The following is a 72,089-nucleotide window of genomic DNA, read 5'->3' on the forward strand; positions in this document are numbered from 1 at the left end:
CCAATGCATCCAACGTTAAAGTCACCACCTGATTCTTTACTTAGCACCGACATTATCTTTCTTGTCGGTACACCAGACTCATTCAAAGTGAGAATAAGCTTTTTTTGAGCACGTGTCACTCCTCTATGTCTACGGAGCAAACTTGTACTTCTTGGTGTAAGTAGCTCGTGGTTATGTTCAGGAACAAACTTAGTTACTGCCCACTGTTCACCGTCTTTTCTTATTGCCATTATTGCTTTACATCCAATTTTTGTCTCAGCAGGTTCAGGAATGGTTCGTTCCTTTTGTTTGCGACTTTCACGCCGAAATCCTTCTCTTGAACAAACATAGTCCACCGCAATCAATTTTTTCTCTTCTTTTGACAATCTAGTATGGTTGGTCCGCATTGAAAAACCTCTTCGTCTTGCATACGCCTTATAAAATGCCTGGACATCTTCTACGTCATCAAATTTCATACCGATAAATGGCTCTAAAGGACCACTATTAGAAGAGAAAATCACATTCCCCCATTCTTCCACATCCACATCTACATCACATTCTTCTTCCACATTTTCATTCTCATTTTCAGTCACAATTTCAGCCTCAGAACCTACATCTCCAACTTCTGGACAATTTTTACTTATCATTACCTCAACTTCATCGCTATCCCAACTTGATATACGATCATTCAATAAAATAAAACATAATAGTATAGAAAATCAATACTTCACCCTGACTCTTACGTTAATGAAAGCTACACATGCACATTAAAATAGTCTTGGTGAGAAGGTTCAACACCTAATTTGGGAGGTATTTAAGTAGTGAGCACCACTAACATTAAAACACATGCTCTATCAGTGCCAAAATCTTTTTTTTTTTTTTTTCTCAAAAGCAAATAACTTTATTTGATAGTTATTTTCATAAAAATAGGGGTAGATGGATGAACTCTTTAGTAAAAATCAAAATCAAAATCAGTATTTCATACCAAATAAAAACAGAGTGGATTTATACGACTCTAGTGGTACAAACATTTTACTCCCCATAAATCAGGTAAGTTAAAATTTATATGTTTCTCAAGTTAGCAATAAGATGTATTCCGATTACTACACTGGCAGTGCACATTTGTTTTCAATGTTAATTTCATTTGTCTTTCATGCAGTGTAAATTGTAATGAAAACAATGAACCACACCTATAATCGGACCGACAGAAAAAAAAGGAGCTGTAAAAACAAACCATGGAGGACGACGATGGTGGCTGGTGGCTGACTGCGTTGAGGTGGTGGTTGCGTCGACCTGGTGGATGTGTTGGGTTGGTGGCTGCGTCAAGCTGGTGGCTGCGTAGGGCTGGTGGTGGCCACTTCGGGCTGGTGGCAGTGTCTGGTGGCGGTGGCGAGCTAGCTGGTGGTCACATCTGGTGGCGGTAGCAACTGGATGGGGCTGGAATCGTGTGGCTGGGCAGCGTCTGAATGAGGTAAAATCTGGCGAGGGAAATGTTTTGGGATTTGGGGGGAAAAATCAAATGGGGTGATCCTCAGGAAAGACTTTACTGCATTAATGACGTGGCAGCCTGTTATTAGAGGCTGGTTTCACTAGAAAAACGGTACGTACCGCTCCAAAGCTCTTCTCATTTTTAAAAGATGTAATTTTGTATATGAAGATAAAGAATTCTTTGCCAATACTCTTAGAAGTGAACTATGTGCAGAATTGTGGGCTTCAAAATGATATGGAACGTAGTCTCTACTTTTCAAAATGTTGTCAAAACAAACCGAAAAATAGAAAGTATATAGCAGTCTCGAGTAAGAGATAAGTTATTGTTAGGGGTTACTTTGAACTCTTCAGTCGATCACACTTTACATAGCAACCTGAGATTGAACTTTTGAATTCATCTCTTGGATGGAATCGCATAATCTAGCTTTGTGTCTCATTTTTTTTTTGTAAAATAATCGCTGACATAGCTGCCACGTGGCAAGGCCACATCAAGGGGGCAAATCCATCGGTATAGCTCGGGACACCGTATCTTTTTCCTAAAATTAATTTAGCTTCTTGTAGTCACTTGCTAGAGGTATATGCTCATTGCTCACAACAGGGCAAAGAATCTGTCCGCCACCTTGACTTGATCATGATCGTAAATTCCAAGACTAAGATGACGTCCAGATTTGGACTCGAGTAGAAGCTATTGTACATGTGGCTTGTTACTTGTGACTCCATATACATTTTTTTTTTAACTCAATAACACATCTGTACAACTACTTCAGTTGCACCATTTCTTGAGCTTCCCTATCCCTGGCCAGACTCTGCGGCATTGCACGCATTGCCTGCCATATGTTGGAACTGGTTGCAGACTGCAACAAGATCAAACCAAATATGCACCTCTGCGCTATAGTCACTAAAAGAACGTAAAGCATTCAACGGGGAATTGGAAGTGCAGTATGCTGCAACCCCATAGCAACATTCATATTCTAGTTCACATATAAGGTTGTAAATCAAACTCAATACCCTGCTATATAGTTCTCGTGTGCAAAGCAATCACCCGATGCTTATAAGGGAAGACAATCTTCAAGATCTAATTTTGAATCCCATGTATAAGATCATTCTTATGGCCAAGTTACCTATAGATATTGAAGATATGACCAATTTAGGAAGGTCACTGTTGAGAGTGGCATTTGCAAATTGTTAAACAAGCACACACATCCATATAAACTGGGCGTCTTAGATTCGAAATTCAGCATTCACACTCTTTGGGTCAATGGACCGAGAAAATTTCACCTGAAATTACCCAAGAACCTTAGGTGCACTTGCGGGAAACTTTTTACAGAAGCCCCACACATTACATGGATTAAGATCATTAATACTCGGTGCCAGTAAAAAAAAAACAACCATAATATTCTCAAAACTCAGGCTTTGATTGCCACAACCATGAAACTAAACTGATTCGCAAAGGTTTCTAGCTGTTCAAAACCCAAAAAAGCACACCAATGAGTAGTCTTATCAAAGGATATGTGGCTTCAGATATCTCACTTCCAACAAACTAAGGTGAGCAACGTAATACAGAATAAGTCACTCAAGCAAACACGATCAGCATTCACCAGGGAAGCAAATATGGAAATTTAGAGCTAAAAGCACTATGAAATTGTGTTCTACTTGTACAGTGGCTAATAGCCTAATAGAGTCAATTTTTTGTTAAAGACAAAAAGGCACCCTTTAGAATCCAAGTTCACATAAACTGACAATAGAGGCCAACGAAGAACATTGAACAAATGAAATTTTCATTTCCAGCTACAACCCTCTTACATCCAAAGTAAAATTCTGGACACAAATAAATATAAAAACTACAAATGTTTCATTTGTAAAATAAAGAAATTTAAAAAAAAATAATACTGTTAAATAAAAAAACAATTGTTACAAGAGGATTACCGGCTACCACCATTGATGAACAAGAACTCCACTTTGCCTGAGCGAAGTAAACAGCTCCAAGCACTGGCCATAAGTTTTCTCATATTTGGAACTCCTCTGACCAGGGCAACATCTCTGCCACCTATTGTAATGACACTCGAGAAATATCTCATCAATCAAGCAGATCGCCCCGGTCTCAAACAACCTTGGAATCAAATCGAATTCGGTCCCTTCGACGTCCATCTTCATCACCACAAAGTCCCTCTCTGTGACCGTGCTCTTCAACCAATTCGCGAAATCAAACCCCTGAATCATATTCACATCCCCGCCATTATTACCACCACCACCAGAGGGTTGAATCCTCCCCATTCCTCTCCTATTATGATTGCCATTCTTTCCCAGGTCTCGATTAATCTCAAACAACAATGTCTCATTCCTCACCCACGCAGCGTAAGGCAACAGCCTAACCGCTTTCTTCAAGCTATATTCTTCATGAAATGCCTTATCAGCTTCGACGGCATACACTTCAAAGATCTTATTCTGTTTTGGGTATTGCTTCTTGAACCAACTTCCAATGCTAGACCCATAACTTCTAGCCCCAACATCCACATACACATACCTATTCTTAAAGCTAATATCAGCCATTGACGTTAGATATTTTATATTCCTTATGTTCCTCTTCAACGTGATCCACGGCTTCAACGGCTCTTCCATGATCAACGGCTCCGCGTTCTGTACCAGTTCTTGCTTATGCTCCGGAACCCAGCACTTAGTCTCCGAATCGTCATTGGGTTTGGGTTTCTCATCCCCTCGAAGGCCAAGTATTTCAATCTCCTTTTTCAGGACAATTTCGCGTATATAAGGCATCAACGAATCAAGGCCGTCTATATCGTGGGATTTGACTAACTTACAAGAGTTGAATAACTCAAGGAAAGAATTGAAACTATACGAATCTTTGGCTTCAATGTGGACCACCGCAAACCCTTCGGGTCTCAGCGTCCGTTCGATCTCCGACGCCAACTCCAACGGCCGAGACAGCTGGTCGAGACGACCCCCACCGGAGAACACGAAGTCGAAGGTATTGTCGTCGAATGGGACTCGGTTAGGAAGGGCCTTAATTACCAAAGGCCGTGACGCTTTCTTGAAAATTCCAATCGAGTCCTCAACCCCAACCTGTTTCAGAGCGTGGACGTCCTGTCCGGTAGGGGTCTGTACGCACAGGGACTTCGAGCCCTCCGATAGGTAGCCTTCAGATATCAGATCCTGGAAGACCGAGGAGTAGAAATTGACGGCCTTTATCCAACCCTTGCTAGTGTAGAGATCTGACCTGTTGGTCGTCTGTAAGGCGCCGTTAGCAGCAATGGCAGAGGCTCCAGGGCCGGCACCGGCGATAATGAAATTGAAAGTCTCCGGTAAGGAGAAGAAGCAAAAGTCGACGACCTTACACGACTCACCGGTAATCGTAACAACGTAGGCGAATCGAACGACAATGATGAGAACACCGAACAAGAGCAACCGGACCAGAATGTTCCTTAGGGAGCCGGGCTTGCCTGTGGTAGTCTCCATGACTGGTAATGTTGCACCCTGTCTCAAAAAAGCAAAAAACCAGCTAAATCGAAGGCACTAGAAAGAAAGAGAGATCGATAGAGATGATGAGGTTAGCGAGAGCAGAAGCGAGCGGAGGTGTGGTTGGCTCCGATTAAGGATCTTATGTGGGAGAGGTGGTTACAGATTGAGAAATGGAGAGCAGAAAAGGGGGCAAAACAGCAATGCATGTTTGTTGTGCAGCGAGAGCGGATTCTCTTAAGGGTTAGTGAGGAGGTCCGCGACCATGGCGCTTCCTTTCAGTCGCACTCCAGAAGAGTTTGGTTCAGTGTAGGAATTAGGAAAGAAAAAGCTGAGCAGCCGCAGGAGCTGAACGAAGAAGAACGCGGAGGGAGGGATGACCGGAATAGCCGGTTTCCACGCATAATAGAAACGGATAAATTATTTGGAGTTTGCTTAATTATCCCTGGATTCTTTCCGTCTGAGATGATTCCGGCAAGAGAAATGCCCTAAGTGAGAAAGGCGACTTCTACATGCTTTGTGATCTCGTAGAAGACCTACTTGGAGGCTGCATTCTGATTCTCAGAGAAGAGATCCAACTCATACAACTTCACTAGTTGTTGATGCCATTGCACAATTCTCGACTTCAGCGTTGAATCTAGACCTTATTATTGCAAAAGAAAGGGCCTGCTTTTTCGCTTTTCAAGGTAAAACATTATCTTCCAGTGGTTTTTCTTCTATCCTGCATTAATACTTTCCTCTTTTTGAAATAGTGAACAAATCTTTATAAAGTAACGGAATATATGAATTCGTTTTAAAAAAAGTAAAATTTATTATTAAAAAATTAATTTTATATTTATTTATTTTTTAAAAATAATTACACCACATTAATGTATTTCATAATGTAAATATCATTTCTCATATTAATACTTGCAAAATCAGATGAATAAATAAGATTTTAAATATTTTGCCATTAAGATTTTAAATATTTGGAAAATAATAGATGTACAATTATTTTTAATAAAAATAAATATTTTAATCATAAAAAAATTTTAAAAAAATAAATTTATAAATTAATGTGACTTAATATAATATATTAAATTGTAAAATTCTTTTTATCGTAAAATATATCTATTGTATTATATAAAATCAGATGATGTTAAGAGTTTATTTTATAGGATATATTTGTGGATGTAGGGTTGGAGCACTAACGGGAAAATACAGCAACAGAGACACACATGACAGATCCATTGGCGCACAAGAACGTGAAATTATTATTTTTATTATTTATAAATTACTTATTAACTTATTATTATTATTATTTACAAATTATTTAAAATCACCTTAACATCCAAACATAATTTTAATTCTATTCTTTTCTTATGTATATAATTGGAAGTTGCTGGATCATCTGCACTTCTTTGGAGAGGGACACTTTTTCAATTTGGATATTACATTTAAATACATAAACGGTCAAGATGAGAGAATAAACTTTTAGTACCTACTAGCATTTTCCTTCCAGTTTTGAAGGGGATGGATGTATTTGAGTTACTAACAAAAAGCATGTGGAAGAGCAATGAGATTCATATAGTGTCACTGTCCCTGGACCCTCATTCAAGCCAGCTTTTGATTGGGACTTTCGGCTACAATTGCACTAAAATGACCCTTTTCCATTACTCAGTCCGTTCTTCAAGCTCGTATAGCATTGAATGTTTGTCCTGTTTTAAGTCAATCATAATAAGTTCTTTGGTACAAGACCAAGTTATAATTAAAACGTAACGGAGCCGGCATTTTAGTGAAAGTGTGTAATGCAATAATGCAATTTGGGTTGATGAGTTAGATCGATGGTACAAAAATAAAGAAATAGTAGTTGAGAGATATTTAGAGCTACCTCCAACTCCAACGTATACGTTGAGTGCTACAAATAATTCTCTAATGTACCTTATTCATTTCGGTAGGTAATATTTATAATTACATCTCAACTTCTACAAAAATTGGACATTAACTTGAGAATGGGTAGAGAGAGAGAGAGTTTTTTAGAATTTATGATTGTATAGAAAATGAGGATGGAGTTGGTTCCAGAGCGAGGCCAGAAAAAAAAAGGGAAAAGCCAAAGCACTATTAATAAAGACTTTTGGCAACCAGCAGGTAGGGTAGGAGGTAGTCCGATATGTGTAAAAAATGCGGCCAGGTCCCCACCATTCCCCACAAAAATCCGTAAAATGCGGCCGGTTTCAACCGAATTATGATGCGCGGTCCAAGAGACGCGTAAGAAACAGAAAAAACTCTTGTGAGTGGTGAATTTCTTCCTTTTCTTTTACCGAGTTGGGTTCACTTTCTGACAGTTCTGTCTATCACCGCCGCTCACGGATGACTTTCGACGATGCATCATGTGAAAGATTCTATTTTTTGAAAATAAAATCTAATTTTATATAAGAAATTAAATTTATTTTACAATAAAAATAATTTTATAATCTAACATATCACATAATATTAATAGATTTATTATTATAAAATATTATGTGTTGGAATTATGGAGATGACGGAAGCTTATAGAGGAGAAATTAGAGGAGAAATTAGTTATGTGATGACCCGCTTTTGAGTGTATTTTCGCTGAAATAATTATTTTTATTTTAATTAATATACTAGTTTTTTTTTAATTTATTTGCATTTTAAAAATTGGGTTTTAATTTAATTTAATTTATTTGAGGTTGTGTTTTATTTCTTTTAGTTGTTTTGTGGTTTTAATCTTTTTCGGCGGTTTGTTTCGTTTTCCTGGAGTGAGGATTGGACCTCATCTCTTTTCACATCTTTTTTTCCTTTTTCTCTTTTCTTTTTCTTTTTCCCTTCTTTTCTTTTTTTTTTTCCTTCTTTTTCTTTTTTTCTTTTTTTCTTTTCTCTCTTCTCTCTCCCCGATCCGGACCCCCCCGTGCTCTCTCTCTCTCTCTCTCTCCTCCCTCTCCCTCACGCCGGCGTCACCTTCTCCAGCCCCTACCGCCGCCGTCCGGCCACCGTTCGGCCTCCCACCGGTCCCATTCTCTTCCTCTCCCTCCGGTGCACCACCCCTCCAAAACCCACCCCCAACCGGCCGGCCGTTTGGCCGAAAAAGCTCCAAGAAGGGCGCACGGATTTTGCTCCGATCCGCCGCCGTCGCTCCACCTCCGGCCACCATTTCTTCACCACTTCATCACCGACTCCTTGTCGTCCTAACCCACCCATTTCCGGCCTCCAACGACCACCGGAACAGCTCCTACGAGCTTAGTTTTCGTTTTGGATAATCCGGCCATTTCTGGCCATTCCGCCGCCACCCACGGCCAACCGCCACTTCCAATAGCTTCACAACCATCCCTAGACCATTCCCTATCAATCTCGTGTCCTAGTTTGTCCCCGTTCAAAAGTGGGTTTTTCAAACCCACGGCCACAGTGAATTTTCACTGTGACGTTGCTGTTTTTCCGCCGTTTGCGACGCCGCTTGTTTTCTAAAATTGCCATATAACGCTGTAAGTATTTTCCAAACTCTATTTTCAGATTTTAATATATATTGCTCATTCAATTATTTACTGTTGTTGGTTGTTGATTCCGGACTGAGTCCGAGGAGTTTCGGGGGTCGGATGGATGGAGGACGGAGTTGTCTGTTTTATTGTTTTATGTTGTTTGATTATTTTCTTATGCATTGTTATGGCATTACATGGTGCATGCACGTGTGTTTGTGGAATTGTGTGAAAAGCCTGTGTATTGGCGTGAGTGGTTTTACGGGTGCGTGTGTATCACGAGCCCAAGCCGGGATGGGTTATTATCTCGGTGGAGCTCCTCTGGTCACTCGGGAGCGGAATAAACTGAGTGATGTCCCCTGAGTTGTCGAGAGAGATGACGGGAGCGGGGCTAGGGGATGCTTGGCTACGAACGCGCCGGGCGCGGAACCGGGCATCGCCCTACTCACCGACTCCGTGGCCCTTCGCTGGCGAGGGCTAGAGGATGCTTGGCTACGCACGCGCGGGGCGCGGAACTGGGCATCGCTCGTTAGGTGTCACATGCGTGGTGGTACTCTACGGTGTGACACTGGAGCCAGGGTGTGTGGATGACCCCTAGGGGAGGTCATGGTGCATACGGTTAAAATTGGATAATGGTTTATGAGGCCAAATGGGACTTTTGGCGTGGGCCAGATGGACTTCTGGCGAGATATTGGGCCGGATGGACTTCTGGCGAGATATTGGGCCAAATGGACTTTTGGCGGCCAAATGTGACTTTTGGCGTGTTTTCGGAAAGGATGTGTTTTTGGGCCAAAAGGGTTTTTGGCGTGTGTGGAAAACTTGTGTTTTTGGGCTTTGGGCATTGGGCATGGTTCATGCATATTGTTTGAGTTTTATGTGTTTTTATCTGGTAGCGTTTGGGTTTTACTTACCTGCGGTACCATTCGTGGTTCCGTAGCTTTTGGTGCAGAGTTAGAGGACGAAGAGGAGGAGGCTGAGCCCGAGGATGCGGCTCCGCCGGGTTGCTGATGCTATCTTTTATATTTGTTAAAACTGTATTTGTGTTTTGTAATATTTTATTTATATATGTTTTAAACAGCTTGTATTACGTTAAGAAAAATTCTGGTACTTAGTTATGACTTTCGTTATCCGCTGCGTGTTTTCTCTGTACACGTCTGTTGCCTTGCACACACTCGGCACCCGTTGATGGGATGGTGACCCGGGTTATCACCATCCGGACGTCTCAATTTCCCCGTGTTCGGGCGTGGGGATTTTAGGGGGCGTCCCAGTTGGTATCAGAGCGGTTTGGCTCTGGGTAAAACCACATGTCCCGTAGGTAGTACCAGAATGTTTTTAAAGTTGTGTTTTGAAAATTATGTTAAGTATAGTTGTTTTATTTGTGTGAGCTTGTTTGTTTGTTTTTATTTATTTAGTTATGTTTTGGCATGCTGGTTTCTTTCGTTTTTTGCTGTGTAGTGCTGTTTTGTTTTTGTTGGTTTTATGATGGTTTTACTTGTTTTCGTAAAGGAGGGTCAAGAGTGGTATTGTGGCAAGAGTATGGGGAGACCAGGGAGACCAAGGAAAAATACTCAGGAACCACAGGACAATACCTCCAGGGATGACTCCATAGCCGAAGCAATTCGGCAGATGACGGAGTTTATGCAACAGAGTGCGAGGTCTCAACAGGCAGGGCCTTGGCCACCACAAGGACCTTGGCCACCACAAGGGGGTCCTTGGCCACCATCAGGAGGGCCTTGTCCACCATCAGGAGGGCCTTATCCACCATCAGGAGAGCCTTGTCCGCAACAAGGAGGGTATTGGCCACAACCAGGAGGTCCCTGGCCATATCAGGGAGGGCCTTGGATGTATCCAGGAGGGTCCAGCAGCATGGTGCAAGCTGGATGCACCTATGAGCGCTTCCTAGCGCATCGGACTCCGCACTTCACTGGAAATGAGGATCCAATTCAGGCTGGAAAATGGATCAAAGATCTGGAGAAGACTTTTGAGGTGTGTGGGTGCACTGAGGCACAGCAAGTACTTTACGCCAGCTACCTCTTGCAAGGTACCGCTTCTGATTGGTGGGATACCAAGAGAGTGCTGTTGGAATCTGAACTGGGATCTTTCGCTGCGGTGACCTGGCAGCGTTTCAAGAAGGAGTTCAATGACCGCTTCTTTCCCGCATCGGTAAGGAAGCAAGAGGCAAGAGAGTTCTCCAATCTGGTCCAAGGGGGCGCGACAGTGGAGCTGTACGCCCGGAGGTTCATAGAACTTGAGCGGTTTGCTCCTCACCTTGTCGCCACTGAGGAGATGCAAGCAGATCGTTTCCAGGAGGGGCTGCGTCAGGACATATGCCGTATGGTGGTCAGCCATCGGATATCCACTTTTCAGGAGTTAGTGGATGTGGCCACCCTTATAGAGCGGGAAAATAATCTGAGTATGGGCTCCCCTTCAGGGCAAAAGAGGCGGAGTTTTTCTGGTGAAGGAAGCAGCTCGGGTTCGCCTCAGAACTTTGTTCAGCGGACCGGAACCCGATCTCAAGCATCCTCAAGTGTTCGCATGGGAGGACGTATGCCTGTTTGTGGAGTTTGTAATAGAGCTCATGAGGGCGAGTGTCGGACGAGTAGCGGACCCCAGTGTTATCGGTGCGGCCAAGTGGGGCACATTGCTCGGGATTGCCCCGTTAGAGCTCAAGGAAGCCGTGGGGGTAGACACGGTGGAAGAACCAACCCGAGACAAGCAGTGCAAGCCCGGGTTTATGCTGTCACACCCGGAGAGGTGGATGATGAGGCACCAGCGACCCATGATGCTGGAGTAATCACAGGTATGGATAAATTTAATTTTAAGTTGGATTTAATTTTTGGTGCATTTGGTTTCTTTGTTGTTTTTTGGATTTAATGGGTTGTGTGTTTGGTTCAGGAAGAGTCCGTTTGTATGAGTTTTATGCTTGTACTTTGTTTGATTCCGGTGCTTCACGATCGTTTGTGTCTTCCACGTTTGCTCGGGTGTGTAACTTGGTCACGGAACCGTTGCCGAAGGCTATGGTAGTGGCGCTACCCGATGGCGAGATGGTGTGGTGTTCCAAGGTTGCTTTGGGATGCCCGTTAAATTTTGAGGGAAGATTCTTGGATGCGGATTTGGTGGTGTTCAAGCTGTTGGGTTTTGATATTATCCTCGGAATGGATTGGCTATACCGATATTCTGCGAGTATTAATTGCAGAAGTCGGATAATTAGCTTTCAGCTTCCAGATGGTGATTGTCTGGAATTTGTGGGGAGTAGGTTAAAGGAGAAACCGATAATTATATCGGCGATTCAGGCAAGACGAGAGATTGCATGGGGAGCGGATGCATTCTTGGTGCAGATGGTGTCCACGCCGTCTGAGAAGAAGTCTTTGGCAGACATTCCAGTTGTGGAAGAGTTCCCCGGTGTATTTGTGGATGACTTGCCCGGACTACCCCCTGTTCGGGAGATGGAGTTTGTTATAGATTTGGAACCTGGAGCGGCTCCAGTGCATAAAGCTCCTTATCGCATGGCACCGGCTGAATTGAAAGAGTTGAAGACTCAGTTGCAAGAACTGGTAGAGAAGGGATTTATTCAGCCTAGTACGTCGCCGTGGGGTGCACCAGTTTTATTTGTTAAGAAGAAAGATGGAACCCTCCGTATGTGCATTGACTATCGGGAATTGAACAAGGTGACCATCAAAAATAAATACCCTCTCCCGCGGATCGATGATTTGTTTGACCAACTTCAAGGAGCAGCCGTGTTCTCTAAGATTGATCTGAGGTCGGGATACTACCAGCTGAGAATCAGAGACCAGGATGTGCCTAAAACTGCTTTCAGGTCGAGGTATGGGCATTATGAATTTAAGGTGATGCCGTTTGGGTTAGCTAATGCCCCTGCAGCGTTCATGGATTTGATGAATAGGGTGTTTCAACCTTACCTGGATTCCTTTGTGGTAGTATTTATCGATGATATACTGATTTATTCCCGAGATGTTGAAGAGCATGTGTATCATCTTAGTCTGGTACTTGAGAGATTGAGAGAACACCAGCTATACGCCAAGCTCAGCAAGTGTGAGTTCTGGTTGGAAGTTAAATTTCTTGGGCATGTAATTTCCCGGGGCGGAGTGGCAGTTGATCCTAGTAATGTAGAAGCCATTTTGTCATGGCCACGCCCAACTACAGTACGCGAGATCAGGAGTTTCTTGGGACTCGCCGGTTACTACCGAAGGTTTGTAGAGGGTTTTGCTCGCCTATCCGGACCTCTCACAGCTTTGACTCGGAAGAATACAGAATTTGTTTGGTCAGAGAAATGTGAGAGAAGCTTCCAGGAATTGAAGAACAGGTTGACAACGGCACCAGTGTTAGCACTCCCAGAACCGCATAAGTCATTCGTAGTCTTCAGTGATGCGTCTAAGTTCGGTTTGGGTTGTGTCCTTATGCAGGAAGGACGGGTTGTAGCCTATGCATCTCGTCAGCTTAAGGACCATGAGAAGAATTATCCGACGCATGATCTAGAATTGGCTGCGATTGTTTTTGCACTCAAGATCTGGCGGCATTTCTTGTATGGGGAAGCTTGCGAGGTATTTACCGATCATAAGAGTTTGAAGCATTTGTTTTCCCAGAAAAATCTGAATATGAGGCAGAGGCGTTGGCTGGAGCTAATCAGTGACTATCAGTGTGAGATCAAGTACCACCCGGGGAAGACTAATATAGTTGCTGATGCTTTGAGCCGGAAGTCTCATTTGGAGGATGAAGCCGAACCGTCAGAAATGGATTCGTTACTTTATGGGATGAGAAGACTCCTTATAGAGAGTTCGCAGCAAGTAGAGATTTTGTCTTCAGTTCTTGACATTCGGGTAACAGATTTTGAAGAATTGAAAGCTCTCCAAAGAAAGGATCCGAAGCTGCTGAACATCAGGAAAAGAGTCCGAAAATCTCGAGGGCCGTTGCACTATAGCATGGATAGTGATGGGATACTTCGGTTCCGAGATCGCAGAGTGGTCCCAAAGGACTCAGATTTCAAAGAACGGATCTTGGCGGAAGCTCATGCGGCCCCGTATTCAGTTCATCCCGGCAGTACAAAGATGTATCGAGACTTGAAGAAAACTTACTGGTGGGATGGAATGAAGAAGGACGTTGCCTTATATGTGGAGAAATGCCACACGTGCCGTCAGGTAAAGGCCGAGCATCAGAGACCTGCAGGTATGCTCCAACCCCTCCCTATTCCTGAGTGGAAGTGGGATGACATCACGATGGACTTCGTAGTGGGTTTGCCGAGAACACCTAGTGGGAAGAATTCTGTTTGGGTGATTGTGGACCGGTTAACGAAGAGTGTTCATTTTCTGCCTGTTAACAACACCGACTCTTTGGGTAAGTTGACCCGTTTGTATGTCAAAGAGATAGTGCGACTACACGGCGTACCAAAGAGTATAGTGTCGGATCGAGACCCGAGGTTTACGTCGCAGTTCTGGAAGAGTTTGCAGGCAGCTTTGGGTACTAAGTTGAAGTTCAGCACTGCTTATCACCCGTAGACAGACAGCCAGTCAGAGCGCACCATACAGACCCTGGAAGACATGCTGCGAGCATGTGTCCTGGAATTCCAAGGGAGTTGGGAAAATCATTTGCCGCTCATTGAGTTTGCCTACAATAACAGCTACCATGCGACCATTCAGATGGCTCCCTATGAAGCTCTTTATGGGAGAAAGTGTAGGTCGCCCTTGTGTTGGGATGAAGTTGGGGAGAGTAGGGTAATTGGACCCGAAATAATTCAAGAAATGCAAAGCCAAGTCCGGATCATCAGAGACAAAATGGCGGCAGCTCAGAGTCGCCAGAAAAGCTACGCTGATACCAGGAGGAGAGAATTGTCATTTGAAGTTGGTGATTGGGTTTATCTTAAAGTCTCTCCCATGAGAGGTGTTAAGCGTTTTGGTAAGAAAAGAAAACTAGATCCGAGGTACGTCGGCCCTTTTCAGATTCTGGAGAGAGTAGGGTCCGTCGCCTACAGAGTTGCTTTGCCAGATTATTTTGGGGATGTTCATGATGTCTTCCATGTATCATCCCTGAAGAAGAGCTTTGGGCAGCAAGAGCCTCGCTTCATCGACCCAGCAGGTATTCAGTTGCAACCGGATCTCACCTACGAAGTTGTTCCGTCGCAGATTTTGGATTGGAAGGAGCAACAGTTGAGGTCCAAGACGATACCTTTAGTTAAAGTGGCTTGGGGAGATCCGTTAGCTCAAGACTTCTCTTGGGAGCGAGCAGCGGACATGAGGGAGCAGTACCCGTATCTGTTCGAATGATGAAGGTATGTATTTTAATCTTGATCTCAGTTGGTTTATGAGCGTTTATGTGGCTTGCTTTAAGTTGGTGGTTGATTTGCAATTTCGAGGACGAAATTGTTTTTAAGGAGGGGAGGATGTGATGACCCGCTTTTGAGTGTATTTTCGCTGAAATAATTGTTTTTATTTTAATTAATATATTAGTTTTTTTTTAATTTATTTGCGTTTTAAAAATTGGGTTTTAATTTAATTTAATTTATTTGAGGTTGTGTTTTATTTCTTTTAGTTGTTTTGTGGTTTTAATCTTTTTCGGCGGTTTGTTTCGTTTTCCCGGAGTGAGGATTGGACCTCATCTCTTTTCACATCTTTTTTTCCTTTTTCTCTTTTCTTTTTCTTTTTCCCTTCTTTTCTTTTTTTTTTCCTTCTTTTTCTTTTTTTCTTTTTTTCTTTTCTCTCTTCTCTCTCCCCGATCCGGACCCCCCCGTGCTCTCTCTCTCTCTCTCTCTCCTCCCTCTCCCTCACGCCGGCGTCACCTTCTCCAGCCCCTACCGCCGCCGTCCGGCCACCGTTCGGCCTCCCACCGGTCCCATTCTCTTCCTCTCCCTCCAGTGCACCAGCCCTCCAAAACCCACCCCCAACCGGCCGGCCGTTTGGCCGGAAAAGCTCCAAGAAGGGCGCACGGATTTTGCTCCGATCCGCCGCCGTCGCTCCACCTCTGGCCACCATTTCTTCACCACTTCATCACCGACTCCTTGCCGTCCTAACCCACCCATTTCCGGCCTCCAACGACCACCGGAACAGCTCCTACGAGCTTAGTTTCCGTTTTGGGTAATCCGGCCATTTCCGGCCATTCCGCCGCCGCCACCCACGGCCAACCGCCACTTCCAATAGCTTCACAACCATCCCTAGACCATTCCCTATCAATCTCGTGTCCTAATTTGTCCCCGTTCAAAAGTGAGTTTTTCAAACCCACGGCCACAGTGAATTTTCACTGTGACGTTGCTGTTTTTCCGCCGTTTGCGACGCCGCTTGTTTTCTAAAATTGCCATATAACGCTGTAAGTATTTTCCAAACTCTATTTTCAGATTTTAATATATATTGCTCATTCAATTATTTACTGTTGTTGGTTGTTGATTCCGGACTGAGTCCGAGGAGTTTCGGGGGTCGGATGGATGGAGGACGGAGTTGTCTGTTTTATTATTTTATGTTGTTTGATTATTTTGTTATGCATTGTTATGGCATTACATGGTGCATGCACGTGTGTTTGTGGAATTGTGTGAAAAGCCTGTGTATTGGCGTGAGTGGTTTTACGGGTGCGTGTGTATCACGAGCCCAAGCCGGGATGAGTTATTATCTTGGTGGAGCTCCTCTGGTCACTCGGGAGCGGAATAAACTGAGTGATGTCCCCTAAGTTGTCGAGAGAGATGACGGGAGCGGGGCTAGGGGATGCTTGGCTACGAACGCGCCGGGCGCGGAACCGGGCATCGCCCTACTCACCGACTCCGTGGCCCTTCGCTGGCGAGGGCTAGAGGATGCTTGGCTACGCACGCGCGGGGCGCGGAACTGGGCATCGCTCGTTAGGTGTCACATGCGTGGTGGTACTCTACGGTGTGACACTGGAGCCAGGGTGTGCGGATGACCCCTAGGGGAGGTCATGGTGCATACGGTTAAAATTGGATAATGGTTTATGAGGCCAAATGGGACTTTTGGCGTGGGCCAGATGGACTTCTGGTGAGATATTGGGCCGGATGGACTTCTGGCGAGATATTGGGCCAAATGGACTTTTGGCGGCCAAATATGACTTTTGGCGGCCAAATGTGACTTTTGGCGTGTTTTCGGAAAGGATGTGTTTTTGGGCCAAAAGGGTTTTTGGCGTGTGTGGAAAACTTGTGTTTTTGGGCTTTGGGCATTGGGCATGGTTCATGCATATTGTTTGAGTTTTATGTGTTTTTATCTGGTAGCGTTTGGGTTTTACTTACCTGCGGTACCATTCGTGGTTCCGTAGCTTTTGGTGCAGAGTTAGAGGACGAAGAGGAGGAGGCTGAGCCCGAGGATGTGGCTCCGCCGGGTTGCTGATGCTATCTTTTATATTTGTTAAAGCTGTATTTGTGTTTTGTAATATTTTATTTATGTATGTTTTAAACAGCTTGTATTACGTTAAGAAAAATTCTGGTACTTAGTTATGACTTTCGTTATCCGCTGCGTGTTTTCTCTGTACACGTCTGTTGCCTTGCACACACTCGGCACCCGTTGATGGGATGGTGACCCGGGTTGTCACCATCCGGACGACTCAATTTCCCCGTGCTCGGGCGTGGGGATTTTGGGGGGCGTCACAAGTTGCACCTGGAAGAAGGAAAGGATCATGATAGTTAAGTATGTTATTCAAACGAATGCAGAAGTATGAATAAGACAGTATTGATATGATGCCATTTTGGAAATAAGTAGGACGTCACCTTTTTTAGACTCAGTGATGTAATGTTTTAAATACTTATCAATATGCACCGTTTTGTATTTCAATTTTAAAACTATATGAGTACGATATGCAGCATTTTGTATTCATTTTCTTGAAATGTAAAGACCTGTTGGTAATGAGTTCAATAAATAAGAGAGAAAATGAGGGAATGAATATCAGAAAAGTTTATACACAATTCTTCTTCTTCATCATTTCTTCTTCTTCTTCTCACCCATAGAGATCGACTATCTCAAATTAGTCTAGTGTTGGGTCCGTGACATTTTGTTATCTAAAGTCATGGCAGAAGGAGCTCGATCCTATGCTCAAGGGGTTAACTCTGTGAACTATTTGAGGCAACAACAAGATCGTTAGCAAAAGCAACTTGAGGACACCATTGTAGTCTTTGTTCAACAACAAAAATATGCAAGATTGGATAGAGAGAATCAAGAAAAGAAGTTTAATGATATTTTTCAATAGATTTCAAGAATCTCAATCAATACAACAATTGATATTTAGGGGCAAGATGTAAATGAAGGAATGGGTAAGGTGAACCATTGTGAGAATCAAAGGGAGAATTTTGACAGAGGCCTTACTAAGGGAATAGAGCTTGAGTTTCCAAGATTCAATGGCAAGAATCCATCTTCATGGATTTACAGAACCAACTAATATTTTTTGTACCATCAAGTTTCTCTTGGTCAGAGGATATTTTTTACTTCTTTTCATATGAATGATAAAGCATTGGTGTGGTTTCAAGATGCCAATGAAACTAGGGTATTTCATAGTTGGGAGGAATTTGTTCAAGCAGTACATACTCGATTTGGGTTAACTCCATATGATGATCGAATGAAGTTCCTTACAAAACTTAAGCAAGTGGTAACAGTCACTAATTACAATGCAGAATTTGAAGTCCTTTTTCTAATAGGATTCATGGAATTTCATAAAGAAACAAACTGAGTTGTTTCTTGAGTGGCTTGCGTGATGAGATAAGGTTGCTAGTGAGAATGATGAACCCTACCAATCTTAATGATGCATTTGGATTGGCCAAGATTCAAAACTAATATGTTTGGAGCACTAGAAGATAGTGGAGAAATGGCAATTTGGATTTTGTACATTCTGGTGGAAGTAGCAACTTCAAGCAAGTGCAGGCTCAATCTTGGGGATTCCTAAGTCTCAACCCTTATCAGAGATTCAAGTGTAGAAAATGATTGAATCACAAATGCAAAAATGAAGAAATAAAGGTTTATGCTACTTCTGTGATGAGAAATAACATCAAGGCTATAGGTGTGTTAAGCCTAAGTTGTATTTGTTGGAAAGTATGAATTGGCCTAGTAGTATTGAGAATGATTCAAGATCATAAGAAGAGTAACGGTCTGAATTGGTTGAGACTGAATTGCAAGAAGAACCACAAGTTGCTTCAATTTCTTTTCATGCTATGGTGGGCTCACCAAGCCCTAGAACTATGAGAGTGGTTAGAAAAATTTTAAAGAAATGAGTTGTTATTCTAATCAACACTGGTAGAACCCAAAAATTTGTAGATACTACAGTGATTTCCAAGTGTAATTTAAAGGTACAATAGTCACATTCAATGCCCGTAAAGGTTGCCAATGGAGATATCTTGATGAGTAGTGGCAAATGCACTGAGGTGGAGGTGCAAATACAAGGTACAAACTTTACTTTGGAATTTTTCACTCTTTTTTTGGAGGGATGTGATGTTGTTTTGGGATGCAATGGCTCCTTTCATTGGGACCAGTCCTTTGGGACTTTCTCTCATTTTCTCCTCATTTTCCTTCTTGAAGTATGAAATCGAATGGTCGTGGAACCATGACCACTCATGGCCATGTGTTTGCGAAGAGACCCATAGCCATTTGTGATTGTGATTCTTTGCTGGTTGACTTAGATCTATTCTTTTTTTTTTTTGAATTTTATTATTATTTTTCGATTTTGTTGTAGATGGATGTAGATTTGTTGTAGATTTTCAATTGTTTTGAATTTTTTTGACATTTCCCAATTGTTTTTAATTTTTTGTCGTGGGTGGGCAATGGGGTAGTGGGCGGAGTGGGGTGGGGCGGAAGGTAATGGGGCCCAATCCCCCCTGATTTCCGAATGGGGGCACCCACCCACCAAGGACGATGCCAGGGTATGGAGGCCCAAACTGCGCCTATGTAGGGGCGGGGTGTGGACTCCTATCCTCCACATGCCGACACAATTTCATGTCAACTATTCTGGCCACCACTATCCAAAGCTACTTATGTAACTATGTTGCCACTTTCCTTAACCAAATATTTTGAGATTGAGGAAGTTGATCTCTCTTTCAAACATTTCATAGTAGAAAAATACAATTCAAACCTACCACCCATCATCTTCAAATCGTCACTTCAAACAATCCCTTTCGATCTTTCAAGAATAATGTAGATAGGTGGAGACCAATTAATTGGTCATACAACCCATCTTTTATTTTTATTTTCTATTTTAGCATTGTATTAATTGCAATGAGGTATTTGACTGGGAACCTACCACCTCCTTATCTATCTTAATCCTTTTTATTAATGAACAACATGTTTAAACAAGCATTATTCAAGTAACATGTTTGGTATTAGGAATATGTTTTCCTCTAATCTCTTTAAATATTCAATATATTCTTCTCATAAATATAGAGATACTACTATAAGAAATAATAAATATCAAGTTATTCAAGTTAATAAGAACTCATACGAGTTGCTAAACTTTAATTTTGTATTAAATTAAGTTATTTAATAATCAATCATAATTTTGTATTCACGGATCAATTCATTCAATAGACGAATCAAGCCAAACTCGAATTTGGTGGAATCAATCTCGAGCGGTTTGCTGAGTAGTCTTGTTTATTTGCGGCTCTAGTCCTCTCAACACAATAAGATATAGGTGATATAAAAATGTAGAATATAACATTTTCCTAACTAAAAACTCCACATGAATGAAACTATTTTTTATTATTCAATTAATGTATATGCATAAAAACTAAAAATCTCAAAGAAAAAAGAGAAGGTTCAACGTGAACCAATTGGTACATTTCATGGAATGGATATGGATAGATCCATTAATGATGAGGTCCCTACTTTCCTACCCGCTGATAATGCAAACATATGCAAATAAAACATATATATAATCATGAAGCTCAATAAGCATGTGGAAGCATGTGATTACAATGATTTATGAAATGAAACCAAACCGACCCTCTTCTACAACATGAAAATCATTCATGAATGACCTATATATTAGTTAGGAAGACCAAAAAAAAATTGTTCTAATATATCTTTATGGTCTTAAATATGCATTTAAATTCCATAAAAGCTCATCTACTGCATGAAATTGATGATGAATCTCAAACTACATTTAAATGTTTAATGGTAAATTACTTGAATACCCTTTTTAAGCTTTGCGAAATGTATAAATTTTGCGCTAAGCAAAACTTAGTATATATCTTATATTCCTCTTAACTTTTATGATTAACAAAGAATGATGAGAAAAAAAGAAAAAGACAGAAAGGGCCCACTCTCAAGAACATAATCCTCAAAGATTCTTAAAGAACATGCAAAAATAAGATTGAGACGATCTTGAAAGAAAGAGAATTTAATTTTGTACACGGCATCTAAATAAACTGTCATTTTGGAAGCACCGAAACTATAAATGGCTGCATGTGAATAACGAGGCCGGGTGGGGCAGCTGTCGTTGTTAGACGCAGCAGCAGTATAGAGTACAGCTAAGAGCTAAAATTCCTCCTCTTGCAGGAGTGGTTGAGATGGCTGTAGTTGTGGTTTGGACTACAGATTGGGTTGGATAAGTACAGCTCTTTTCTGGACCTTAATTTCAAGGGAACGTCCAGGCAGCAGCCATCGCCTAGCTAGGCTGGAAGGCAATGATATACACAAGAGACCCTGATTCCCTGAATTTGGTTAGGATTGCAGAAGTACGTGCAATGGTCTTGTTAATTAGGAGTTTTGGATTTCTAGTTTTTATCAAAGAGAACCATGCATGAAAGTAATTCCTAAATTGATGTCGTGTGAATAATTGTAATAAGAAAATACATGGCTACAAATAAATTATACAAAAATAATTTTATAAATTGATGTGATTTTATCTGATTCATTAAATTTATTTTTGTAAATGCAACACTTCTTGTTATAATAACTTAATGTTGATCAAATGGATTAAGATCTCGTTTAGTTACACGTATCAGATCAGATGAGATAAAAGTTAATATTTAAATAAAATATTATTAGAATTTAATTTTTTAATATTTTTTATTTTAAAATTTAAAAAAATTAAATTTTTTATTATATTTGATCTAGTAAGTTTTAAAAAATTATAATAATAAAATAAAATAAAAAAATAATTTATGTAACAAACCACTCATGAGTTTCCATGCACATTATGGTATGGATGTTTGTACAGTCACCAACAAATTCTACCAATTTGTCCCGACAAGGCCATTTTGATTTTTTTTTTTTTTATATTTTTAAAAATATTTATAGCATTATTAAAATATTTTTTTAATTATTAAATAAATAAAATATCGAAACTCACTATCAAGACATTATAAGGACATCAAATCGAAGATGATTAGAAGAAGGAAAGCTCTTTTCGTTAAGATACACCATTTCATAACGGCAGCATCTTCAGCAGTACCCATCACATCAATCGATTTTACCAGTCTTTGGCTAGGATATATGATATGTATTTGAAGGTTATTCGGAAGGCGTATTATAATTGGTCAGCATGGCTTTCCCTGCAATCTTAGCATTGTCCTTGTCGGCATTGATTTCGGGATTCAAGCTATCAACCACACCAGAAAAGGACGATGATAGGCTTCAATTGGTTTTGCAACAAGTTTAAAATTAAGAATAGTGTTAAGCATAACATGTAAATAATACATAATTATTTTGAAAAAAATAAGATTATTGATTAATTTTTTTATATAAATCTCATATTAATTTACTTTTTTTTTAAAAAATTACACGGCACTTACACAACTACAACTGCAAATATCATTTATCTATAATTAAAGTTAATTTTGTACAATGAGTTGAAGCGAGATAAAAATTGAAAATTAAATAAAATATTATTATAATATTATTTTTTAATATTATTATTATTTTGAGATTTAAAAATTTTAAATTTTTTATTATATTTTGTTTAAAATTTTGTGAAAGTTGTAATAATAAGATCAGATGAGTTGAGAGACATTTTCAATCCAAATCGAACTTGAATGTACTTAAGAAAAATTTATAAAAAACTTACTTATCCATATTGCAATAATTGATATGTTAAAAATCATAAAATTTTGAAATTTAAAAAATAAACTAATAAAATGAGAATTATAAGTAAAACTATAAGTATATGTAGCACTACTCATAAAAAATATCTTAAAAAATTATAACATACTGTTCATATCATTTTTTTTTATTTTTATTTTTTATTTTTCATTATCTAGGTTGTAAACTGATTGTGAGTATAAGGCTATCATTATTCATCAGAAAAAGCATATACCAGAGAATTAAGAGTTATAATTATGTATATAAGTATACTATGTAATACACTATTTAATTTATTATAGAATTATCTATGATATTTATAAAAAAAGAAGAAGAAGCTAAAACAACAATAATTTTTTATATAAGATACGATAACTAGTTCATAGATCGGTTATGTGTTTAATATATATTTAAGGGAATTTTTTTTCCTCGAGCTTGAGGCCCAGAAATGTAGACTCAGATATGAGGAGCTTGAGCCAACTAGGTAGCCCCTTGGCTCCAAGAGAGCCCCGAGACCCTAAAGGAAGGGACACACTGCCCTATTTCTTCCCTTACGACACCTAGCCCCAAAGGGTCTAAATAGGTGGGTAGGCAGTACATGCAAGAGACTCTTAATCTTTCGACAATAAGTAAGGAGGAAGGGTAGATCTAACGTATCGCACCTATCACTAAGCAGACGGGATAGAAAGTCACGCCGCATTTATGATATTTGACTGAGGTTACAGTAGAGGTGATATGTACCTCTGACATAAGGACTGGGCGTTTGACTCCAAAAATTAGGTATATAAGCCAATCCTCAGATATTATGAATTCTCTCTGAACTCTCTACTTACTTACACTCTACTCTAAGATGACATTGATTTTGGTATTGGAGACTCCCTGACCATCACCACAGCCCTTGTCTTGCGATGTTTTTTTTTGTGTCCATAGATTCAAAATTGAAAACTCAAGTTACTAAGAGCTCGATCCAAAGGCATGCAAAACACGATATTAACAATATCAATAAATGTAAATTATAGCTATTAGTAATTCCATCATTTCTTTCATTCTCCCTCTATTTATGTGGTCTTTCAATGGTGGAATAGTTACATGTTCATTGTTACATTTATGTGTTCATTTTCCCTCTGTTTATGTGTTCATTGTTACATTTTTCATAGGGATGTCAATTGAGTCTATTGGATTTGTTTCAGGTCATTTTTTTAGTTGATACAACCCAATGTAAATAATTAAACGGGTCAACTACCCTAAATTGAACTCAACAAAACCCGTTTATCATGTATATAGGTGTTTTGGTTTGACCCGACCTAGCACAACTAGTTTGTTTCACTTAAAAACAACAAAAGAAATAAAAAGGAAAAATATTTACAAACATTTGATCTCTCCTTCGTTAGATAACAAAGCAAGACCATGTAAGAAATTTTTTGAAATGAGTGCTATATTTTAGCAAAACATTAGGTGCCAAATCACTTGTTCATGGGTTGATTTGATACTTAATAATCTATAATGCCAGATATAGTTATTTTTATATATTTTCTATGCATTTTATTGATGTAATTGATTACATTAATTTTTTTTAAAACACAATCAATTATATAAATAGAATGCTTAAAAGAGTACACAAAAATAACTTGAAGTTAGAATTTTTGTAATCATAATGTTTTGAGTGACTTTTTTAGCTTAATGGATCACTAGAGTCATCTCGTGAACTCACCGATTGATTAGACTTGTTTCATCAATTAATAATCGAGTCACATTCGGATCTACCCAAATTGATAAGAAGTTGATCATTCCAGTTGATCATTCCCAACCTTAACCTCATCAGTGCTTGTTGGGCTTGTTTCCGCTTGCCCAAGAATGTTAAGAGGGGTCGAAGAGAATATATGTCATCCCATGAAGGGTCGAGAAGCCCACGGCGTATTTGCTTTTGTCTGTTAAAAATACTGTTAAGTCCTAATTCGAGTGAGGCAGGCCAGCCGCGCGCAATGCACACAAGAAATAAATATTTTCTTTATCCGTCTTTGTACCTAACGGAGAGGCCACAATCCTTTCGTGTAAAGCCGAACAACTTCATTGCAATCAACTCATCTTTTCGCTTAGGGAACTCACTCATAGTTGTCATTTTAATATTTTATTTTTGGGAAAAAAAAAAGATACTGTTTTCATCTTGTCGTCTTAGAGCATCTACATTTATCTATGTATATCTATGTATATGCATATGCAAAGTTATATTTGCATAATATGAACTTAAATTCATCTATATTGAATTATGCATATTCAAATATTTACATACCTATGAACATCATCTTTACATGTTTGAAGATCTATTATTTACTCTCTAAAATATATTTTATTCATTCTTTTCTCTCCTCCCACTCTCTTTCTACATATTTTACCTTTACATATTTTGCTATATATTTTACTCATTCACTTTCTAAAAAATATTTTACATATTTAAAGATCAAACCCTATTAAAAAAAGCAAAAAAAAAAAAAATAATAATATTTTATTATTATTTTGTCTCAAATTTATACAAGTCAATATAAAAGTTTTATTTATATGATAAATTAGATCTTTAAAAGATGTAATTTTAGATATATATATATATATATATGCATAAATAAATATAGATGCTCCTAAGAAGAGTGACCCAATGGGTTCTATGATGGTTTGTGCGCGCGGTACCCTCTATAAATTCTTCATTCTAGACACAGACATTGATCAGAATCCAGATTGAGATAACGTGTCGGATTCTGATCGTGGAGACAAAATAACGAAACAACACGCGCGTGGGGCCACCGACGATGACTCAGCCCAGCCATGATCATCAGGACCCTGCCTCTGAATCAGACATAGGGAATTCGCGGACTGTGTTCATAGCCAATCCCGTCGACACTCCGGATGTTGTTGACGTGGAGAATCAGAACAAGGTCACGAAATTGGACGTGTTGGATAAGATCGTACGGCGATGGAAAAGAGAGGATTTACTAAAGAAAGGATCTTTGGCTACGAGTGGAATGGCTTTTCTATTTTCTTTGCTAGCGTTTATCGTCATGGCCAGTGACAACCACGCGGAGATTGGAAACAGTTTGACAAATGGCCAGAATAAAGGTAAAGTAGTACTACTTATGATGATCATTCAACATATATCATAATTTTATTTTATTTTTAATGAAATATATAAATTTTATTTCTAGGAAATAAATGTGAGTTGATTGAGTGGATTATATATACATATATAGGTACGTTTTAGCAGTAGCAATTCTGTCCACCTTGTACGCAGGCGGCCAAACTTTTCGACAAGTTCATGAACTTCGGACCAGAAAACATTTGTTACAACAGCGTACCTCTGCCTTTCTCAACTTCTTTGGAGATCAGGTTAGTCTTAATTTCGATCTTTTTCTCTACGTACTGTTTAATATTTACTTCATCAATTGTTCATGCATGTGTTGAAAGGATCAAGACGTACACCTAATTATGCATGACATGCATGTGGCTGAATTTTTTGATTTGGTTAATGATGATATCTCCTTTCAAGAGACAATGTCTGAAGTTAAGAATTACAACAATATGAATTAACTCAATGTTGAGACTGATAAGCTTTTCTATATTATATATATATGCAGATTATGGCATACCTTTTGATATCAGTAGCATCTGCAGCAATACCACAGACTAATCGCTTGTTCCAATATTTAGATGATGAGACATATATTGCAGATTATTCGGGAAGTGCATTTACAGAGGCGGCAGCAGCAGCCATCAGCATGGCTTTCCTTTCATTTTTATCATTGGCGTTGTCAGCAATGATTTCAGGATACAAACTATCAACGTCTCAAGTACTATTATAAAAAATTAAAGCTTGTTAAGAATAAGAACAATACCTAATAATTTTGTTGCATTTTTATCATTGGCGTTGTCAGCAATGATTTCAGGATACAAACTATATCAACGTCTCAAGTACTATTATAAAAAATTAAAGCTTGTTAAGAATAAGAACAATACCTAATATTTTGCAGATATCTGTGACCCATATATGTTTTATCTCCTTTTTACTGATCTCTTTAGGTGGCCTCCATCAATGGCCCGGAATATTTCTCAAACTTCATGAATTACTGATACAGTTTTCTTAATAGAATCATGGTGTGATTGTGATTGTTTCTAACATTTTCTTAACTGGTGTTCATATTTTCATATTTAAAGATAGCTCATGTCAAATCAAGTTCCTAACTCTCTAAAAAAGAAAACGCTCCGGCGATTCAAGGTAACCACAAGTAACCGTTTTGATACTTTGTTTGGTTGGTGAAATTTGTCTCTCTCTCGAGTTGACGAGAGTCTATTCTTGCCTCTGGTGCAAGTCACTTTATTGCGTCACGCTGGTGGGATTTGTTTTCTATCTTGGCTTCTGTTCACATATTTACGATTTATTGCAATGACGGATGATCTTACGGAGCTTTGGCAATTTCTCTCATTATTTGAAACTGAGGAATCTCCTATTCGTTTAGCTGATACTAGGGAGTTAAATAAAGCCTTTGATACTGCGAACTGCTTCCTGTTTAAACTATTAACTGTTAAGTTTTACAATAAGGAAGCTTTCAAACGGATGATGAATAACTTATGGCATCCATCTGGGGGTTTTAAGATTTACGATATGGGGGATAACTTATTTTTGGCCACTTGCTCTACGTACAGCGAGAAGGAGAGGATCCTGTCTAATGCCCCTGGACTTTTGGGAATAATCTGGTTATCTGTACAAATTATGATGGAACTTTGCAGATCACTAAGGTGCCTATGATCTTCGCTTCTTTTTGGACGCGCATTTATGATTTACCTCTAGATGGGATGCATGCACGGGCAGTTCGGAAAATTGCCGAAACCTTGGGAGATGTTCTTGATGTTGATCTCATTGAATCAAGGCCTGGATGGGGGGAATATGTTTGTGTGCGTATTTCCTTGGATATTCGGAAACCGTTGCCTCATGGGAAAAGAGTTGCTGTGTGTGATGCCGAGTATGTTTGGGTCCGGTTTAAATTTGAACGATTGCCTCAGTTTTGTTATTTTTGTGGAATATTGGGACATGGTGAGCGTGACTGTTTGCAATGGATCTCTGCAAAGGAGGCTAATGGTGCCTCCAAGTTTCCCTATGGACCCTGGCTGTGGGTGGGGCGTGCTATTGTGAAAGCGAGGCTTCGTCCAAAGTTGTCTTCTGAGGATGGCCTAGGCCATTCTTCATCTGTTGCTGTTGATCAGTTCGATGAGCCTGTGACTACTAAGGGGGCTGTTTTAGTTTCTCCATCACAACTGTTGGCGGTTGTCAACAATACTTTCTCTCGCAAAACTGCTACTAAAGTGTATTCTTCCCTCTCTGCTGGGAGGTCTGATGGGCCCGGTATGGGCTTTGGGCCCAGTCCTTTTTCCGCTCAATTGGGTTCGGCTTCTTTAGAGAAGCCCCAATCGATCAGTGCCATTTTCTCTTCCCGTAAGGAAAACCAGCCATTCTCCAACGTGGGTCGTGCCCGTCGTGCTCGACTTCCTCGCCCTCCGCTGACTCCATCTAAGAGTCTGCTGCATGAGAAATTTGTTGGAGACTCGAGTAGGTTTGTTCCATTGAAGAAGCAAAAATTTGGTATGATGATTCTTTGGTGGAAGTTCCGGTCATATCGGCGGAGACTGAGATTAACCCCGCTGGAGCGCATGAAAATCATGAGCTGGAACTCCCGAGGGCTTGGGAAGCATCGGGGAGTTTGAACCCTTCGAGATCTTGTTCGAAGGGATGCTCTTGATGTGGTGTTTGTTATGGAAACCAGATCTAGCACCGCTCGGATGGAGGTCCTAAAGGTTCAAATGGGTTTTTCGAGCTTCTTGTTAGTAGGCAGTACTGGACAGAGTGGTGGCGTGTGCCTTTTCTGGCGTCACGAGGTAAATCTTGTTTTACGTTCTTACTCTCAATTTCATTTTGATGTGCTTGTTTCGGATTCCATTTCTGGCATTTATTGGCGTTTGTCTGCAATTTATGGTCATCCGGTGATACCTCTTAGACATCATACCTGGAACTTGTTACGTTTATTGAAGGATCAAATTTATGGGCCGTGGTTATGTTTTGGGGATTTTAACGAGATTTTGGATATCTCTGAAAAGTTGGGTGGTTGGGTGAGGCCGGCTAGTCAGATGAGGGGATTTCGAGATGCATTGGATTATTGTCAATTACGTAGTCTACCTGCTGTAGGCCCTTTGTATACTTGGAGTAATTTTCAGGATGGCCCTGCTCTTGTCCATGAACGGCTAGATCGATTTATTAGCAACATGGATTAGCTGGATTTATTTCCTAATTGTCGAGTTTCCAATCTTCTTACCCCTGTTTCTGATCATACCTGTTTGGTTTTAACTACGGAGGTCTCAGTGCAACCTGCACCCCGGACAGCTTGCTTGTTTAAGTTTGAATCTATGTGGGTGGGGGAACGGGGCTGTGAAGAATCGATTGCTAGGGCTTGGTTTTTATCTTCTAACTCTTCATTGGTGGATAAAATCAAACAGTGTGGTCGTCATTTGTCGAATTGGAGTAAGACATGTTTTAGCAATGTTTGACATGAATTGGGTAAGAAAAGAAAGGAACTGGAATAGTTACAGAGCATCTCCTTCCCCTCTTATCCTTTGCACAAAATAAGAAGGGTCAAGCATGATCTTAATTATTTAATGGAGAAGGAGGAATTGATGTGGCAACAACGGTCCCGCGTGCAATGGTTGGCCGATGGGGATCAAAACACAAAGTTTTTCCATTTTAAGGCTTCACAACGGCGACGACGTAACTTTATTTCCAGGCTAAAGAATGATGAGGGAGTTATGCATGAAGGGTCAGCAATGCTTCAATTAATATATGATTACCTTTCCATTTTGTTTTCTACAAATCACCCACTTGATTTTGATGCAGTCCTACAACCTATCCATTCTTGTATATCTGAGTCTATGAACAGAGAATTGCTGCGTGTGTTCACCGATGCTGAGATTAAAACAGCCTTATTTCAGATGCAACCATTGAAAGCTCCAGGCCCCGATGGTATGCCTCCGTTATTTTTTCAGAAGTATTGGCATCTGGTTGGCAATACTGTTGTTAGTTCAGTGTTACAATTGTTGAATTCAGGTGTCATGCTCGCTGATTTAAATCTAACCCATATTGTTCTGATTTCGAAAACCAAATATCCTGAGTTTTTAAAAGACTATCAACCTATTAGTCTATGTAGTATGGTTTATAAAGTCATTCCCAAAGTTTTACCTAATAGACTGAAATCAGTTTTACCGGGTGTTATCTCTAAAAACCAATCAGCTTTTGTGGCTAGATGGCTGATTATCGACAATGTTCTTGTGGCTTTTGAAACTGTGGATGCTATTCGGAGGAGGAAGCGGGGGAAAAAGGGTTGGATGTCTATTAAATTGGATATGAGCAAAGCCTATGACCGGGTTGAATGGATTTTTCTAGAAAAATTAGTGCAGCGTATGGGCTTTCATTCTAGCTTCATTCACTTAATTATGATGTGTATTACTTTTGTTTCTTATAAGGTGCTTGTGAATGGTCTCACCACCCAGCCTATCACGCCATCCCATGGCCTACGTCAAGGGTGTCCTCTTTCTCCCTACTTATTTGTTCTTTGTGTGGAGGCTTTATCTTTGTTATTGAAGCAAGCTGATGCGCAAAATCATTTGAGGGGGGTTAGTGTGTGCCATAATACTCCCCGCGTTAGTAATCTCTTGTTTGCTAATGATAGTATTATTTTTTGTCGAGCCTCTGTCTTAAAATGAATATATCAAAAATCTGGTCTGTCGTTATGGTATGGCATCGGGTTAGCAGCTAAATTTGAGGAAAACAGAACTTCTCTTCAACCGTAATATGGAGCCAACTATTCAATCTACTATAAAGGAAGTGTGGGGTGTTAAGGATACTCAGCACCATGCTAAATATCTTGGCCTCCCTTCTTTTGTAGGCAGATCACGTTTTCAGTCTTTTAAAGCAATTAAGGATAGAGTTTGGGCAAAGTTGCAAGGGTGGAAAGAGAAGTTGTTGTCACAAGCGGGGCGAGAGGTGTTGATTAAAGCTGTTGTTCAGGCCATACCGACATACACTATGAGTTGTTTCAAGTTCCCAAAGGGTTTCTGCAAGGAACTAGAAGGAATGTTTGCACGGTTTTTGTGGGGTCAAAGGGACCAAGAGCGAAGGCTGCACTGGCTGAAATGGGGTAATATGTGTCAGTCAAAATTCAATGGAGGTTTGAGATTTCGGGACTTAGAAGCTTTTAACTTAGCATTATTGGCTAAACAAGGGTGACGTTTACTTCAATCACATGTGTCTCTTTTTGCCTCTGTGTTTAAAGCAAAGTATTTTCCAAACTCTGATTTTTTAAGCTCGGTGCTTGGATCTAAACCTTCATATGTATGGCGTAGCGTATATGAAGCTAAGGCTGTGATCAAAGCTGGTAGTTTATGGCGTATTGGTAAGGGCGACAAAATCCAGCTTCGGACAGATCATTGGCTTGCCAATCCCAGTCCAAGGAAGGTTATTTCTTGCTGCAATACACTTGCCGAGGATGCTTGTGTAGCTAATTTGTTAGATGGTTCATCTCCTACTGGGTGGAACATTGACTTGGTGCAACAGGTATTTCTTCCTTTTGAGGTTACTTTTATCCTCAAAACTCCATTATTCCTTCATTGGAGTGATGATAAATTAGTGTGGAGTGACACTAAAAATGGAGTTTTTACTGTAAAGTCAGCCTATTATACTGCCTTTAATCTGAAAACTGCTTTAGAGTGTGGTTCAAGTAGTCCAGCTTTGGATTTCCCTTCCTTTTGGCGGGTTTTGTGGAACTTACAGCTACCACCTAAGATAAAAAAATTTATTTGGGGGGCTTGTAAGGATAGTTTACCTACAAAACAACTTTTATTCAAACGACATGTTCTGTTCTGCCTTCTTCCACTTGTGATTTTTGCTATGATACTTGTGAGGATGTTTTCCACATTCTATGTAAGTGTCCTTAATTTATTAGAGTGTGAAAAATCTATTTTTCCAGGGATTTACGATTGTTACATGGCTATATGGGTTTGTTAATGTTGTTTAAGCTGTTATGGGGTGTAATGATCCTATTCTCTTAACCCGTTTTGCGTTGATTGCTTGCGGTGTGTGGAAATATAGAAATCTGAAGTTATTTCAAGAGACAAACCAAGATGCGTGCGTTGTGGGTGGGAATTGTTTTGATTATGTCGACAACTACCAATTCATTCGTAAGCAGGTCAAGTTTCATCCTAATATCTCCTCTTTGTGTTGGATTTCTCCTCCTAGTGGATCTTTCAAGCTAAATGTCGATGGGGCTATTTGTAGCTCCCTGAACATCAATGGGGTAGGCGCTATCTTGCGGGATGATAAGGGTGGTATGGTTATGGCATTGTCTTTGAAGGAGTTGGGTATTCATGAGGTAGAGGATATAGAGGCACTTGTTGCTTTACAAGGGTTAAAAATGATTTCTCACTTGGGTATCTCTCACTTAATGTTGGAAGGGGATTCCCTTGCTGTGGTCGAGGCTTTATGGCCAGGGAGGGCGGCTATGCATACGTGTAGCATTTTAATTTGTGAGATACTGAAGCTACTGTCTACTTTTCCATCCTATAAGGTTTTGCATGTTGGACATCATGGCAATCTGGTTGCACATTCTCTAGCACGCCATGCCAAGTTCGTGAATGACACCCTGCAATGGTGGAATGACCCTCCAGATTTTATATATACCAGACTGAAGTGGATGTAGGGGTTCTTCATTGCTAACTGGTGTTTATTTTGTTGTTATTGTCATAAGATTGGTATTATTCTGTATTTGACTATTACTTCTATGAATGATATCGAAGTGTTCTTCTAAAAAAAAAAGATAGCTCATGTTAGATTTGTTTGAATTTTTGAACTTTTAACTATTTATATAGTATCCATGGGGATGTACGGTATGTATGATATTGAATAATTCTTCTCATAAGCAATTGTTTATCATCCAGACCCTACATCTTATGAAAAACATCCATACATTTTATAAAAAACACTCTTACATCCTATAAAAAGCTATAAGTGTACAGTGTGTGATGTGAATAGTGACTGATTTGTAGCAAAACTTTATGATATTATTAAAAATGATATTTTTAATCTTTTTAAATATTATTTTTAATTAGTTTTTGATGTAACATCAAATGGCTGCACGTAAATAAATAAATAAAAATTAATTATATTAATACCACTAATGATAAAATTAATGATATAGATTAAAAGACTTCTAAACAGACAAAAATAATTTCATAATTGGATAGCGACAAAAAAATGTGAGAGGGTGTGAAGGAATCAATCCATGAAAGTTTAGATTATGTCACATCGATCCATGAAAGAAGAGTGACCAATCAAGCGCTGGCAATGGCATGTTGTATGTTCCTTAGACGGAATATCTATTTGAAAAATGCTATATCTATGGGTCCCGATACCTTTTTTTTTTTTTTATTTGATGATTAAAGGAGTATTTTTTTAATGAAACTATGATTTTTTTTAATCTTTTTGAAAGATGTTTATGATGATTAAAACTATAAATGAAAAAAAAAAAAATACACTTGTCGAAACATTTTCTCGTAACATTCTTTCAATAGCTATAATGCCGCTCTATCTATTTCCATATATGATAGCCTATTTGATTTTTCTTAATGTGACATTCATTCGATGAGTAGACGCTCTCTATACTGTTTTATTTATAACTAAAATCTTAAAATTTTTGACCGAATTCTAATATTTAGAGTACGAGAGAAATAAACATATTATACATTAGTAATGTCGTAAATAGAATATAGGAAGCATTTCCTTGACAATGTTAATGGAGCCACATACAAAATTCCTCTAAATTCAAGCACAAATTCAAGATTTGAAAGAGAAAACAATAAATATAAAAGGATTTTTACAACATAGACAACACTAAATATGTTAATTCGACGTATAGTTTTTTTCCAATCAATTCTTTTAGATTAGAATAAAAATTTGAGTAGATTTTAATCAGGTACAATTTAGATAGTAAGATGATATGAGATAATTTAAAAAGAAATGATATTTGCAGTCGTAATTATACAAGTGGTGTGCAGTCGGTTTGAAAAAAAAATGAATTAATATGAGATCTACATGAAAAAAAAAACTAACTTTTTAATCATAAACCCCACTCTTTTTTAAAGCGATTGTGCGGCGTTTGCAATTCTACGACTGTATGTAGCATTGCTCTAATTTAAATTGAAAGTTAAAAGTTAAATAAAATATTATTATAATATTATTTTTTTAATATATATAAAAATTTAAAAAATTATAATAATAAAATAAAATAAAATACACTCCTCATATTCAAACCGGATTTTAACAAACTTTTTGTTAAAAAAAAAAAAAAAAAACCTTAAAAAAAAAATGAATGGGTCAACTCTCCCATAGGAAGTGCCAAGTTGCCAACCGCGTTGGTTGTTCGATGAATTGCAAGCTGATCCGTAGGTCCCACTCTCCAATTCCAAATGTCTCCAAACTATTGGCCAGCACAGGTTGTCTCACTTTGATTAGACCGTATTAACCGAAGTTCGTTACAAATTTTCACCATATATGTCTTTTTAGGTATAATAATAATATTTTATGGAATTATATAACAAAATAATTAAAAAATAAATTAATTTAAATAAAATATAATTTTTTTCAAATGGATAAAAAGATAAGAAGCTGTGAATTGTCATTTGATATTATAATCTTTTCAGCAAATAATTTCCTAAGAATTATATACTTTCCTAAAGCTTGAATTAGCTTCTACGTTGTTTCTTTTCACACTTTTCTCTGAATTCGGAGGCATCGAGTTTGACAAAACATGTCGGAAGTGGAAGACCACACGGCCAAACAACACGTGGGGTCGCCGCCGACAGGTCCCACTGCCCCTCCTTTGGCCGTGCCTGACGTTGAGAACCAGCACACGGCCACGGGGTTCGGGGTGTCGGATATATTACGGCGATGGAAGAGGGAGGATTTCATAAAGAGAGGGTCGTTGGGTTTGAGAGGACTGGCTCTGTTGTTTTCTTTGCTCGCTTTTATCATCATGGCCAGCAACAAGCACGGCGATTGGAAACAATTCGACAAATACGAAGAATACAGGTGGAGAAATTGAATTGAAACGAATATATGTTTGAGATGATTGTCAACTGGAACTTTGATTTCGTATTGAGATTTTTAATTTTTTTTTTCTTTTGGGGGAATGTGTTGAATTGGAACAGGTACATGCTGGCAATATCAATTCTGTCGACCCTGTACGCCGGCGGCCAAGCTCTGAGACAAGTTCATGAACTCTGGACCAGAAAGCGTTTGTTTCAAGACCGTCACTCTGCCTTGCTCGACTTCTTTGGAGATCAGGTTGCTCAGGGTTCTCTTTTATTTATTTTTTGGTTTATTCTTTCGTTTGAGATTGTCATGGATTTGGTACGGTCGGGATATCGTCTAAAACCAAAACCTTTACCGAAGAAACTACTATTTTAATGATGGTATGTTTTTGGTTCATGTAATCTCTATAGAGTAATAAAAATAAACCTCAGCCGATAATCTAACAATACAAATCCGAATGCATTTGGGTCCATTTTGTTTTCCAAGATTCCTCCTTGATGTTTTTTTACTTATTAATCAAGAAAGAATTTTTAGTAACCATTTTTTATTAAATAACTGTGTTGCTCTTTCTATGATTGCCTATGTTCTTCCCATTCCATTCTTGCGTTTAAAGATATATATGACATGTTGCCAACCTTTACAGTCATGTTCACAGCTGGCTTCAAGCTACGAACAGAGGAAATTTCTTTTTTTTTTTTTTTCCTTGGGAAACAAATCGAGTACAAACTTTCGACCATGACTTTTGGATTGGATAATCAAAAGAATAGAAAGAGACATGTCCTTGGCACTTCAGGTCTCTTTCTAGAATTAAATTGGCCTGCAGAACTTGCCTTGCCCGCTATGTTTTACTGGTTTATTTTTTATCCTCTAAATTTGTCTTTCTTGCTTTGGGAAAGTTGTGTAGCAAGTGATTCAATAAGCTCAGTGTCTAATTAGCAAGTGGCGTTGTCAATTCAAAAGATTCCAACCAAAGAATAATAACGTTTTGATTCCTTTATCCATAAGATTAAAGGGTGTGCAGGTTTAATGTTCAACTATGATTTTCATATCACTAATTATAATTGAAAGTTGAGATTGATAAACTGTTCCTTGCAGATTATGGCATATCTTTTGATATCATCAGCATCTGCGGCAGTTCCCTTGACAAATAATATGAGAGAGGGAGCAGACAACATTTTTACAGACTCTTCAGCGGCAGCCATCAGCATGTCTTTCTTTGCCTTCTTCGCCCTGGCCTTGTCTGCAATGATTTCAGGATACAAACTATCAACTCAATCTTATATTTGAGGTGGAGGCTTTTCTTTTTCTTTTTGTCCACTAATCATTCTTTATGCCGTATGGTTCAATTTGTTGTTTGCTGATCACTATGCTGTGTGTAAATTTATGTCTTGAAAGGGATTGGGCATTCACAGGCCTTCACTGGTTGTTGGATGTTTGAATTGGTTCTGAGTTGCATAAGCCATTAGTTGTAGATGTTCATACGTGAGATGTATTTAAACTCTGTATATGAATTACATTTGGTCATGCTTTATATTCAAATAAGAGTGTTTTTTTTTTCTTGGTAGTGTTTCCCTCGGGGAACCATGTTCATGATAAAATTAAAAATTTGAAGTTTACCAAAATCCCAACCTGCATGCTAAATCTTGAAGGTAATATGCTTCAAAGGGAGAATGAAACCATGGTAACTGTAACGGAAAAATTCAGTTCTAAGTTCTTAGGAAGAATAATGTAGACATCTATTTTGCAACCAGCCAATATGATAGTGCTACTTCATCAAATTTTGATTCTCTCGTCTGGTTTGGATTTCAAATCTTAAATAACTGCCTCTATTTGAAACAGGGTTGTAAACAAAGATTGTACATGTATCGATACTCTTTTATGAAATCCTCGCTGCGTTTATATAAGAAAGTAGGAGCGAAAATATGAAGAAAGGGACTAGAATGTTGTCTAGCAGGGCAGAATGTTTCACTTCTATATTACTGGCGAAGAGGGTTGAGGCCAGTAATCTGAAATACAGAAATCTGATAGATTGCCGAAAACAGGAGAGGAAGGAAGACAAAAAGAAAAATAGAAAATTGGACTATAAAGAAATTAATGAACAATTCTTTAAGAGCAGATAATTGTACAAATTAGAACTTAAAAGAATCAGTCATCTTTCACATTGTTTTCACTGTTCTTTTACAAAATCAATCAAAACGAGGCATTTTCTAAGTTTAGAACGGCCTCAAGGCTCAAATAACTAAAACGGATGGAAATGCAACTTACTCTACTTATTCCAATCCCTAATATTACACAGCTAATGCCTTAAAGACTATAGACCAAAAAAAAAAAGGATTTCTATCTATTCATAGTTTGTAATCCTCAGATAAGAAGGACTCGAGGAATGTGTTTCGTCCTTCCTTGATCCTAGAGAACACACCCTCTGAGAGTTGTGTTTGATCCATGTAGGCATGATTTTGGTTTGTGTATCCGGAAAATCCGTTGCCTCCTTGGAGCTGCAACATTTGTGGGGTATATGAGGATTGACTCCCTGCTCTTGATCTTGCATTCTGAAAAGAATCTAAGCAAGCAGTCTGGTTAAGATGGGTGGCCATGGCTGAGGGCCTAATTAGCATGGGTGCGTTGCTGGTATTGTTATTAGATGGAGGTCTTGTAATAGCATAATTGCCACTACCCCGAGCTGCAGGAACATCATGGTTGTGTTTCCCTTCATAAGTGGTGATCACAGCCCTCATGTCTTGGGAGGCTCGTTCAACGTGTTTCCTCACTGGACAACCTATAGTTGTACATTTGTAGTAGCTCCTACAGATAAGACAAATGCAGAGTTAGCATCAAAGTTCAAAAAATTCGTTTTAGAGAGTCAGAAATAGCCAAATTCTTTAGTGACATATGATTAGTTTAACAAATGTAACATACTCTATAAAGAATGTGCTGGAAGGTCAAAGGATTTCAATACCTTGGATTTGGATTTCCCTTGACTACTTTCTGCCCGTATTTCCTCCATCTATACCCATCATCAAGAATATCAATTTCACTTCTTGTTTGAACTACAACTCTAGGTTCCCTCACAGTCTTACTCCCACAAGTTGAAAAGCTCTCGTTTTCATTTTCTCCCTTCCTGCAAAAGAGGTATCATTAGTATCAATAGAACCAAATTCACAACTTTATCTTAAACAACAAAGGCAAAGCAAGGCCCCCAGAATAATACTTTCTGACTTACCATCTTTTGGCCTCAGGCTCACTCTCATTGTCATCACCAACCAAATTACTGGTCGGTGACCCTTGATCAAACTCATCCTCTCCAACTGAGACTGAAGATTCCTCCTGCGTTGTGACAGACTCCATTTTTGTATTGCCAAGAGTTACAACTGACTGATCAGAAATCCCTGAATTAGTGCGTGATGAAGGCTGAATTGACTGAGAAGATGATCTTCTATTGGACTGAGGCTTGGGATGATTATGATTTCCTTTGTATACTATCTCAGTAATCTGTCCATCCACGGATGTCTCAACTATTTTCTTCATGGGGCAATTTCGATACGAGCACTTATAATAACTCCTCGGGTTTTCACTTCCTTTCACATTTTTTTGACCATATTTTCTCCAGTTATATCCATCATCTGTTTTTCTCTGCTCTCTGATATATTGAGGCTGTTGAGTGTACTGATTGTGATCAGATGAAGCAGTAATACCATTCATTTTTGCTTGGTTTGTAGCCATTTCTGATGTAAAGCTCTCAACTGGGGCAAATTCTGAATCTACTTCGATCTTCTCCGATGGAAATTCTGTTTGATTGCTCGGTTTAATGAAGCTCCATGCTTCTTCTCGTTTTTTGAAGGATTCCTCCTGTTCAAGTAGTTCAGCTTAGAGCCAATAAAGGAAAAAAATACAACCATATATATTTAGTCTAATCACAAGAAACAAGAAACCTAAAATACTTGACACCTAACATACTTGCAGCCTCCAAGATTCTGTCCTTTTCGGTATGGGAATAACATATTTAAATCTATATGCGCATGCGACGTAGTAAGAATATTCATTTCCAATATATGTCTAACCAAAGTAAGAAATATAATTTTTTTAAATTTATATATAAAATATAATAAATAATTTAATTATTTTAAATTTTAATATAAAATTAATATTAAAAAATTATATTATAATAATATTTTATTCATTTCTATAGACTCAAAAAATTAGATTTTTCCCGCAAAAAATCATCTGAAATGGTCAATCATGCTCAAAACTATGGGCTCGAAAATATTATTGAATTACGAGGCAACTTTTTTTTTTTTTTTTTTAAGCTAGTACGAGTCAAGTCTATTACGACGATGGTCGCGTCAATACCTCGATTAGATGAGACCAAAAAAAGAAAAAGAAAAAATCCATATTAATTAGAAATTTAGGAACACGTCAACTCGCTTATAGACTAAGCAGATCCCACCTTGGCATTTGCCAACTGTCCACCCTCCTATTTCACACGTTTCATTTTCATTACCATTTTTTTGGCACACGAAACTGCGTCCAATCTCTTGCCGTCTAGAATTAATGAGCGGTGGAAACTCGAGGATTTTGAGGAGAAAAACAATCATGGAGAACAGAAAATCGAAAGAAACCAGAAGAAATGGGTGCTCTTAATTCCTAAACAAACCCCGAAACCCCCTATACGTAAGAAATAAATGAAGAAAATTTGAGACATACCACTGTTGAAGAAGGTTGAAAGAAGGATGATGATGACGTGGTAGCAGGATTTGTTTGCGGTTGAAAAGAGAAATCAGAACTAAATTTCTCTTCCTCCTTCATCCCAGCTAGCTGGTTGTAATTACCAGAATCGGTCATGTTTTGGAACATTGCTTGACCTGAAAAAGCACCAGTGGTTGGAGATGGCAGATTCTGCAATAACTAAAAAACAGAAACGAAAAAATTAGACCCAATAATCACTTTTTGGCAAGAACCTAGCAAAAAGAAGCCATGACTAAACATGATATTGAGCTAAAAACTTACATTATAATTGGAAGCAAACAAAGGTGAGCTCAAGAAATCAGTTGGGCTCAAACCAGCTGGTGGGAAAGACAGATAAGAAGAAGGAGAGAGTGGAGAAGGAGAAAGGGGCAATGAAGAGGGTGGGAATGACTTGAACTTTGGGATTTCGTTATCAATTCGATGGTCAGCATACCCCCAGCTGAGTGTTGTATTGCTGTTAGTATTTTGGCTAATGCTGTCCATGATGATTTTGCTGCAGTTGTTTGCAAGGAGGTCAGTAAAGGAGGTCATGAATTGGGTTTTGTAGAAAAATAGAACAAGGATTGAGAATTTATAGGAGTCTTAACTGTGCACTGCTGAGGCAGCCATGTCAGAGAGAGCGCGGATTTAATTAAAGAAAATGCTTGTTGGTGAGGCTTTTTCTTGTACCGAGGGTCACCATGCTCTTTCGAAGAAGGTAAAGAAGTTTGACCGTTGAAAACAAGCTCTGGTCAAAGCTTGTGGCTTGACTTGACTGGGTCTCGATATTTATATTTATGTTTGTATATATGACATATCCAAGGCAGAAAGCATCGATTCATAACAAGCCCATAATGCTTTGGGCCACACTCTATTTAACTATTGAAAAATTAATAATTCTGAAATAAGATGTTTTAAATAATAATAAATAAAATATTATTATAATATAATTTTTTAATATTAATTTTATATTAAAATTTAAAAAAATTAAATTATTTATTATATTTTATATAAAAATTTAAAAAAATTGTAATGATAAAATGAGATGAGATTATTTAGTTTTGGTTAAAGCCTAAGAAGTTCAAGAAGCTCTTGTTATATAAATCTTCGTATTTCAAATATCAAATAGACATCAAATATCTGGAATATAAATTGAAAACTAACAAATAGATTTTTAATTATTTGATGTTATATCAGAAAATAATGAGAGAGTTATCATTAAAAGGATGAGTAGCATTATTCTACTAAATACATTATTATTATTATTATTATTATTATTATTATTATTATTATTATTATTATTATTATTTTGTAGTTGAAGAAGAGATTTCACAGAGTATTGTGAATGTAAGGGTTGTTTGTTGGATCCTTGTTCATTTAGTACTTATGCTTCATTAGGAATTTTGGCGGGGATTTGTAACTTGTTGATACAGTCGCTTTTGATTGTAATTTTCAAAATTGTGCTTCTTTGTTGTTAAAATGGATGGGAACCAAACTTTTGACTCCAGATTACTCTTATTTTGTCTTACTTATGTTGTATTTGTTGGTCTTGAAATGATTATTGAGGATTTTTACCCCCATTGAATCTTGTATCCTTTAACCTCTTAGTTTATCCATATGATATGCTTGCTTGCTTTAAAAAATAAAATAAAATAAGGCTCGGTTTAAATGAGGGAGAAACTCAATGGCAAATCCTTGAAGTTTGTGACTCATATCACATGAATATTTTTTGAGCTGATCATTCGAAAATTAGAAGAAAGGAAAATATAAGGTTAAATAGAGATTGTACTTCTTGTAAAATGATCAAATTGGCTCACCCATTAGAATTTTATTAATAAAACCATTACAAAGAGTGAAATGGAAGTAGATATGAAGAAGTATAACCATTCCAATGCTCCAAGTTATGTACCAACTAGCTCTATTGCAGAAAGTCACAAAAATATGGAGCCACATTGGGGTTGCCTAAAATAGCCATTTATTTTTTATTTTTTATTTTTTTATTTTGCTAGTGGCTACTTCGAATTTGATTGGTACAGCACTTGCACACTGAACCTCAGCTGTCATTCTTTACAAAACAATTGACCCAAGAGAAGAAGGGGAAGGGGGATCTAGTGAGGGGACTACTATACACGAGCGTGGAGCAGAAAGAAAGAACACACCAGATCACATATATTTTCTTCTATTAACTATAGCAGAGAGAAAAAGAAAATCTCTCAAAACCATTTCAAGCTGGTAATTAAAGTAGTCAAATGCTGTAGTACCGTCGACCTAGTTTTTCAAGCATCACTCCAACTGTCTGAATCATCATCTTCATCACTTCCAGTGAATGCCTATTTCAAGAGCCATCATTTTAATGTAGCGGATAAACATTCAAACACGAGAGAGAGAGAGAGAGCGAGAGAGAGAGAGAGAGAGAGAGAGAGAGACCTGGCGAATTGTTTTTGCTTTCTCCAAGATAGCAGCAACCTTCAGGTTGGTCTGAGGGCCATGAATGCTGGGTCTCGTCACCGCTGCTGGCTTCAAGTTGAAGGACTGAGAAAACAAACAAGCTCAGCAATTGGTTCATGAAATTGTAAAAGAACCGAAAATGAAGAGGGAGGAGTGCGATGTAACATAACAGAAAAATAAAACATCTGTTGAATCTAACCTTCCTTCGTATCTGTTCTAGCAATGAGTCTCTTTCATCTACCTTTTGCCCAATCTCAGGCCGAACCCGTTCAGCTACCTTTCTCAACTGCAAAAGGTTCAATATTTCATCAAGCAATTACTCTCCTAGCAATGGAGGAGACAATTGTGAAGAAAGGATACCAGAAAACGATCATTACCCTGCTTTTGTCATGAGCAGCAACAGCATCAATGAGAGGTTTTGGGGGACGAGAAAGCTTAGTTGCAGGATTTCCATTTGGCTTTCCTACTTCTACGTCTGGTATTTGAGGGGTTTCTCCATCTGGACTCAATAAATCATGCCGAGGCTGTTCTCCTTTCACAGTTGGTGATGGCATAGATGTGTTGCAATAATTTCGTGACTCCCCTTCAGAATTATAGTGTGGTGTGGGTTGAAGTTTTTGATCCACTGATCCTGTTTCTGTTTCTGGTTGATAGAAAGGCTCGATTAGTTTCTCCTGGGAAACTTCAAGATCATGTCTAGGAGTTGTGTATTCAATGGTTGGTATTGGTGTGAATGGGACTGAACTAGAGTGGGCCTTTTCTCCGTCCAAGGCAGGGAAACCAAATTCAGGTCTTTCAGTTGGCATCGCATGTGATACTAAGAATGGATTCACGGTTTTAGTTCCCTCAAAAGAGTGGCAACTGGATTGATCGTTTGAATCACTAACCATGGTTGGGACTGAACTAGAGTGGGCCTTTTCACCGCCCAAGGCAAGGAAACCAAATGCATGTCTTTCAGTTGGTATTGAAGGTGATACTAAGAATGGATTGGTGGTTTTAGTTCCCTCAAAAGATTGGCAACTGGATTGACTATTTGAATCACTAACCATGGTTGGGACTGAACTAGAGTGGGCCTTTTCTCCGTCCAAGGCAGGGAAACCAAATTCAGGTCTTTCAGTTGGTATCGAAGGTGATACTAAGAATGGATTGATGGTTTTAGTTCCCTCAAAAGAGTGGCAACTGGATTGACTATTTGAATCACTAACCATGGTTGGGACTGGACTAGAGTGGACCTTTTCCCCGTCCAAGGCAGGGAAACCAAATTCAGGTCTTTCAGTTGGGATCGAAGGTGATACTAAGAATGGATTGATGGTTTTAGTTCCCTCAAAAGTGTGGCAACTGGATTGACTATTTGAATCACCAACCATGGTTTGCAATTGCAAAGAGAATGGGATCAGTTGCGACAAATTACTCATCAATTGTTCTGAAACTTGTTGGGATTTCTCATCTTCTATGGCCATGATGGGCAAAAATGGGTTCTGAAGCTGCAAAATCCCTGTCTGGGATGCTGGAAAACTAAACTGAGCTTTCTCATCGCCAAAAAGATGTAACGGTGGGAATGCATGCTGACTAGATTCCACCAAATCTCTTGGGGAAGCTAGGGAAGCATTTGGAGCCTTTCCCATCCTCCATTGCATGGGAGGTAGAGGTGGCAGAGGTGGTAGCTCCTCCAGGTTAACTTGAGCTGCCTGAGGGAGCATGGCAAAGCTAGGAAGGGCAGACTCCAGTGGATCCATTGCTTGCTTAGAACCATCAAGTTCCCAGCCAGCTGACAGCGGGTCAGATTCAGGAGAATCAAAGCATCTTTCCTGTAAGTGACTTGAAGATTGTATCTGTTCACATCTTTCCTGATCTGTGTGGTTCACAGATCGTATCTGCTCAGATTCAAGTCTTGCAAAGTTACAAGTTGCTTCATCTTCTTGCAAACTTTCCCCATAAGCTTCAAATTGCATCAAACTCTTTAAAGGAGCCCCTGGCTCTTGGGGGCAGCCAGTAGGTGAACACACCTCAGCTTCACTATTCTCTGAAAGATGATTCCGGTTGGGAGTTTTTGATTCCAAATGTTGATTGCTTGGTACACATCTTGGGGCTGTGCTGGCATCGTTGGCAGATAAACCATATTGGGTATTATTAGCTGTAGTTGGTTCATCATCATTGCCAGCAACTGTTTTAAAATCGGAATGATTAGAAGAGACTGATTTGCATGGGGTATCTGCACGAGCAACTTCCAGTCGATTCACTATATTTTGTGCCTCGGTTTCTTTAAGATATTCTAGAGAAACTGCATCGTTAAGCTCCATCTCTTTTGGATGGGATTCGGCAAATTCAGCAGAAACATCTTGCAAATTTATATGATTCCTGGATGAAAAGCAAGCTCGATCTAAAGATGGATCAATAAAATCATTGGAAACATCATTTGCACTAGTAACAGCAGCAGATAAAGCCACATCCCGTATAATTGGTTCAATTACTACAGCCTCTACGTTTATATAATCCTCATGGCATGTGTGATTTTGACAACTGTAAGGAAGTTCAGGAGGAGGAGCATCACCTCCCACTGCATCCACATTGCAGGTAGATGTACCTATTTCATCTGTTGCCCTTGGAATCTCATCACAATCAGATTTCTCTTCAGAGTACGGGACACCCAATTCTGCAGAAGCAAGTTCAAGTTCTGGAGCAATATAGGTTAGAACTGAGAATTTCTGCTCCTCTATGTTGCATGTCTTTTGAGTTTCCACTGCCGGAGTCAAGTATTCCAAGTTGATTCCATTTGCCATAAGAGCATTATCGGCTTTCGAAAATATTTCATCTGTCCCTACAATGTCTGAGCAAGTAGCAGGTATGACATTTGAACTCGCTTTTACTTCTGGCAAGACTGAGCAAAGTTGCTGCTTTTCTGTAGGTGAAATGCTTAAATCTGTTGAACAAATCCTTGCATCAACCAAATTTTCAGAATAATCTTCACCTGCAGATTTTGTTTGAAGCACTTCATTATGAGAATTTTCACTTCCTTTATTTTCAGGAGTCACCTCTGAAACATCTGACAGATGCAGCAAAGCATCAGAAACATTTGGATCTTCACTAGGCGGATGGCTTTCGGCAGAACCTATAAGGTGAATATCATTCAGAATCTGGAACGGAACATCATAGCTGACAACTCTATCTTCAGCTAGATTTCTCCCATTTTCATCTATTTCTGATAATTTGGAACCAAGCTTAATTAAGTCAGAGGTTGCTTCCTCTACTTCAGGACCTACCAATGTAACTAGTGATGAGTGTACTCCGTGACCTGAAGGTAGTAAGGCAGGTTTGGAATCTTTAAGACACGAACTACATGATGCTTCTCCAAGATTGGAGACCTTGTCTTCCTCAATGCCTGTATCACACGACACTGCAAGCTCATCCGATTTGGCTCCCTGAGACTCATCCATTACCTGGCAGGATGGCATATCCACAACCTCAGCTGCACAAGTTTCAGTCGATGGGAATACTTTAGCCAATCCATCACCACCAAATGCTGCATTCTCAGTCAAACTGCTTAACGTATCAGAGTCGGAGAAACTGGATCCGTTACACTTGAATAAGCCATTCCCATAATCTGATGCAGACGAGTTTCCAAATGATTGAGAATCAGAAGATCGAGCTTGGAACCCCAGATTTACTTCACCACCACAAGAATTTCTTGAATGTATACTCATTTTCTGTTTCCATTTCTGACTTTGGTTTATACCCATTTTAGATGTATGTTCATTTTCTGTTTCTATTTCTGACTCCATCGTGGTGAGTGCATCCATATAATTGTCCATATCACTGGTCAAATCTTCAGAATGGTACCCATCTACACAGCCTTCTATTTTGACTTCGCCATCAATGGCTAGTTCCTCTTCAGCCACTACCTTATGGAGGGTGGAAGAAGAAATATTATCTGTATCATCATTGGGTGGTTCAGGCACCTTCACAGTTTTTCCACCAACGACATCCCGATTAACCTTCTCTATACATGGTTTTAAAACTACCTCCTGTGCGTTAGGGGAGGAACATGAACTTTCTTTTCCTTGTGGTGGCTTCTTTGCAGGACTCACAGCAGTGATTTCAAGAACTTCAAGCCCTGATTCACTATAACCATTCCCTTTCAATTTCATGGGTGAAGTGACAGAAATTTCTTGAACAATCACCTGCTTTGGAGTGGGAGACTCCAGAACTTTATCTAGGTAACTTTTCCCAGCTCTTGAGTCAAATATAGATCCATTCAATTGCCTCCTCTTCAGTTTCACAAGTCGTGCAGGGTTACTATAACCTTTCTCAATGCATTCTTCCAGAAACAACTGATGCAATCTGCACTATTTGAAAGTAACTTAGGGTTGCCGATAAATCATCTATACAAAAATAATATAAGACTCAAGCAACCACAAGACAGCCAGATTGCCAAAATAAACCAATATGGGATTAGAGTCCTCACTTGGCATGTGATGGGGGTAGTACTTCAGGTGTTTCTCCATTCCTCCAGCGTGATCCTTTTTTCTGCAGAAGATGAAATTACATCTCAAACTTTGTAACTACACAAGTTAATACTGTATAGTGATGAGTTTCTGTAAACAAAATAGTTTTGCTACGTACAAGCAAAGTCGCGTACTAATCTGCGTACCAATACTAATTCCTTCATATTCAAAATTTAAATTAGCATTGTTTTCAATAAAATATACTTTTTTACCAATCACAATAGATTAGTGCACATATTAGTGCGCAGTTGTGCTTACAACTAGATTTTTCTAACAAAATAAGAAGTCAATATGCTCATCTGCAGAATTAAAAATACCAGTAATGGTGTCTTCATCATTAAAAAGAAAAACGCCCAAAAATAACTGATATGCTCTTGATACAATGAGCATGGAGAAGCACATCTAAGCTGTAATATTCACCGGTTTTGAAACATATATGCCTACCAATAACCGGAAATTAAGCTTCTCCATCAGCTGGTTCCAGCACCTTCACAATTTTTTCAAGAGATCCATATCACCTACGGCTGGTTGCATCTTACATCATTTTTGTGATCTAATAAAGAGCCCATTACCGAAAACCAATATTCATATATGCCTTAAAACCAATGAGAGCCAGCTAAATATTGCGAAACATACTAAGGGGTCATGTTTTGAATGTTTTGAAACTTTTGATCTCAGAGGAAATGTAATTCATCACATGGAAGGCTACAAAGGCTTACAGTCAAAGCAGTGAATTTCATAATAACTGAGAGAAAGATGAGGTTATGGATTCCATATCTTTACTTATGCCTTAAAAAGGGAAAAATAGCAGAAAACTCTATGACAACTTCCTTGATATAGGTCCCAAGTAGGTTCCCCCAGGCCAAAGTGAACACATATGAATGGATTGGCAGCAAACAGGTTGGCCTTCAAAAATAAAAAAGCAAAGGTAAAGAAGAAAAGAAATAATTGACAAATTTCTATAGTTAAAACGGTTGCCACAAGAGAAGTTCATAATATGATGATCAGCTTTTCAATGCAATACCTTCATTTTGCGGATTCTTTTTTCCCTTGGAACTTCTGCTGTTGCTGCTCCAGAGGATGCCGATTCCACTTTAAAGAATGATGGATCAGTATAACGCATTAAGCAAGCCCCAGCGCCCGCAACATCAAACCTGTTATAAGCCATCCAAACATCCTAAATTTCAAACTTATATCCTAAAAAAAACACATTTAACTTCCTGTTACAACCAATTAAGCCAATGATCAAAAAATGGGGAAAGAAAAGCCCAAGTAAATGCAAATTGGACAACCATACTTGTCTAGCAGAAATAACTGTGGAGGCCCCCTGCATTCTTCATAAGAGTCCATCACAAAGCGAGGTAAGTCACCCCGAGTAATCAGATTCTGTTCTGTACGCAAATTAGGATGCCAATCAACACCTGTAATAGAATTGTGTATTTAGTTAGCACTTAACTTTGGCATTCATTCTAGGAGCTAAGATTTTAAAACATGAGAATTCTTGAGATTCCAAGTTGTATACGAATTTCTACAATGAAGGAAGCTTATGTGCAAAAGGAATGGAGAATTCGTGGATCATCTCTTACTCCTTTATGAGATTGCAAACGCCTTATGGGATGAGATTTTTAATAGGATTGGTGTTGCTTGGGTGATGCCTATGAGAGTTGGGGACCTGTTGGCTTGTTGTAGAGGTACCAGGGTAACAACATTACTGCTGCCGTTTGGAAGATGATTCCACTATACCTTATGTGGTGCATTTGGCTTGAAAGAAACGCCTGTTGCTTTGAAGATAGAGAATATTCAAAGGAAGAGATTAGAGGCTCTTTCTTTCATACTTTATTTCTTTGGACTTCAGCTATTGTCCTTGACAGGGTTGATTTTCATGATTTCGTTGTTGCTTTTTCTAGTTCCTAACTTGTAATTAGGTGTTTTCTCTTGTATACTTCCCGTGTACCTGGGCTATGTTTAATTACTTGGTTTAATAGAATTTCCTTTTACTTATAAAAAAAATGAAGGAAGCTTATGTTATGGATCACGATCTTCCTCGGCATGATTCGAGTTGTCACCTTCACCAGGGAGGCAAATGACTGGGAGGAGGATCTCTTTTCATCTTTCTTTGTCAAGTTTGTCAAGTTATACTCTTGTAGGGTTGGACACGATGGTGATGATAAAATGGTTTGGATCCCATCTAGGAGAGGCTTGTAATTTTTTTGTTTTTAAATAAGTAAACGATTAAATTGATATGAATAGGCATAGCCCAAGTACACAAAATGGTATACAAAAGGTCACACCTATTTAGAGAGAAGTAATAGAAATAAGAAAATCATGAAAATCAAGGCCACGACAATCTACAGTTGTGGCCCAAAGAGAAAGAGTGCTAACAAAATAATCTAAGTTCTTCTAGTTTGCGCTCCTCGTATTCAAATGTCCGGTCATTTTGCTCCTTCCATTGGCAACACATGATACAAATCGGGACCATTTTCCACACCGTTGAGATTTGTGGGAGACCTCATAGATTTATCCGGCTGGCCATGAACTCTGCCACTGTGGCAGGCATAACCCAAGCTAACTCCATTCTATTAAACACCTCATTCCATAACGTTCCAGCCACCTCACAATGCAACAGCAAATGATCCACATTTTCACCATTTTTTCTACACAAACAGCACCAATCTACTATGATCACCTTACATCTCCATAGATTATCTGTCATCAAGATCTTACCTAATGCTGCTGTCCATACAAAAAATGCCGCTTTGAGAGGCGACTTGTTTCTCCATGTCATTCTCCATGGGAATTGCGTATATTCTGTGGTTGTGTAAGCGACTTATAGAAAGAACAGACCGAGAATTTACATTTACCCGTAAGTATCTACCACATCTTATATGCTCCTTGGGTTCTCAGCATCATGGTGTATAGAAGATCAAAAACTCCTCAATGCTGCCAACTTCCAATCTTGGGCAGCTCTAGTGAAATTCACGTTCCATTGAACTAGGTCCCCAAATAACTCTATCCAAGAGAGGCTTGTTGAAGGTGAAGTCATGCTACAATATGCTATGCAATCATGTTGAGGCTCCTTCCTATGGAAGCTTATATAGAGAAACAAGGTTCCTCCAATAGTGGCTTTCTACACATGAACATCGGTAATAGGGAATATCCTCATTGTATAATGTGAGGAAACTTGGCATCATAGCGGTTAACCAATGTTGCATGTGCATGACATGTGAGGAAACAATGGATCATCTTCTTTTACATTGCAAGATTTCAAGCATCCCATGGAGCACGATCTTCGATCTCTTGGGGATCAATTAGGTGATGCCTTCTCGGTTGGTGGACCTCTTGACATGTTGGAAAGGCAACTTAGCCACATTATTGGATTCCTTTTGTGTAAGAAGGTCCCTTTGGGCATATTATGGTGTCTATGGAAGAAAAGGAACCAGTGGAGTGCGAATGAATCAAACTCTTTTTTTGTTCTTAACACCTTGTATAATTAGACAAAGGCTCATTATCGTGTTCCATTTTCTAATTCTAATTTCCAGACCTTTTTACCACTTTTCCCTTTTGTTTGTTGAGCGGATCCATGTATATTCTGTGTACCAGGATAATATCCCTTTTCTATCACTAAAACATTCCATATGTTAATAATGTGAAATCATGATGCCTCTGCATGCTTGCATGAGGATCAAACTAAAATCTACTTGCATCTTCACTTGCTAGAGTCAATGCCATCACTCAATCAAACTTAACAAGATCCCCTGATTCATCACAGGGACAATCTCCTGCATGCTTAACCCCCCATACATAAAGATACCAAGTTAATATTCTCCAGCAAAAAGATAATTATATAAAAGTCTTCTCTTTGCTACCCAGTGAGGGTATCTTAGGATGAAAATTGGCCATGTAGAAGAGAATTCAGGAGGCAGAACAGAAATAACTGCAGTTCAGCAACCCAAGGTACCAGAAGCAAACACTGATATCCTGGGACCGAAGCAATGCATTTCAAAAACCATTACAGTGCTGCTTATTCACAATCCCGTACAGAACATTAAAACTACCATTTTTTATATTTAAGAAACAGAGGTGAATATAACTGGTACATTATTCCTTTAAGAAGCAAAGTACCAAACATATTCGATTCGTTAACTTGATTATGGATTATCGACTTTTTTTTTCTTTTTTAGTTTCACTCAATTCACATATTTCTATTTTTTTAATCCAAATGATAAAATTTGGTTTCTTTTTTTAGAGTTCTTTAATTTTTTTTTTTTCCATAAATAGAATGCTTTTGATGCCCAATATTTTTTCTATTAATACATTTAGAAAAAGAAATAGAAATGGAATGCTTTTGATGGCATTATTTTTTCTTTTGATACATTTAGATTTTTTTTGTTAAACTCTTAGTACATTTTTTTTTTAAAATTTAATCCATTTATACATGCCATGCTGCTTTTTTTTTTAAAGTATAGTGGGGAAATCACAGCAAAAGAAATTCCAGAACTTAATAATTGGCTTCAAAAGAAAATTTTAAAATGCAAAAATAGTTGTTAACATTAGTTTGCTGCAATATGGTTACAGTTTCAGCATCACAGTAAGAGCAAGAAATAAGGTTTAACTAAATTTCATATGCTTACTAACCTATCAAAGTACACTCAAATTTCATTCAAGTTTAATGAGGCCACAAAAGTACTTGGCAAGTAATCTAACCTGCATTTGAAAAGAAGAATGAATCACTTGTTTGGGACAGAAATGCCTTCTCAATTGAAGGAACGTCTGCCTCAAGCTGTTGAACACGAACCATAAGATCATGGCCTCTTGCAGCAGTTGTCATTACTTCTTCATGCAAGTCATGGAAAATCTCAGCAGCAAACCTTTTAAAATGACAGAAAAGTATATTATTATCAATAAATCTATTCATCATCCTAATTCTCATCATCCTCTCATCATCCTATGATGTGGCATTATATGGTTAGTTCAAAGTAAAATATAATAAATAATTGGAAATACAGTCAAGTGAGATCAAGCGGTGAGTACACAGGACAAATGATAGTAATCTTTTTGTCACCCTAACAGCATTAATGACCTTGTATGCCAAGCTTGGAGCATATGCAGGGCTCCAATTGTCATGGGAATTCACACTTCGTCGAGAATGACATTGTTTATACGTCAAATATCACACACAACATTGTTAAGAATATTTTTGATAGGGATGTAAATAAACAATAATACAGAATAAGCCGCTTGAGATCAACTCGGCTAAACTTGACTTCAGCTTTGGTTACTTATTGAATAAGTTGTTCATGAACACGAAGTTATAATTAATTATTTATTGATACAACTCATATAAAGCTTGGCTGAACTAGTAGAAGCTCGTATAAACTCAAATAACTTCATATTCATTAATCTTTATGGTATTGTTTTTCACTTTACAATGATAATATATTCAGCTTAAAAGGAGAAGAGGAAATCATGTTCCTAAGACCATATGCTTTGATAAAATCCTTGTGAATATAATCATTGATATATGCATACATAATTAATATAAAAATATTAATGAAACCAAAAAAATTGTTGATAAAGATATAAGATGTAATATAAATAATTTATTTTTTCAAAACTAAATAACTCATGAACAAGTTCAAAGTCATTAAAAAAATAAATGAATTGTTTGTGAACATAAATTTAACTCTATCACAAACTCAAGCTCAACACATGTTTGAATAAAAATTACATGAAAAAAAGCTTAATCACTCACTATTTGCTCAAAACTCAACTAATGTACAACCATAATTGGCGATTAACGCTACATATTGCATGTGTCATTAAACATATTTTTGTTTTAGGTAGCATGTTTCATTAAACATACCTGTGTACATATGATTTTGCAAGCCATCACGCAATATAAACAAGATATGACATTTCTTTTAACTAAAAAAGAAAAAAGAATTGGTTTCAACTCATTCAACCTCATTTGCCAATTAGGCAAGCTCACCTCAAGCCCAATATTAGAACTTCTTTACTCAACAAGCTAAATAACCCAGAGTCAGCTCATGCCAATGACAAAATTTCAACAAAAGTCGGACAAAAAAAGAAAAAAGAAGAAGAAGAAGAAGAAGAAGAAGAAGAAGAAGAAGAATGAAGATCAAGTAAAGACATCAATGCTTCCACACATTATCCTAAAAATCATGCCCAAAGTACCAAAACCACCACTAGACCATAAACGACAGACTATAAGCTCAATTTCTTTTATAAAATAAGAAATAAATATTTTTAACAGAAAAATCTAGAAGCATTCAAAAGTAATCCGTCCATCTTGATGGTCCATAGGTTTCAGTCTCGATTGCAATTTAGTTTCCCAATTCGTCATCAAACTCAAATGCCTGATTAATAATTCAAAATCTATCTTAAGAATATCGATCTCAGCCTCAGCCGGGTCATTTGCCATTCTGGTTAACTCCAAAATTTTGAACTCAATCCTAATCAAGAAGAACAAACTATAAAAATAAACAAAAAAAAAAAAAAAAATCACAAAGCGATGCCAATATCAACGTAAATTAAATTAAAAATCAAAGGTCACCCAAGTCTCAGAGTCAAGCTCCAAACAAGCTTCCTAAATTCAGCAGAAAAAATAATCTTCAAAGCTCACTCTATTTCCATGGAGTCAATACGGTCATATAATCCAATAAAAAGACAGGTTCCATATAAAACCCGCCGCAATTCGACCCTTAGTCGAATCATCAACACATGAAAAAGTTCAGAAACCCCAAGTTCAAACCCCAGTGGCTCAGCATTTCTTATCAACACCGCAATTCACAGCCCAAACCATCCGAATAGAAAACTACACACAACAGAAAAAAGAAGAAGCAAAATAACTGTAAAGAAGATAGGGGACTGACTCTGCAAGGTCACCGAGCTGGCGCAAGACACCGACGAGTCCAGCCATGGCCACGCCTTCCAAGAGAGCCTCGGGATCATCTCTATTGGCCGCTCTGTAGAGCTCCGGATCCGCCAAGCTGTACTCGTCCCTTACCCGGTACTTCAACAACGGCATTCCTCGTCTTCTTGTTATCCCAAGTCCACAAATTCAAAACCCTAATTCTTAAGGTATACGCATTTCCCAGCTCGAGAGCAGCTTAGAACAGGAGCAGAATTTCTTCTGGTTTTGGGAATAATGAGTGAATGAACAACTAACGAATGATCAATGAAGAATATACGGTGCTCGGACTGTCTAAAGACGTGAGGGAAGAAAGAGAGAGAGAGAGAGTGGGAGTTTTAATATTACTGAATGAATTTAACAGATTTTTAATCCTAAAAATGTAAAAATTACTGCTTATCCCATTTTCATGTTGGACGCCATTTTCGGTCACGGGAGTCTCTACTGTTGCCAACTGCCAAGACATCACCATTTCACACATCCACTACTAGATCCACTCTTCGATCTACAAGAAAATACCTGCAACTCTTCGTTTTCGTATGAAATACTCTTTATCTTTTCTTGTTTGACTCGAATTATACTTTCTTTTTTCTTTTCTTTTTTTTTAACAAATTTTGCCTCGTAAGAATCTCACTGTCTAATTTGAAATTATTTTAAATAATATTAAATTATTTATAAATAGTATGTAAATATGTTAGAATAGTTATATTTATAAATAGAGTTATATTTTGATACCGAAGTAATTTTAAATGATTTGAATTTATATTTAAATAGTAATGAGTTAAGATATTTGAATACGTTTTATGAGTCTATTAAAATATATTTAAATGTAAAAAATAGATTAAAATATATTTTAACTTTTTATAAAATAAAAATACCATCAATAATTAACTGATGATAAACAATAGCACCCATGCTTTTATTAATTTATAGAAATATATCTTATACAAACAAAATAAATTAATAAATTGGGAGACACCATTTGTGCCATATTGACCGTTGGGCCATAGAAAACGGTGTAGTGTTGTTATTTTTATTTTTATTTTTATATATGTATTCATACGTAATGCATATATATTTGGCAGGCTGGCCCATGGGTATCACCTGTTAGATATGACAAGGAAAACGACACGAAAATGCCCACAAAACGACTATGCTGTGGACGAACAGAGTACTAAATATTTACCTTGAGTTTATATTATCTGAAAGAGACTTTTTAAACACAAGAACGAAGATGACCAATTTTAAGAAAAAGAACTTGATTCTCGGTGAAAATTACTTTAATTATAAAAAGAAATTTATAAATTAACATGATTTAATGTGGTATGTCAGATTATAAAATTATTTAATAAAAAAATAAATTTAATATATAATATGAAACAACGTCAATTTATAAATTTATAGTTAATGCATTTCAATTACGCTATATCTGATTTTTTGTGTTCTTTCTTGCTACTAGTACTAGGAACATCCAAAGCTTCTTACCTTTAATCGGTTCTTGCAAACTTTTAGATTTTAAACGGAGGAAAAACATGGTTTGGTTGAGTGGTAGTTAGTGAAGTAGAGGACAAGTTCTTTGGTTTTAGGTGTCCTGTCTTGCTTTCAGGTAAATGTCTTTTTGTAGTTTTATCTGCTCTTTTGATTTTCCAAGGAACATGTTGGCTGCTTTCCGAGAGTGCTTGTCATTATCGTTGACAAACAATCAAAGGAGGTTAAGTTAATGATGGGAACTTCACTGAAGAGATGGTCCAAATTTTATAAGGTTGTGATTTTAATTAATTAATATTGTTGCGTGTTTTTGGAACCACCTGTCTTGGAAATTATATCCCGTGACATATAGGCCGATAGTAACTTTATGAAAAACAAATAAATAATAGTTCGTGCACTAATGTTTGTCTCTATTCAATTGGAGGGATTTGTGGCTGTTGAGAACACCCTGTTTGGCAAGTCAACTTTTGGAACTATTGTAAACTGGAAAAAAAAAAAAAAAAAAAAAAAAAAAGTCCAAATTGCATAATAAAGAATAAATTTTTTTTACGTACAGTTATGTATTTTTTACGCATTCTATTAATATAAATGAATGTATTATTTTTTTTAATATAAAAGAATTATTTTAATTAATCATTTTATTAAATTATATAAAAAAATATATAAAAATACTGTACTTATCAGAACTCGATCGAATGTCGGCAGCAAGGAAAGAGATTGAGCTCCACATTTCTTATTTTGACTCATGGAATCAAGACATTTGTTCCCATGCATGCCACGGATTACAGATTTTAAATTCTGTATAGTATAAAATTCTAAGTTACATTGACATGTACTGATATTCATTATCACAGTTTATTTATTTTATTTTATTTTATTTTATTTTTTCTAAATTTGGGATTTCACGTGATTCTTTTGCTTTTTGATTTAGCTATGGTACCAATCATAGGTACTTGCGATCATGAAATCTAAACGAATCTTTAATAGTGTGCCAACAAAGGAAGTAAATTATTAAAACTAGCATATAAAAAAACTGAAAATTTCAATTTCAAAATCAAAATATAGAGATAAATCAGATTAAACAATGAATTTAGCTGAGTTGAGTTAAATTGAGATAAAAGTTAAAAGTTAAATAAAGAGTTTTGCTATTAATTATCTATATACATCATAAATCACACTTATTTTTAATTTTTTAATTTTTTAAATTTTATTCTTTCTAAACTAATTGAATTCTTTTACTTATTATCCATATATTATATATTTGATAAAAGGAAAAAAAAAAGTATATTGTGCAGGTATGATGAGTAGAATTTCTATTGAATAAAATATTATTATAATATTATTTTTTAATATTATTTTTATTTTAAAATTTAAAAAAATTAAACTGTTTATTATATTGTGTTTGAAAGTTTAGAAAAATTATAATGATTAGATGAGAATAAATAAGATTATATCAGTTGAAATTATCCAAACAAGCAAGAATAGTACTGCTAGACCATTTGAAACTTATCGCTTATGAATTGTTTTTTACGTGACACCAGTACCATATAATGTCACGTAATTTATTAAAAAAATACAAAAAAAATATATTTAAACTAAAAGGATGTCCAAAAATATACATAGAGAAAAATTGAAAGTCTAGGTTTTTTCTAACCTTTTTGTACGTATTTATGATTTTTATTATTATTTTTAATAAATCACGTGATGGTGTCACGTCAAATGGACCTAAGCGAAAAATTTCAAATGACCGAGTATTATTATTCTTAAAAACAAATTGTATTGACTATTTTAAAATATTATCTTAAAAAGAAGTGTCGATGGGGTTAATGACACATATATAACCCCAGCTAGGACACTTACTTAGCTTGAAAGCTTTGGTTGATTGGTTGGTGGGGGACCTTAATTATTTCAACAATCTAAATCGTTGTTTTCTTCACAAAGTTAACATTAAGGCCAACAACAACAACAACAACAACAACAACAACAACCAAGTGGACAGCGTATGAGTATGAGCTAATGGAGCAAGTGCATTATATTATACGCATGATCATTGTGCACATGAGTGGAAATTGAGATATAAGCACCATCTTATACTATAATGTACCTTCTCTTACGGCTAAGCAAAGTCAATGTTTTATCTTTGGTAATTTTGTTGGTGATGGATCATGTAGTTATGGAGCCGGCTAGCTCGTTCTCATCTTGGTGTGTGCCCCCATACACCAACTGCATTGAGTGCCATGATAAAGATTACCCAAACCAAACCATGTAATTGACAATATTCTTTTTATTGGTTGATCTACTTGTTGGATAAAAGCAAATCGCATTCGGTAATTTCTTTCTTGGCTGTCAAGGAACATGAGTTCGAAAGCTATGGTTCATTATTTATTTGTTTTTATTACTTTACTCATCTCCTTCTGAATATTTTAATAACTGTAATGAAACTTTTCACTTGTCATGGTGAAGTTAGACATTTGGATTATGGGATGAGCTTTGAATCAGTTAGATATTTTCAAGGTGTTGTGGTGTCGAGTTCTTTCTTTAAATAGTAGTTATAGTTCAAACTGAGCATTCTGCAGCACAGATAGACTCTTATAGTTACGCTAAAAAAAGTTTGATATGCTGGCCGTCCTCATCTCCCCTTTTATTAAGGAAAAAAAACTGTAATGAAACTTTTGTACGAGGTAACCCAACACCTACTACTCTTTTATTTTAACACATGTTTGATCAAACAAAAAAACAAACCAATATGTAATTATTCTTCTTTTTGAATGCTTTCTGGTGAGTTCTTTTAATCCCATTAAACCAGATATACCATTGTACTTTTATTCCACGTACGTCTTGACATTTTCACAACATTGATCCAAGTCTACATTTTCTTTATGCACTTTTTAAATACCAATTGTTTTTTTTTTTCCCCTTCATTTCGGGAATACAGACATCAATTAGTTATAAATCTTTTATTTATGAAACAAGTTTTAGATCATGATTTTACATTTATATATAAAGCTTAAAAAAATTATTTTGGGTGTAACCATGTCATATCAAACACAAATTCCTATATGCCTATTATATTGCAAATGTTGAAATAGAGAGAATGGAGAATCATAGAAGTGTATATTTCTATGTCTATCAAACTATACAAAAGGAGGGCAATATATAGTTGAATATGGCCAAAGCAAATAAGGAAATACAACTAATAAGAAAGATTCTAACCTAGCATAATTAGAAGAAATTAAGGATATGATCTATATTCTAAATATATTTTAAGATACAAATATATACACTAACATCCCCCTCAAACTCTTGGCAACGAAGTCAATTGGAATTTGGAAATAAGATTACCAAGTCGACCAGGTGGATGCGATTTCGTAAAAATATCAGCAAGATTATCTTTAGAAGAAACTGAGTGTAACTAGAGGATACCATGTTGAAAATGATGGCTAATGACGTGACAATCAATCTCAATATATTTGGTACGCTCGTGAAACACATCATTGTGCACAATCTAGATGGCACTACAATTATCACAATGAAAAGAAGAACTGATTGATTGAGGAACACCCATATCTTGTAAATGCCAGAGTAACCACAAAAGTTCAGATGTCGTATCAGGGAGGGCACAATATTCAGCATCAGTTCTAGAACGAGCAACAATGGACCGTTTCTTATTATGCCATGAAATCAAAGAAGTATCAAATGAGAAACAATAACCAGTGGTGGAGCGACGATTAGTAGGATCACCACCCCAATCTGCATCAAAAAAGGCCTGTAGCTCCAGAGAGGAGTGGGATGAGAAACGCAGACCATGAAACAGAGTACTCTTGATGTTGTGTAAAATTCGAAGAACTGCAGCAAAATGGGTAGATCAAGGCACGCTCATAAATTGACTAACTAGATGAACATCATATGAAATGTTAGGTCTGGTGACAGTAAGATAAATGAGACTGCCAACTAACTATTGATAAAGTGTTACATTTGCAAGTGGGGAACCGTCAATCGCCAGGAGTTTAGTATTATACTCAAGTGGACTAGTGGCTCTCTTGCTATCTGTCAACCTAGCTTTGAAAAGTAATTAAACGCATATTTGGCTTGAGTGAGATAATAATCATCTTGACTCGAAGTAACTTCAAGGCCAAGGAAGTAGTTAAAATGTCCCAAATCCTTCATCTTAAAATTCTGACTAAAAAAAGTTTGAAGATCTCAATTACTAGCAATATCATCACCAGTAATAATCATATCGTCTACATAGAGAAGAAAAAGGTTAGTACCTGCCCCAGTAGTGCGAAGAAAGAGTGTCAAATCATATGGGCTAGAGAGAAAGCCTTGTTGAGAAACCACTGACTGAAACTTTTCAAACCAAGCTCAAGGAGCCTGTTTGAGCCCATAAAGTGCGCGATGAAGACGACGAACTTTATGTGGAGGATGCTCATAGCCAGGTGGAGGCATTTTTAACATCTATTTGAAAAAGTTCACAACGCCGGACAGTAGCAAATGCAAGTAAAGATCTGAAAGAAGTAAGTCTAGCAACAGAACCAAAAGTCTCCTCATAATCAATCAAATACTCCTGGGTGAACCCCTTTGCAACAAGTCTAGTCTTGTAGCATTCAATTGATCCTTCTACCCAAGTCTTGCTTTTATAAATCCACTTACATCCCACTGCAGTTTTACCAAGAGGCAAGTCCACTAGATCTAAAGTATGTGTTTTGACAAGAGCATGTAATTCATCAAACATAGCTTGCTGCCAAAGAGGGTCAGTACGAGCCTCACGATAATTGTGAGGTTTGTGGAGGGTGGCAAGGACAGAGAAACATTGATAGTCATGAAGATGAGTAGAAGGAACACTTACCCGATTGGAATGACGAGGTTTGGGGAGTTGAGAAGACTGAGGAATGGGTGATGTTGCAGGTGGTCCATCAAACGTATCAACTGGATTAGGTGTAGCAGTGGAAGAACTGTCTGAGGAGCTCAGAATCTTTGCAGAAGAGTCAAAAAATAGAATAATAGAGGGATCAATGAGTATGAATAAGTGGGTAGAGGAGGTAGGCAAGACCTTGGATATACTAGTAAAGGGTTTATGTTCTCAAAACTCCACATGACGAGATATTCGAAAACGTTTGGAGACAAGATCATAATAACGATAACCTTTTTGAGTTAAGCCATAACCAAGAAAACAACATAACCGAGAATGAAGTTCAAGTTTGGTCCCTTCATGAGAAGCAAGAGTAACAAAATATGCACATCCAAAAACTTGAAGTGAGGAATAGTTAGGAACCATATCATAGAGAATCTCAAAAGGAGAATTATTGTGAAGTATAGGTGATGGTACCCGATTGATTGTGTACACAGCAGTAAGAGAAGCTTCACCCCCAAAACTTTTCAGGTAAAGAAGCAAATAGTAAAAGAGCTCTTACAGTATCAAAGATATGATATTTTTTCGTTCTGCACAACCATTTTGTTGAGAGGTATACAGACAAAAACAATGTGACAGTGTGCATTATTGATTCAGGAACTCAAAGAGAGTTATGTCATTGTATTCCATGGCATTATCTAAACGAAAAACTTTAATGGTATGAGAAAATTGAGTTTGTACCATTTTTTAGAAAGTTTGGTAAACACGAACAAGCTTAAATCGATGCTGTAACAAGTATAGCCATGTATAACGAGAATAATCATAACAAAGATAACAAAATAATGAGATCCCTCCTCATAGGAGTGGAAGCAATGTGACGCCCCCAAATTCCGTTTGGGATCGGACGGAAATTTGAAGCGTCGAGACATGCAACACAAGGTTACCTGCCCCCATTCATGATATATAAGATGCAATGTTCCTAACATGCATCTAACATTATGCAATATTCGCAGCGGATAATTTTTTTCTTTAGCAATACTATGCACCAAATTGAAAATATCCCAAATGCTTAAAACATACTTCATACATAAAGACCCATTGAGTAGATCACAACACTAATCCAAAATGGTTATAATCCAAAAAATACTAAAGATGCAACTCCATTGTATAAGTAGTAATTTACGTTAACTACTATATTAACATTGACGTCGCATCATCGCTTAGTCAACTGTGTCTAGTTGATCAGCTCCTGATTCTCCTTCAGGTCATGTAACAAGATATACCATTCGGGGGGAATGGTAGTTGGGACTACCAAAGTGAGATTTGATTACAAATCTCAGTATGTTAACAAAAAACTTCCACACAAGCTAATGATGCATGCATAACAGTAAAAGCATAAATGCATAATCAAATTCATAAGAAATTAAAGCATAACTTGGCGTACAACATAGCATAATTGACATAACTTAAATTGAAACATGAACTGAACTTGACTTGACATGAACTTGATCTGAAACTTGACTTAACATGAAAAATACATACTCCACAGTTGTTGTGGCCCCATGTATTCTACGTGTAAATACATACTCCACAGTTGTTGTGGCCCTATGTATTCTATAGAAACTTGACTTAACATGAAAAATACATACTCCACAGTTGTTGTGGCCCCATGTATTCTACGTGTAAATACATACTCCATAGTTGTTGTGGCCCCATGTATTCTACACAAACTTGACTTAACATGAAAAATACATACTCCACAGTTGTTGTGGCCCCATGTATTCTACGTGTAAATACATACTCCACAGTTGTTGTGGCCCCATGTATTCTATACAAACTTGACTTAACATGAAAAATACATACTCCACAGTTGTTGTGGCCCCATGTATTCTACGTGTAAATACATACTCCACAGTTGTTGTAGCCTCATGTATTCTACACAAACTTGACTTAACATGAAAAATACATACACCACAGTTGTTGTGGCCCCATGAATTCTACGTGTAAATACATACTCCACAGTTGTTGTGGCCCCATGTATTCTACACAAACTGAATATATTCAAGATGAAACGTGACTGGAAAACGAAAGGACTGGAGCCCTGACGTAACATAACGTGATTTGAATATAACTTGAAATACATGACCAACTTGACATAGAAATATTTCGTAACATTGCATAACATATAATAGACAACATATTTAACATGACATACTTGCAACAGTGAATATTACATGACTTGACATACATGTAATAGATGGCATACTTAGCATGACGTACTTGTAAGGTACAGTAATACATGACAGAATATATTATGTAATAGATAAAAAATTGATGACAGAATAAATTCTGTATAATAGACAATTACGTGATAACTTGGCATGGCATGACATATATGATAACACACATACATACACTGTAGTTCCTTTACTTAGCACACATACACAGTAGACTGCTAGTAAGTTAAAAGCTAACTTACCTCGATCTCCGCGTTTCTTATAAAACTTCAAGTGCGACCACGAGGAACTGTAATTAGTGATTCTAAAAGTTAGAACTAAATCACTAAATATTTGAAATATGGAAAATACTAACTTAAAAAGTAAAATTTTCATTTTACTCTCTACATGTGGGAAAATGATCGTTTTACCCATAACTTAAGGATTTTGCATACTAACTCCAAAAGTTTCTAAAATTTACATTCCTCATGTAAATTTTGTCCTAAACTTAAATATCAACTCAGAAAAATTTAAAACAAAACACAACTATGAAGAACACACTATAGCCGAAACATCCATAGGCCATTTCCCTTGATTTTTGTTGCAATTCTTTCCAATTTCAAAGCTCATGCTTAAACCAAAATTTTGCAACAAACATCTTCCAATCTTAAGTTCAAAACCATACTTAAAACATCCATTTAGAAAAAAACTAATAATTAACACCAAACTTTTTTGTAAAAAGATCCAAGGACTTAAATCACAAGTTTTGACCTTAAATCAAAACATCTCCAAGAATTTTAAAAAATCAAATCTTACTTCTAACATATTCATAATATCATCCTAACATCAACCATGTTTTAAATCATCAAATTAAAGTCACCAAAATCACAAAATAGCATTTGGAGTTTTTGGTTTTACACTTAGTCCAAAAACAGAAACTTTTTCCTCAACTAGTTTTGATAAATCTCTTGATCTATGACTTATAAATATATGATCTTCAAACCAAACCATCACATGGTTTAAAAAGATGTTCTAAAACATATATAAGCTTCTAATTCAAGATCAAATTGTTAGAAATTAACCAAAACATAAATTTAGCCAAGAATATCCACACTTTGGCTTATTTGAATATCTCTTTGCATAAAATTTCATATCTTTGAAACTAATATCAAATATCTTCAAAATAATAGTATAACATGTATATAAGATACTTAGGATCCTCCAATAAAATTATTAAAGTCATTAGAATAGGTTTAGACCACCAAAGAGTTAAACTTTCTCAAAACAGAAACTGTTTTTCTTCTTCCAGTTTCTAAGTTTCTAAATCTAAGAAAATATTTCATCAAAACCTTTAATCATGCAAAAATCCTCAACCAATAATCACATATACATGTTAACAATACTCCATAAAAATTTCGGACCAATATCTATCCATTAGCTTGGTCAAAAACTCCAAACTATAACATATTCTCCAGTTTATCTCCTAGAATGACCTTTCTATAGTTTACACAATATTTGATTGACCAAATGATCTTCAAATGGGACAAATAAGATATTCATGTAAACTAGACTAAAAAAGGAACAACTTATATGAATGAGACTTTATGATAAAACACTTACAAAAGTTTCGAAATGGGTGTGCAAAAGACCTCCTAAAAGCTGTCCGAGAGAGTGTGTTTGATATTCTTTCAATGGAAAGTGTAAATGAAGATAATTTCGTGGGGAGAGGTGGCTGGAGATACTTATGGATGAGATATGAAAGAGATGAGGCTGGAGTTGAGAGTTGAGTGTAGTTTTCTCCTACCCAAAATATCTATAAAAGATTATCTCATAATATTTAATCCAATAGTATCTACAAAAAATCAACTTAAGATATTTTTATCTAATAATATCTATAAAAATCAACTCAAAATATTTTTACTCAATAATATTCATGAAAATTACCTCAAGATATTTCTTTTTATCCAATAATATCTACAGTTTTGAACAGACGTTTTGTCCGAAAATATGAAAAAATGTTATTGCGCCATAAGACTTTAAATAACCCTCCGAGTCTAATGGCACAAACCATAATACATTTTGACACTTCTAACTATCTCCAATAATCAAAAACACACTTCTGATACCATAGCAAATAATAACACTAACTATGTAGTTAGACAAAAACTTATACGATTAATGGATTCGTGAAAACTTATGGGGTTTTCACGAGGTTTCTAAAGTTAATAGAAATTTCACAATTGAATTTCTAATGGGCTGTTACAAGCAAGACCCCAAATATCAGAGTTAATCAAATTAAAAGGTGCAGTCAAAAAAGATTCACTTATATTAAAAGGTAAATGAGTTTGTTTTCCAAGTTGATAGGAGACAGAATCAAAAGACACAAACCCTATAGAACCTAGGTGACTTTGGGAGGCCAAAAGACGAACACGAGGTAGAGAGGCATGACCCAGCCTAGAATGCTATAACTAGGAAGAGATAGCAGTAGCAACAATGGAGCGAGACAAATGGTATAGAAGCTGCAAAGAAGCGAGCTCGAACAAACGTCCAATCTTACAGTCTATCCCAATGAGTTGACCCGTTTGTGGATCCTGCACATCAACACCAGCATTAGAAAAGGTAAGCGTAAGACCTAATTCACAAAATTGACCGATTGAAAGAAGATTTAAGGACAACTTGGGAACAAGATAGGTGTTGTCAACAGATTAGATAGAGGAGGAAATATACCAAATGTGACTAACAGATAAATGAGAACCATCAATAGTATATATGATTTGATTGGGTGACAAAGCAGACTTTTGATAAAAAACAGTGAAATCAAAGGTCATGTGATTACAACATGCAAAATCAAAAACTCAAGGAGATGTACTTGAGGTGACAAACAAAGCACTAGAAGACGGGGATAAAACCTGATGAATTAATGTCTCAATGTTAGCACAGTGAGAGTAGTGGATACTAAAGACGGCTCAGCAATAGACTCAAGAGCAGAAGGAGCAGTTGGAGTCACTGTAGTAGCTTGCAACAAGGGGGCCCAAGACTAATTTTTGTTCTTCAATTTACGACATTTCATAACAAAGTGGCCAGGATATTTGCGGTATTTGCAGAAAACAGTCTTTGAAGACTGCCCTAGAGAAGACCCAAAGGTAGTCTTAGGGATGGCAGCAACAATTGAATCCTGAGTTTGCATCTTCATAGTTGAACAACGATTCTCTTCTGAGATAAGTTCAGCAACTACAGTCTCAAGAGAGAGAAGAGGTGTGCAATGCAAAAGAGATGCCTGAGTGGATTTAAAATTCTCACGAAGTGCCATAATAAAATGCATACATTTGCGACGATCATAGTAGGTTGCAAACAACTTAATGTCTTCAGAACATTTGAGCCGAGGATTTGCAGAAACTGTTCCAAAAGATTATTAATTTGAGAATAGAAATCAGCAATGGATTGACCTGATTCCTGATGCATCTGATAAAGTTTAGTCTCAAGCTGAAACCACAACGAAGCATCATGAGTGTAATTGTATCGTTGAGCGAGAAAATCCCAAGCAGGTTTAGCATTGCCTTGTTTGGGAAGTAGGCTATGGATGGATGGAACATAAGTATTGATAAACCAAGATAATATTTTATAATGAATATTGTGCCAATCTTCAAGCCAGTATCCAAAAATATCAAGACTTTCATTGTCTTGTTGCTTGGGTGCAGGAGTATCATCATAAACACAATGCCACAATTTTCGTCCTCTAAGAAAAGCTTCCATATTTTGGTCCCACATACTATAATTAGAGCCATCTAAAATATTATCAATAGGACGAACAATGGTATCAAAGTTGAAAGAGGTGTGAGGCATACTCTTTTTTTCTTCCTGGTCAACGGCCATGGCCAATAGTCAACTGGGTTGGGCCATGTGGGTCTGGGCTGGGCCGAAAAACAAAAAAGAAAAAAAATGAAGTGTGGATCTTACTTGAAACAGGTGGACTGGAAACGGGTTGGGTGGCAGGAGTGATGTGTGGCATGTGAGACGCGTGTGGTGAGTGGATGCCACACGTAGAATGTTGGAACGGCACATGAGGGCACGTGCGACAACGAAACCGAAAGCATTTGACATGAAAACGCTGATAAAAATTCTTAGGAATCCTTCTATGATCTGATTTGATGAAAATCTAAGTGAAAACTGAAAGTAAATTCATGATAAGGCTACTGTCAAGTGCAGAGAACACCAATTGCTGATGTTGAAAAGAGAACACCAAAGGAACGGTGTGCACAGACAAAATAAAAACTCAGAATGGTGGCTCTGATATCATGTTGAAACAAAGAGAATTTTGGAGAATCATAGAAGTGTATATTTCTATGTCTATCAAACTATACAAAAGGAGGCCAATGTATAGTTGAATATGGCCATATGGCCAAAGGAAATAAGGAAATACAACTAATAAGAAAGATTCTAATATAGCATAATTACAGGAAATTAAGGATATGATCTAATATTCTAGATATATTCTAAGATACAAATATATGCACTAACAGCAAATAACATCTCTTAGAACAATATTATTATTCGTTACAAGCAGGATAAAGAGAGAAATGAAATTACTGATGCAATGTAGCAATTATTGCATGATTGGAGGAAAAACTTATGTGTTGCCCATTGCACCGAAGGAAGCAAAGCTATCTACTCAGGCATTGCCTTCTCTGTACACATAGAATATATCAGAGTAGAAAACACATTTGGAATGAAAAATGTCATCCTAAATATTGAAAATGGGACTAAAAGAACATAAAATTATTTTTGAACCAATTAACAATAAGAAGAGAGTCTGACTCCACAATAAAATCAGTAATACCCAGTTGATAATATAAAATAGGACCTAAGTTCAGAGCAGAATGTTTGGCATAAAAGTAGTACCAACACCTAGAAAGGAATAGAAACCATAAATAAAAGAGCCATCATGAGAACCTAGAACTCCTCCACAGCCTGCAAGACCGGGGTTGCCTTGGGAGGCACATCTATGTTTAACTTAAACAAACCAAAGGGAGGACAAATCCATTTGATCAACATAGGTCTTTTGGATCTAATCATGATGATAGGGAGGTGGAGGGTGTCCAAGGTGGAAACATTAAAGCTGGGTACAATAGATTTTGGTTAATGAGAAAGTTGGCATCTCTAAACTATGCTTTAACTTTGTAGATAATAGAGAGATTACTGACCTAGGTGCCATCAAACTGAGCTTTAATCCTAGCAAACCAAACAAAATATTACCTGTGACTATACTTTTTTAGTTAGTAAAAGAAGTGGGCATGTAGCAAAAAAATATTATAAAAGTAGCACCAAACAATCTCACTATGAGAGTAGTCAGAAAATAAATGAGAAATAGTTTCCGAAAAACTAACGGTACAATAGTTGCATTTAGAAGAAATACTACAATTCTGAATATTGTCATTAAGGGGAATACCATTGTACCAAAGTTTCCAAACAAAAATGTAAAGTTTGTGTCTAACGATACTAATTAAGGAAATGATAAAAACACGGAATTTTTAGTTAAAATATAAATGGTGATTTCAGTATTAATGAGTATGTTCAAGTGTACACGAAGTTCTGTATCCTTAACATAACTCTACTAATAGGTCTATAATCAAGTTGAGCTAATTTTTGGATTGCCAAGCTCAACCCAAAAACAAGCTAAATCTGAGTCGGCTTAACTTGAGTTGTTTATTTTTTGGATTAAATTTAGTAATTAAAAAATTAGAGAAAACAAAAAAACAACTCTAAATTTAATGAAATTTTTACAACTAGAAAATAAACCCTTTATCAAATTAGAAAATTGTAAAAATTTATAAATAATTAATATGCAATTAGTTGATATTTATACATAATAACCATATATTATATGTCTATATAAATTACTAATACAATACATGTCGAATTGAGTCTTAGTCAAGTCAAATTGAGTTTAATCAGATATACGTCATTTACTAATCGAGCATATATCTGTTTTTACATGTGAGTTTTTTTTTTTTAACAAATTAAGTTTGATTCGAGTTTAACTGAGCGGGTATCGAGCATGCTATTGAACAAATTGATTTATTTACAGTTCTATCTACTAATTAGCTATCCATACTTTCATAATTATTTTACAATTTTGGAATTAACTATTTCACACTCACAAATGTAAACTCTTAACATATGAAAAAACTATTATGCATTAAAATATATAATAAGAAGTCAAAGAAACCAAAACTCGTTTTGGGGCACATTTCTTTTATGTACTCTCCATGGGGGAGGCTTTATATTTGCGGTATTAATTTTAACATTGGGTGTTGTTTTTTTCGCCCTTCTCTTTTATTGGGTATCCATAACTATTAGGCCTGCTTTGAATATTAAGTCTAGATGAGAGGAGTTAAAATTAAAGTTGAAAGTTGAATAAAATATTATTAAGATATTATTTTTTATATTATTTTTATTTTGAAATTAAAAAAAAAAATTAATTTTTTATTATATTGTGTTTAAAAAATTAAAAAATTTATAATAATTAAATAAAATGAGATAGATGAATTAAGATGATTTCTGAAAACAACCGAGCCCTTAAAGATTTGATGAGGGCGCTAAAATAAGCCAAAGTGGCCAACATTACGGTTAACTTATCTCATTGATAAAACTGATCACTATCTTTTTAACTTATCATAAAAAAAATTAAATTTATTTTAACCTACTCTATACATTTTAATTTAAAATTTTAAATACGTCTATACATTTTAATTTAAAAATTTAAATACATCTCAATTTTAAAAAATTAAACGTATTTTAATATCATCTATAAAATATTATAATTTATAATTCAACACAATTCATATAAAGAGTCTAGTCGTTTTCCAGCTATTGTCTGTCAATAAATAGCTTATTATAGGTTGGGGTTTTCTAATCAGCAAAAGGCTAATGAAACAAACAGTTTAAGGGGGGGAAAAAGGGCAATGAAACAGTACGTTTAAGGAAAAAAAAAAAAGGGAGTAATGAAACAATACGTACGATGGACGGATATTCGAAATGGAGCTTCGGGCTTCAGCACAATTATATATGGATGATTAGGAAAAGTGAGGTACGAAGCAACTTTCGGCGGCTCATTGCGTTCGAATTCCTTCCTTTCTGTTCTTCGGCTGTCTATTTGTACTTGTTTCGAATCTCTCTTTTTGATCTGAGGTTTTGAAAGCCACGCTTTCTTCCTTGGCCTTTGCGCTCGAGCTTGCATGCATGCATGTCGCCTGCTCATCCCGGAGTCACTCAATTTGCCAAAGCACTGCATGGCGAAGGAATTGTTCAAGAGTCATGGGTGTTAATCGGTCTGCTCCAAGGTGATTGATTCTTTTTGTATCGGATCGGACCAAACTTCTATATGGATCATACTCGATCAATAGTTATCGGTTAGATTGATTCAATTATTTTGTTTTATTTTTTTTAAAAATAAATTAAAAAAATATTTATTTAATTTACTAAATTAAAATTAAATGAAATATTAATATGAATTATGTAATGAATCTATTAAAAAAATAATTTTACTATAATTATATTTATGATGTTGATAGTTACTACTTATTAACTTAGATTTTATTATTTAGTATGCATAATTATTAATAATGTCATACACTTAATATATAGTTAAAGAATATTAAATAACTTCATTATACATAGATTATTTATAATTATTTGCGACTTAAGTATTTAAAAAAATTTCCTAATTAATTTAATTAAGTGTAAATAGTAGAATATGTATTAACTATTTATATATAATGACATAAATTATTATATGATTTATGATTTATTATTAATTGATAACATATAATATTTTATATTAAATATAGTCAATGATCATAAATTAGATAAAAAATTACATTATTAACTTATATAATTATTATATAAAAATAATATATTAAATTATTAAAAATACTTTAAAAATATATATATATATATATATATATATATATATATATATATATATATATATATATATATATATATATATATAACTATAAGAATTCGGTCCAGTCCGGTCGAAAATTTATAAATCCCATCACGAGACCAAATTTTTTCAATTCATAATTTGTAAAATCGAGACCAACTGGTTTCAATTTCGATCCTGTTTAGTCTCGAATGAACCATTCAGTCCGGTTAGTTTTTTGGATCGGGACCCGAATTCCTTACACTCCTAGTCAAGACTTTTGAGGTGGCCTCGTTAAAACTCAAAACTCAAAAGCAAGCAAGGTCTCAAAGAGCTAATGCTTACAAGGACTTGGCCCAATAGCAGGTGGGTTAGGTCCGGATCACATTTACACGAGGCAGGAGACAGAGAGGGCTTGGAGAATTTAGGGAGCCGCTCCAAATTAAAAATCCCTCATCTTCCTTCGCAAGCTTGTGCTATGTACAGCTGAGTACTTGTGTTTTTAGGAACAGGGGCTGTTGGGCCCATTGCATTGATATCCGCAGGTTTCTGGGTCTTTGTTTCTGCAAAACGATTCCTCGACAACAAATGAGACTGGCAGAAGTGAATTTTTGTGATTAAATTTAGTGATCAAAAGGATTATTTTTTACGAAAAATTGTAAAAAATAGTCTTTTTAATCACTAAATTTTGATCATAAAAGTTCACTTCTCTTGTAATGTGGAGACTTAGCACCAAAAAGAGATTAACGCCAAAGAAAAAGTGTAGATCGAGATCGTGTCATTGTAAATTTGTAATCCACAGTCGGCATTACATCCCATTTTGAACAGTCAAGATACATGCCGTTCACTACTTGTCTATATATTTCTATCATGCATTATGCACATTTGTATTCAAGAAGGAGTTTTTAACTTGTAAGTTGGTCGTGTGGAAGGACAGTCCATTCTCTAAACTACTGATACAATATAATTTGATAGCAACAAAAACTTAAAATGAGATTCTTTTACAAATTAAATCGTATCATATTAAAAGTGTCGATGCGTATTTTCCACATCAACTTGTAAATATAGCTTTTTAAAATATTAGGAGAGATGTTAGTTAGTTATTAATGTAGCCCCTCTTAGAATGGGTAAGTTGTTATCAATTAATAAAGGTACGGGGACCTCTTAAAATGGGTTTCATGAAGATCTTACCAATTAAGAATGATGCATCGGAAGGGGAAAGAAGAGAGGAATCTATAAAAACCGCAAGGACTGAAACAACAATGAAAATCAATTCTTTCTTCTTGAACAACTCACGAATTATTAAATCAAATGGGATTCAATATATATTAGCCTAATTTACACTCTCACACACACACACACACACACACACACACACACATATTATAGGCAAGTACATATGATCAAAGCCAATATATAAGTTATATAAAACTATATGAAAAAGATGGTTGAAATTACTACAAAACATATATAATACTATAAGAGAAATACTTTAGCTACAAATAGATTATACAAAAGTAATTTTACAAATTTACGTGGAACCATATACTTGATTTGTCAGATTATAAAATTACTTTTATCGTAAAATAGATCTAATGAATTATATGATGAAATTACATCAATTTATAGAATTATTTTTGTGTAATCTCTTTATAATTATAGTAATCCTCCCAATATCTTTATATATATAAAGTGGCTATCTAACGGAATTTTATTGGTTTAACGGTTTTTGTTGTTTTACCGTTAAAATTAACGCCGTTAGTTACATGAATAAATTAAAGTGGCTCTCTCTTCTTAAAAGTTCTTAATTTTTTAATCTCTCTCTCCCCAATCACTTATGAATAAATTCATAATTATTAAAATTCATGCAGCATGCATAATCCTGTAACCTATGCATTGATGATCATTTATTTATGAGGTATATTAGATATCTATATATATATATATATATATTCTATTATATATATCTATATAAATTATATAAATATATATTCTATATTCTATTATATATATATGATCTTTTATATAAATTATAATTTATATATCAATTTATTTATGTGATTTAAAATTTTTATTCATTCCTTATATAAACAAAGAGAAATGTAAAATAATTAAATTTAAATATATTTACCAACTACATTTATGAATACAATTATCCTAATAAAATATTATTTATTTATCAATTTAAATTCATTATGAAACATTAAAATCAAATAATAATATCTTATAAAAACCTTAGTATTTTATTTCTTTATAAAAATTATGTTACTTTTTAAAAATAATCGCTTTATTAAATTAAGAAAACGTGCTATGCACGTTCCTTTACTGTTAACAGTTTATCTCCTGTGCTGCACATGTTTGTTTCAAGATTCTTTTTTTTTTTTTTTATAAATTCTAAATGCTTTAAAACTGATTTAAGTCTATCTTACTAT

The 72,089-nt window shown here is 36.8% G+C and overlaps 5 protein-coding genes and 1 pseudogene across 6 annotated transcripts in view; 2 read left to right on the forward strand and 4 right to left on the reverse strand.

Moving 5' to 3' along the window:
* LOC122279565 (protein FAR1-RELATED SEQUENCE 5-like) overlaps positions 1-3,075 on the reverse strand; it is a 5,155-nt gene extending 2,080 nt beyond the window's left edge. Inside the window, exon 1 of the mRNA XM_043090261.1 lies at positions 1-3,075. This exon is cut by the window's left edge and continues 1,626 nt beyond it. Within this exon, the coding sequence (XP_042946195.1) occupies positions 1-626 (626 nt within the window). The 5' untranslated portion in view covers positions 627-3,075.
* Positions 3,076-3,223: 148 nt separating this feature from the next.
* Positions 3,224-5,668, reverse strand: LOC122279566. The gene has a single exon (XM_043090262.1). It carries the CDS (start codon positions 4,936-4,938, stop codon positions 3,397-3,399), a length of 1,542 nt encoding a protein of 513 aa, XP_042946196.1. The 5' UTR covers positions 4,939-5,668; the 3' UTR covers positions 3,224-3,396.
* Positions 5,669-25,145: 19,477 nt separating this feature from the next.
* On the forward strand, positions 25,146-26,320 carry LOC122278278 (annotated as a pseudogene).
* A 7,865-nt stretch (positions 26,321-34,185) lies between these two features.
* LOC122279639 (CASP-like protein 4B1) lies at positions 34,186-36,134 on the forward strand. Its single transcript, XM_043090390.1, has 3 exons — positions 34,186-34,574; positions 34,694-34,829; positions 35,673-36,134. Exons 1-3 carry the CDS (start codon positions 34,294-34,296, stop codon positions 35,862-35,864), a joined length of 609 nt encoding a protein of 202 aa, XP_042946324.1. The 5' UTR covers positions 34,186-34,293; the 3' UTR covers positions 35,865-36,134.
* A 579-nt stretch (positions 36,135-36,713) lies between these two features.
* LOC122279638 (probable WRKY transcription factor 33) lies at positions 36,714-39,949 on the reverse strand. The gene is made up of 5 exons (XM_043090389.1): positions 39,582-39,949; positions 39,279-39,479; positions 37,798-38,423; positions 37,534-37,695; positions 36,714-37,379 (listed from the first exon to the last, which is right to left on the reverse strand). The coding sequence occupies exons 1-5, from the start codon at positions 39,849-39,851 to the stop codon at positions 36,923-36,925; spliced, it is 1,716 nt and encodes a 571-aa protein (XP_042946323.1). The 5' UTR covers positions 39,852-39,949; the 3' UTR covers positions 36,714-36,922.
* Positions 39,950-41,257: 1,308 nt separating this feature from the next.
* On the reverse strand, positions 41,258-53,690 carry LOC122278754 (protein SCAR2-like). Of its 2 annotated transcripts, XM_043088947.1 has the most exons (10): positions 53,143-53,690; positions 50,954-51,117; positions 47,547-47,670; positions 47,274-47,403; positions 46,210-46,271; positions 43,099-46,085; positions 42,125-42,939; positions 41,947-42,033; positions 41,727-41,831; positions 41,258-41,629 (listed from the first exon to the last, which is right to left on the reverse strand). In XM_043088947.1, exons 1-10 carry the CDS (start codon positions 53,295-53,297, stop codon positions 41,576-41,578), a joined length of 4,683 nt encoding a protein of 1,560 aa, XP_042944881.1. In that variant the 5' UTR covers positions 53,298-53,690; the 3' UTR covers positions 41,258-41,575. The 2 variants fall into 2 exon arrangements, with proteins under 2 accessions (XP_042944881.1, XP_042944880.1); XM_043088946.1 differs by having other exon boundaries at positions 42,125-46,085; positions 53,143-53,689.
* Positions 53,691-72,089: the final 18,399 nt, after the last annotated feature.

The sequence above is a fragment of the Carya illinoinensis genome, chromosome 10 (assembly GCF_018687715.1).
Source record: "Carya illinoinensis cultivar Pawnee chromosome 10, C.illinoinensisPawnee_v1, whole genome shotgun sequence".
NCBI classification, from domain to species: domain Eukaryota; kingdom Viridiplantae; phylum Streptophyta; class Magnoliopsida; order Fagales; family Juglandaceae; genus Carya; species Carya illinoinensis.

Coding starts and splice junctions, on each gene's coding strand:
- LOC122279566 (XM_043090262.1), bottom strand. CDS start 4,938: ATGGAGACTACCACAGGCAAGCCCGGCTCCCTAAGGAACATTCTGGTC.
- LOC122279638 (XM_043090389.1), bottom strand. CDS start 39,851: ATGACCTCCTTTACTGACCTCCTTGCAAACAACTGCAGCAAAATCATC. Junction 39,480..39,581: donor TGTTTGCTTCCAATTATAAT/GTAAGTTTTTAG, acceptor TCTGTTTTTTAG/TTATTGCAGAATCTGCCATC. Junction 38,424..39,278: donor TTCAACCTTCTTCAACAGTG/GTATGTCTCAAA, acceptor CTACTTGAACAG/GAGGAATCCTTCAAAAAACG.
- LOC122278754 (XM_043088946.1), bottom strand. CDS start 53,297: ATGCCGTTGTTGAAGTACCGGGTAAGGGACGAGTACAGCTTGGCGGAT. Junction 51,118..53,142: donor CAGCTCGGTGACCTTGCAGA/GTCAGTCCCCTA, acceptor TCATTTTAAAAG/GTTTGCTGCTGAGATTTTCC. Junction 41,630..41,726: donor AAGCAAAAACAATTCGCCAG/GTCTCTCTCTCT, acceptor CTCTTGAAATAG/GCATTCACTGGAAGTGATGA.
- LOC122279639 (XM_043090390.1), top strand. CDS start 34,294: ATGTCGGAAGTGGAAGACCACACGGCCAAACAACACGTGGGGTCGCCG. Junction 34,575..34,693: donor GACAAATACGAAGAATACAG/GTGGAGAAATTG, acceptor GAATTGGAACAG/GTACATGCTGGCAATATCAA. Junction 34,830..35,672: donor TCGACTTCTTTGGAGATCAG/GTTGCTCAGGGT, acceptor TGTTCCTTGCAG/ATTATGGCATATCTTTTGAT.